This window comes from Bos indicus x Bos taurus, chromosome 6 (genome assembly GCF_003369695.1).
Source record: "Bos indicus x Bos taurus breed Angus x Brahman F1 hybrid chromosome 6, Bos_hybrid_MaternalHap_v2.0, whole genome shotgun sequence".
Taxonomy (NCBI): domain Eukaryota; kingdom Metazoa; phylum Chordata; class Mammalia; order Artiodactyla; family Bovidae; genus Bos; species Bos indicus x Bos taurus.
Window position 1 is genome coordinate 3,549,610 of NC_040081.1, and position 59,604 is coordinate 3,609,213.

General features: G+C 41.5%; 1 protein-coding gene across 1 annotated transcript; it reads left to right on the top strand.

The window, feature by feature from the left end:
- The first annotated feature begins 10,844 nt into the window (after nucleotides 1-10,844).
- Nucleotides 10,845-22,293, top strand: LOC113894774. Its single transcript, XM_027545426.1, has 4 exons — nucleotides 10,845-10,861; nucleotides 15,260-15,865; nucleotides 16,719-16,821; nucleotides 20,769-22,293. Exons 1-3 carry the CDS (start codon nucleotides 10,845-10,847, stop codon nucleotides 16,780-16,782), a joined length of 687 nt encoding a protein of 228 aa, XP_027401227.1. The 3' UTR covers nucleotides 16,783-16,821; nucleotides 20,769-22,293.
- The last annotated feature ends 37,311 nt before the right edge of the window (nucleotides 22,294-59,604 follow it).

Here is a 59,604-nt window from a genome sequence, read left to right on the forward strand (position 1 = left end):
AAACCCATGCACCTATGGGTACCTTATTTTTGACAAAGGAGGCAAGAATATACAATGGGGCAAAGACAGCCTCTTCAATAAATGGTGCTGGGAAAACTGAACAGCTACATGTAAAAGAATGAAATTAGAACACTTCCTAACACCGTACATAAAGATAAACTCAAAATGGATTAAAGACCTAAATGTAAGATCAGAAACTATAAAACTCTTAGAGGAAAATATAGGCAGAACACTCAATGACATAAATCAAAACAAGATCCTCTATGACCTACCTCCTAGAGTAATGGAAATAAAAACAAAAGTAAACAGGTGGGATCTGATTAAGCTTAACCTAAGGAAGCTTAAGTTTCCTTCTCACAGCAAAGGAAACTATAAGCAAGGTGAAAAGACAACCCTCAGAATGGGAGAAAATAATAGCAAATGAAGCAACTGACAAAGGATTAATTTCCAAAATATATAAGCAGCTCATACAACTCAATACCAGAAAAACAACCCAATCAAAAAGTGGGGAAAAGACCTAAACAGGCATTTCTCCAAAGAAGACATACAGATGGTTAACAAACACATGAAAAGATGCTCAACATTGCTTATTATTAGAGAAATACAAATCAAAACTACAATGAGATATCACCTCACACCAGTCAGAATTGCCACCATCAAAAACATCTACAAACAATAAATGCTGGAGAGAGTTTGGAGAAAAGGGAACACTCTTGCACTGTTGGTGGGAATGTAAATATACATTTACAGCCACTATGGAAGATGGTATGGAGATTCCTTAAAAAACTAGGAATAAAACCACATCATATGACCCAGCAATCCCATTCCTAAGCGTATACCCTGAGGAAACCAAAATGGAAAAAGACACATGTATCCCATTGTTCATTTCCACACTATTTACAATAGCTAGAACATGGAAACAACCTAGATGTCCATCAACAGATGAATGGATAAAGAAATTGTGGTACATATACACAATGGAATATTACTCAGCCATAAAAAGGAATACATTTGAGTTAGTTCTAATGAGGTAGATGAACCTAGAGCCTATTATACAGAGTGAAGTAAGTCAGAAAGAGAAAGAGAAATATCATATTCTAATGTATATATATGGAATCTAGAAAAATGGTACTGAAGAACTTATTTGCAGGGCAGCAATGGAGAAACAGGCATAGAGAATAGACTTATGGACATGGGGAGAGGGGAGGAGAGGGTGAGATGTGTGGAGAGAGTGACATAGAAACTTACATTACCATGTGTAATATAGATAGCCAACAGGAATTTGCTGTCTGTCTCAGAAGACTCAAACAGGGGCTCTGTATCAACCTAGAGGGGTGGAGTGGGGTGGTAGATGGGAGGGAGGTTCAAAAGGTGAGGGATATATGTATACCTATGGCTGATTCATGTTGGTGTTTGACAGAAAACAACAAAATTCTGTAAAGCAAAGTATTACTTTGCCAACAAAGGTCTGTCTCATCAAAGCTATGGTTTTTCCAGTAGTCATGTATGGGTGTGAGAGTTGGACTATAAAGAAAGCAGAGCACCAAAGAATTGATGCTTTTGAACTGTGGAGTTGGAGAAGACTCTTGAGAGCCCCTTGGTCTGAAAGGATATCAAAGCAGCCAATGCTAAAGGTAATCATTCCTGAGTATTTATTGGAAGGACTGATGCTGAAGATGAAACTCCAATACTTTGGCCACCTGATGCAAAGAACTGAGTCACTGGAAAAGACCCTGATGCTGGGCAAAATTGAAGGCAGGAGGAGAAGGGGACGACAGAGGATGAGATGGTTGGATGGCATCACTGACTTGACAAAGATGAGTTTGAGCAGGCTCTGGGAGTTGTTGATGGACAGGGAAGCCTGGTGTGCTGTGGTCCATGGGGTCGCAAAGAGTTGGACACAACTGAGTGCCTGAACTGAACTGAATAGGCTTTTCTATTGAATTTGCTTTATTGGCATTCATACCATGCTGCTTTCACCTCATATATGTATTCTATGATAAACATAGTAATACACATTTGATTAGAACATCATAAATTATGAATTCTGATAAACAATTATTTGATGACTTTTAGTTGGCACTAATATCCCCAAACAACACACACAGGAGGTATGCAGCAAGGCTTAATGGCAAGTCTTACATATAAGTCACAGCAGAAGAGCACACAGGATTTCTCCATCTCTCATCTTGCCATTAGAGGCATTTAGACCTAGGACCCCACGTATGTAAAATTATGGCACTGAGAATGGACAGAAAGCATTTGTTTAACTATGTAACACAGGGGCTTCCTAGAGGTGAGATGACTTTCTTAGAAAAGAGAAGTAGTTGGAGCTTAGTTATGCTGACCTCAGCTAGAAGCTACCTCCCAATATTTTTAGCTGAATCATTGCTAGGCTGTCTAATGGGACGGGGAGATAGAGCCACTGAAGCCTTTCAGCAAACAAAGGGTATGTTCCTTGTCACCTAAATAGTAAAATTTACTGGAAATGTATTTCTTAATGAGATGTACAGGGGAGAATGTGTTATCGTGTCTTCATTAAAGGAGTTGTTTCAAGGATTATTCATTTGGCAAAGTACAGTATTAAGATTAGGACCAGGTAGGATATATGACTTTCATGTTGAAATAGGAAGAAATTTGGAAAGAGGAGTATGAGAAAAGACTCTTGACATTGACAGGTGAAAGAAAGCGATCTTAAAAAGCTACATGCTGTATGTTTCCAACTATGACATTCTGGAGAACACAAAACTGTAAAGACTAAAAAGATTAGTAATTGCCAGGGAAAAGGTGGGAGAGAGAGGAATAAACAGGCAGAACACATAGGATTTTTAGGGCAGTGAAACTATTCTGTATGATAGTATCATGGTGAATACATGTCATTATTTTTGTCAAAATCCACTGAATGACCTGTATGCAGGTTAGGAAGCAACAGTTAGAACTGGACAAGGAACAACAGACTGGTTCCAAATAGGAAAAGGAGTATGTCAAGGCTGTATATTGTCACCCTGCTTATTTAACTTATATGCAGAGTACATCATGAGAAACGCTGCGCTGGAAGAAGCACAAGCTGGAATCAAGATTGCTGGGAGAAATATCAATAACCTCAGATATGCAGATGACACCACCCTTATGGCAGAAAGTGAAGAAGAACTAAAGAGCCTCTTGATGAAAGTGAAAGAGGAGAGTGAAAAAGTTGGCTTAAAGCTCAGCATTCAGAAAACTAAGATTATGGCATCTGGTCCCATCACTTCACGGCAAATAGATGGGGAAACAGTGGAAACAGTGTCAGACTTGATTTTTTCAGGGCTGCAAAATCACTGCACATGGTGACTGCAGCCATGAAATTAAAAGACACTTAATCCTTGGAAGGAAAGTTATGATCAACCTAGACAGCATATTAAAAAGCAGAGACATTACTTTGTCAACAAAGGTCCATCAAGTCAAGGCTATGGTTTTTCCAGTAGTCATGTATTAATGTGAGAGTTGAACTATGAAGAAAGCTGAGTGCTGAAGAATTGATGCTTTTGAACTGTGGTGTTGGAGAAGACTCTTGAGAGTCCCTTGGACTGCAAGGAGATCCAACCAGTCCATCCTAAAGGAGATCAGTCCTGGGTGTTCATTGGAAGGACTTATGTTGAAGCCGAAACTCCAATATTTTGGCTACCTGATGTGAAGAGCTGACTCATTTGAAAAGACACTGATGTTGGGAAAGATTGAAGGCAGGAGGAGAAGGGGATGACAGAGGATGAGATGGTTGGATGGCATCACTGACTCAGTGGACATGAGTTTGGGTAAATTCTGGGAGTTAATGATGGACAGGGAGGCCAGGTGTGCTGTGGTTCATGGGGTCACGGAGAGTCAGACACGACTGAGCGACTACACTGCAACTGTGTTGAATGTCCAATGTTAAGAGTGAACTTTAGTGTAAACTATGGACCATGGGTGATAATGTGTCCCTGCATATTAAGCACTTGTAACAAAGGTAGCACTCTGGTAGAGGGTACTGATGGTGGGGCATGCTGTGCATGTGTTGTGGCCAAGGGTGCATGGGACTCTACTTTCTAGTCAGTTTTACTTTGTATTCGAAACTGCTCTTAAAAACAGTCTACTTCTTAAAAGAGAGAAAGAGAAAGATCCTTGGTGACTGGCATCTTCCTAGGCAAATGATTTTGGGAAAGTGGAAGTGGAAGTTGAAGATCTGTATATGACCACCAAAACCATCCATGCTTATGTGCCATTGAGTATCCTCAAGCGTAACTGAAACCTAGTTTGAAGATTTGGTTTAAGATTATGGGAGATGAATAGACACAGAAAAGTAGTATGAAAAAAAAAATGAGGTATTCATTGAACAAATGGTTTTGGGAAAACAATGTAGTCATATGGAAAAAATATGGGTGGATCTCTACCTTGCACTTCACCAAAAATTAAATTCTGGATGTATTAACAGTTTATAAACATCAGGAGAAAAAGCTATAAATGTAATAGCAGAAACATGACCTGGAGACACTGCCAGATGTGATTAGTGAGGTAGACAGTGAATCACATAGCAGTTTATGTCTTCACAGATCAGCACTGTCGCTGCTGTATTACCATCCTGATATGTGAAATAGTAATGAGAATAATAGTTAATTTTTATGGGCACTTACCAATTTTGGGGCAGTGTTCTAAGCTCTTAATGAATCTTGCCTGGTGGCTCAGATGGTAAAGCGTCTGTCTACAGTGTGGGAGACCTGGGTTCGATCCCTAGGTTGGGAAGATTCCCTGGAGAAGGAAATGGCAACCCCCTCCAGTACTCTTGCCTGGAAAATCCCATGGACGGAGGAGCCTGGTGTCCATGGGGTCGCAAACAGTTGAACACGACTGAGCGACTTCACTTTAAGCTCTTAATACGTATTAGTCCATTTAATCTTCACCACAACCCAAAGATGAGAGTATCATTTCCTCCTCCATTTTACAGACGAGGCAACTAAGTCACAGAGTTGAAGTCACATGCTGGTCAGGGAAGCCAAGACTTATTAATTCAAACAGCCTGGCTCTAGAACCCAGGCGTTTAATCACCATACTCGATTATGAAGCAATGCTTAATTCTATGTGCTTTTAAAACACGCTAGATACATAGATTAGTATTAAATTTTGACAAAGTTGTATCTACAGCAGTAAGTTTAAACAATTTGTACATTTACTTTCCTTTAGGAAAGCTTTGGAAAAAGAGTGTTTTACATTAAAAAGAGAGTTATTTTATCCCTTATGTATGTCAGTAACTGGCAAGTATAATTTTGACATCTTTGCAAGGTTTATTTCACAATTTAATTTCATGGTATTTATTTTTAAAAAATCACAGTATGTAAACTTGTTTTAGAAACACACTGCCATTAAGCATGAACTGTTTAACAAACATGATTATCAATAGTTTGATGAGCAAACTATTGTCCTTTAATTTAATATTCTGCTTGTGTTGAAGTGAAGTGCAAATGTTGTCCCATTATTTCCTTGGTAGGGTAAACCTCACTGGAAAAGCATGAATACCAAATAGCACCCCAAATACACTAGCTTTATAATACTGTCATTAAATGATTATTGTAATGTTAAAGACAATGTATTAATATAATAATGGACTGTCAACTGCTTAATAACAAAAACACTCAATACTCTTTAGTATTGAATAATCTTTAAGATGAGATCTATTTTGGTTCAAAATTAGATAAAAACTAATAAAGCCTTTTTCTTTAGGGTGCTGGGTATTTAGAAAGCTTCATTTTTAAGCCTGTACAATGGAATTTTACTCATTCTAATCTGAAAGAGAAGAGACACAGTGCCTGCAATTGCATTGACGTGAAGTCCTATCCTCAGCATCTTACCTGGGAGGTCGTCTTAATATAATAATCTTTCTCACACATACTTTCTTATTTGGAAATTATTTGGGCTTGATCAGAGAGGAGAGTTACATGTAATACTCTTGGGGAAAAAAATATCTTCTTGGCAGCTGATTGGAGAATTCCTGTGGGCAGGAACTTTATTTAAAAGAGAATTTGATAAACTTACAGTTAGAAGCTAGCTCAGATTGGTGCTCAGGTTTCCTGCTTAACAAAGAAAGCAAGTAGGGAAAATAATGACTCTGGGGAAGACAAGGGTTGAAAGGTGCACTCCTGAGTTGTCCAGCAGTCCACCAGGGCCTCTGGGAGCAACAGAAATGTCCAGTGCATGTCTGTTGGCTCCACAGTCTAAATTCTTCCTTCAGTAGGTTTCTGTTGTTCAGTGATGCTTTGTAGCATGATTTCCCTTTAGAGGGAACCCCTGCTGTGCTGAGTCCTGCACATAGTGAAAAAAGTGACTGCTTTGGGGAGCCACTGACCTGTTGGTTACATGCGAAAAGCTCTGCTTCCTTAAAGTTAAAAGGAAAAATGTCATGGTGGGAGTTGAGCAATGAGTAGTGGTTCACTAACGTCTCCTGTTAATGTGTCAGAGGCCCTTCCCAGAGCAAATTGCTTTCCTGACGGAAGGCACTCTGGGTTCCAAGCCTACCCCATCATCATGGCAACTGGGAGCAATTCACTTTGATAATTTCACTCTTCCACCACCCCTGGTTTGGGCAGTAAAAATGATAAGTCATTTGAATTTTGGAACCAGAAGGGACATGGCTATCGTTATGTTCAAGTCCCCTAATTTAGGAAGCAGAAGCATAGAGAAGTTAAAGACATGCCCAGTGTTAACATGGCTCTGCAAGCATGGGATGGTTAGCCAGGCCTTTTGTTTCCCACCAGTGTTCTTTCCACAACAACAGAAAAGTTGAAGAAATGTGGAAAAGGAGGAGGAAAATCACACTGGCCAAGTATAGCTAAGGCATCAGCAAAAATGACAAAGCTGATAAATGGCTGTTTTCTTCTAGGACCAGACTTTTTCATCTGAAGAAATATACAAAATAGAAGAAAACATGAAGAACCAAAAAATATATTGGTAGCAGGTGCTGAGTTTTGTATAATGAGTTGTGTGTTCTTCGCTTCTCATAGGTGAGAAGAGGGTGGGTGGGGAAGCGCAATTCTTGGTGGTGTCAAGTGACAGTCAGAGCCCGCCTGCTCAGCCATACACCACATGAAGAGACCATGATTAGGAAGGCCACACGGAAGAACCAGGTGTGCAACAGCCAACAAGGAGTATATATTTTTTCCAGATGTCACAGAGCTTCGTTTTCATTATTGAGTAATCACGGTAATCACATCACTTAGTTCAAGCAACAGTATCCGCAGCAGCAAAAGAAAACCTCATGATGGTATCAGTAGTCTAGTGCCACCAGTTTCACACACATCCTGAGCTTTCTCTTTTTACAGTGTCTCACAGGTCATAGGAAACGATGGGATGATCTCTATATTGCTGAAGTTATCATCTATAACATTTACATTCTTGAAAATGTGCCTTAAAGGTTGCTGTCTCCAGGATGCTCATCCTCTTGGTGTTTAGGCACTCAGTTCCTTAAGTTAAAAGAAAGTGAATGAAGTGATACAGAGGCTTTGCCTGTCCCAAGCCAGCAGTGTCCTGTCTGAAGTAACAATTTCTATGGGTGGGTGGCAGAGGAGGTTAGCCACCCAATCCTCGGACTGATTCACAGATGATGCAAAAGCCAGAGGGAAGCTTGGGTAAGCAGTCATTTGTTGCCTGGTTTATGATGATGATTACAAAAGGAATATCCAGGTATATTTCCTAGTGAAGGCCTTAGTCTCTCACCAAGAGTTTCTGTTGTAGATTCCAACCAGCATTTATGATAGCAGGCCTTCTAATATGACATACCACAGAGGCAATAATACCAGGCTATACCTTAGCCACTGTGGAATTGGCCTCTCTAAATACAGAAAACCCCGAGGAGAATTATTTTTCACATATACTAAATAGCAGTGTGATTTTCTGCATTAAGAATATTCAACTCCTCAGGAAACAGTTCTTTAGGAAGGATATTTACATGCCTTCCTATAACCTGCAGTCAAAGTAGATTATTTAAATACTTTAGATCATGTGGTAAAGCTGTTGTTTTACTCAGAATAAAGCATATTTATATGGGTGGTAAACACATAGAATGATATATGTATTAGTCAAAGATCTCTGGAGAAACAGCAGAAAATAGGATACCTAGTGAGATAGAGACAGATAGATATGGTTTATTATAATGAATTGGCTCATGTCATTATGGAGGCTGAGAAGGTCCACAGTCAGTGAGCTAGAGACCCAGAAGAGCTGAAGGTGTAGTTCCACTTTGAAAAACAGCAGGATTCTTTTGATAAGAAAGAGATATGAGGTGCTTGGTAGGCAACCAGGGATGTCCAAGGTCACCCAGTTAGCAAGAAACGAAGCCAGGCTACGTGTCCAAGCCCATCAGGCTGGAAACACTGCACAGTGTGTAGTACAGGGACAAGCATACTGGACTGGGACCCAAGTCTGTCACTGCCAGTCTGCACACCTGTGTCTGTGTGCCTGGAGGACAGCTTGGATCCCCAGGCCTGGGAATGTAGGCCCTACTTATTGGGTCGTCAGAGCTCACAAGGTGGCATTTCACTAAGGGAGTATGCATGACAACAAATTCTACTTTTTCCTAATTCTTTTTTCCCTTGGGGCAATCTAGTTTTAGCCTCATGTATGTACATTATTCTGCAAGCCCACAGCTATGATCATTATCAGCTCACATAGAAGCTTGCAGACTTTCCATTAGTGGTGACAGTTTCACCACTGTCATTATTAAAGTTGTGCTTAACAAAGGACATGTTGCTTTCTCTAATGCTCAGGTGTTTCATTTTGCCACATGGCATGGTAATGATCAAGTCTAGGGTCAGCCACAGTTACATCAACTTTCTCCAATGTTCCTGTTAACTTGCTGGAAAGAGTCTAAATTAAAGAAATAGCATTTGGATGTTACCACATCTGTCACTTAATATTTTTCTTTTTTAATATTGGACAGACATGGGTATCTTCCTTTGTGTTTTAAGACATTTGAAGCAAAGGACGGGATCTAGAGTTGCTGTTGTCATTGTTTCCATAGAATTATTCTTAGTGGTGAATCCTGGATTCATGGTCTACCACATAGATGATCTCCTACATCCCCCTCAAATAAATTTCTCCCATAGATTTCCTTCCTTCCCTTCTACCCTTCCTTCCTCCCCTCCTTCCGACTCACTGAAATTTCTGAATGTTTATATCAGATTTAAGCAGCCTGTCATGCACATTTTATTTATTTCCTTATAGCTCATTTTGTCAGCATTGCATAACAGCCCAGCTCATTCTTTTTGGGGTGGAATGGGGGAAGAGGTGAGGGTGTTGGAATGTTACAGCAACTGTTGATTAACTTTAGATGACTCGCCATGATAGAACAACTCACTTTTCTCTCCTACAGTAGTGAACATTCTCATAGATTTTCTAATTCTGATTCTGAGGGTTTTAGGGATGATAAAGTATGTAAAAGGCAATTTCAGGGAGGCCCAAATGAATATGGTATTATATCTGTACATGAGGCAGGAGCAAGGGAGACGAGGCATCAAAGGAACATGGATAGTTTGGAGCCATTCAGAGTTGCCAGGATCACTAGGACGGATTCAGGCCCTGACTAGCTAGGACAGAGCTGCTTAGGGCCTGGAAACTTCCCTAGAGCATGGACCTCATTCCCAGCACACACACGGGCACTTTAAAAGACATTCCATCTAAGCAGAAACCAATGACCCAATTTGTATGGTCCACAGTATCTGTTACTTGACCCAGTGTTACTAATCATGATTAATAATACATTTTGAGGCCATGGTACAAAATCTTTTTTTCATTTCCTTTGGATTTATTTCAGGCCAAATTGAGTCAGCCTTGTGAAGCTACCTGCAAATCTCTTTTTCTCCAGTCTCCTACTCTTATCCTGCCTTTGTATTAAGGAAGTTGCTTCTATCTAGCAGATACCCCCAGTAGGTAGGTCCCGTCCTGGGATCTTGACAGATTTTTACAGCCCTTTCTGAGTGTCTTCTTAGGGCTCCAGGCTCTTTAGAGACACACAGTTACAAGGCAACCTCTTCTGTTACTGTTAATCACTTCTCATAAACACCTTTGGTGCTCCTTATGATAAAAGACCCCCCTTGCTTTTGGAGGTAAGGGTAAGGAAGAACAAAGGAGGCAAAGGGATGGAGAGCCCCATCCTGCTACACACCAAGGATGTCCACAGGCAGGGACTTGGAGCAGTTGTTTTGAGACTCATGAAGAGGGGATGGAGGAGTTGGAAGTGTGCCTCTGAGTGGTGGATGAGGCTTGCTGTGTTATTAAAGTATATGCAGGGTCCCCTCTGTGGGCAGTGCTGTTCCACCTTACCAGTGTGTGCACCAGGGCTTTCTCTTTAAATGATGGAACTGGCCAGGCTCTTAGCTACAGCGAGTGTCCTTTCTGGCTTTTAAAATTCATGGATTTGCTTTGTAAGGATTTCTACTGAATGCATATTTAGGCGGAGAAAGATGGTGTCTTATTCCTATGGAGTCATTTGTAATAATGTGAACTGAAATTCAGACCTTATGAGATATATAAATATGACCAGAGGCTAAAAAACATTGGAAGCATCTAATAAATGTAATATGTTATTTTTGTGGCAGCAATATTATTTTAAATACAAATTTTATTGAGAGTGAATATGAGGATTTATTAGTCAATATTTATAAATTCATTTAAGCTTCTGAGATAAATGGATAATCTAAATAGTTGTGGTTAGGAAGGCTGAAGTGGATTGGAGTTTGGTGACATAAAATCCTCATTTCTTGGCCTCTTTCCTCGGCATTCTGTAGGGAAACACTGGTTCATTTGAAACTTCAGCCTTCAAGATTTCAAAGGAAGGAGCCAAGATGTATGTAAGCAGAAGGTATGTGTCTTTTTATTTCTTTCAAGTTTGACACTCAAAAAGAAAAAAACAGTCATTGATTTAACAGTCAAAGACAAGGAAAGAGCACATGAAATAATATAAGGGTTGAGAATGCAGGTCACTTAACCTCTGTGTGCCTCAATGTTCATCCTTTAACAAAGCTTGGCTACCCAGATGGCAATGTGCCAAGTGGCATATGCCTTTTCTACCAAATACCTTGTTGATTATGAGTGCTTAACATATGCAAAGTGTGTAAGTCACACCTCCTTTTTCAGTCAGTATTCTCACCTGCAAGCTGTCATTAACCACTAATGGTTTTCTGCAATAAATAGATTTACTGGAAAGCCAGTGGGGCTTCACAGAATAGGAAAGAGGCAGTTTAGAAAAAGGGCAGGAGGAATCAAGGATGCCACAGAAGCAGCAGCAAGAGCCACGCCTGTCACTCCGGGAACTGGTCTGGCCTAGGAGCCCCTCTGCCACTTAATGCATCTGACCTCCAAACATTTTGTCCTGTTCCATCTGCTCCCAAACTTCAGACTCCTGGAAACAGGGATACATGGGTGAGTTTCTGGCATGGCTCTTCCTGCCCTCCCTGCACTGTATCAAGAGTGGGTAGAAGATGTATCTGACCCCCTCGGTTTCCACAGTGGGAGGTGGCAATGGAGAGCAGTCACTGGGATCTGTCCTTTTGCCAACAGTACATAAAATAGAGAATTCTACCGGGAGGAATATGTGGTGCCTAGAGCAGAGGTGTGTGGATTCTGGGTAGTCAAAGCAAAACAAAACAAAAATCACAAGTATCTGCTTTACTCATGTAAGGCTTCAGATTTTCCTCAGTAGCTCTGTGAGCAGTGATATACTGCTAAGTGTTTAACAACTGGTTCTCTGGCCTTGATTTGTAGCAATTGTACATTTCCACAGGGCAAATGCTCCTGCTGCTCCTTCTGCTGCTAAGTCGCTTCAGTCGTGTCTGACTCTGTGCGACCCCATAGACGGCAGCCCACCAGGCTCCCCTGTCCCTGGGATTCTCCAGGCAAGAAGACTGGAATGGGGTGCCATTGCCTTCTCCAATTCATGTGGCCAATTTCAAGCTACCCCCATGACATCAGGGCAGATGGAGATACACAGTAGTGTACTGCTGTGTAACATTTCAGCTATATAGCCCGGCCAGATGCGAATCACCTCCAGTGCATGGATGACAGTAAAGTGTGGCGAAATAATTAGGGAGTGATGAGTTTTGAGTATTTGTTACCTTTGTTAACATAATTTATTTAACTGTAAGTTTATACAATAAGGAAATGACCAGGTGGCTCAACTGGTAAAGAATCTGCCTGCCAGTGCAGGAGACACGGGTTTGATCCCTGGGTTGGGAAAATCCCCTGGAGGAGGAAATGGCAATCCTCTCCAGTATTCTTGCCTGGACAATCCCATGGACAGAGGAGCCTGGCGGGCTACACTCCATGGGATCACAAAGAGTAGGACATGATTGACCACTCATGCATGCACTTAAACGATTTCATTTTTAATGATAGCTGTATTTTAGCACATGGTTTGCAAAATTTTTCAGAAAATCTTTGAGCCAGTTCCAGCATTCTATTGCCCATGAAGTGGGTCAGTAATGCTATTGAGAGAAACAGATCGAGAGATTTGAGAGATTCCTTACACAGTAAGATGCTTGGTGGAGAGGCCTAGGGCCTGGGGATTTTCCACAGAGGTCTATAACAATGGGGACTATCAGCAACAGAATAATAATCAGTTCAGTTCAGTCGCTCAGTCATGTCCAACTCTTTGCGACCCCATGAATCACAGCACGCCAGGCCTCCCTGTTCATCACAAACTCCCGGAGTTCACTCAGACTCAAGTCCATCGAGTCAGTGATGCCATCCAGCCATCTCATCCTCTGTCATTCCCTTCTCCTCCTGCCCTCAATACCTCCCAGCATCAGAGTCTTTTCCAATGAGTCAGCTCTTCACATGAGGTGGCCAAAGTACTGGAGTTTCAGCTTCAGCATCATTCCCTCCAAAGAAATCCCAGGGCTGATCTCCATCAGAATAGACTGGTTGGATCTCCTTGCAGTCCAAGGGGCTCTCAAGAGTCTTCTCCAACACCACAGTTCAAAAGCATCAATTCTTCAGCATTCAGCCTTCTTCACAGTCCAACTCTCACATCCATACATGACCACAGGAAAAACCATAGCCTTGACTAGACGGACCTCTGTTGGCAAAGTAATGTCTCTGCTTTTGAATATGCTGTCTAGGTTGGTCATAACTTTCCTTCCAAGGAGTAAGCGTCTTTTAATTTCATGGCTGCTATCACCATCTGCAGTGATTTTGGAGCCCCCAAAAATAAAGTCTGACACTGTTTCCACTGTTTCCCCATCTATTTGCCATGAAGTGGTGGGACCAGATGCCATGATCTTCGTTTTCTGAATGTTGAGCTTTAAGCCAACTTTTTCACTCTCCACTTTCACTTTCATCAAGAGGCTTTTGAGTTCCTCTTCACTTTCTGCCATAAGGGTGGTGTCATCTGCATATCTGAGGTTATTGATATTTTTCCCGGCAATCTTGATTCCAGCTTGTGTTTTTTCCAGTCCAGCATTTCTTATGATGTACTCTGCATATAAGTTAAATAAGCAGGGTGACAATATACAGCCTTGACGTACTCCTTTTCCTATTTGGAACCAGTCTATTGTTCCATGTCCAGTTCTAACTGTTGCTTCCTGACCTGCATACAAATTTCTCAAGAGGCAGATCAGGTGGTCTGGTATTCCCATCTCTTTCAGAATTTTCCAGTTTATTGTGATCCACGCAGTCAAAGGCTTTGGCATAGTCAATAAAGCAGAAATAGATGTTTTTCTGGAACTCTCTTGCTTTTTCCATGATCCAGCAGATGTTGGCAATTTGATCTCTGGTTCCTCTGCCTTTTCTAAAACCAGCTTGAACATCAGGAAGTTCACGATTAATAATAGTGTCTGTCATTTACTTAGTAAACCACATTCTTACTCAACATTCCACTCATTTTTGATCCTCACAACAAACTCAAGAAAAAGGGAAGCAAGCTATGCAACAGGTAAGGGGATGGAGAGTCAGAGAGCTGAAGTGACCCCTGACATGTGGAGCTGACACTAGAATTGGGACTTTGAGATTTCCAGTTCACAGCTTGTCCCATGCCATCCTATTTCTTTGAACCCCCTGCCTTCACTGGGAGAGCCACTTACATAGTCTGGGATGTTCTACATCAGCCCTTATTCCCCAAATTCATTTCAGGGGCCTCTCTTGTATCTTCACAAATAATGAAATAAAGTTGGAGGCTCATAGAATGGGCAATGATGACCCATTGTGTTAGCAGCTTTGATAGCTGCACCCAACGTTGGCCACCAATGATCCTTACCCCCTGGTATTCATGTCCTCGGACCCCTACATAGAAGTGGGCTGACCTGTGCGACTGAGTCAGTACTGCAGGAGTGACCGCGTATGCCCTCTGAAGCCAACTGTTAATGGCGCTGCAGCTTCTGCCTCCTTTCGAATCCCTGGGGGAAGTGCCCTCAGCTCTTATGCTTTGCAGGTTGCCAGCAGAGGGCTGTGCAAACACCCAAGCAGCCCTGTGGGGAAGCCCACACTTAAGGAACTGACAGCCCCGACAGCCGGCACCACTTGCTAGCGTGAAAGTGAGCCACCTCGGAAGTGGACTCTCCAGCCACCACCAAGCCTTCAGAGGACTGCCTCTTGGGCTAACATCTGACAATAGGCTCATGAGAAACCCCAAGTCAGAATCACCCAGCAAAGTGCTCCCAAATTATTGACCCACAGAAACTGTGAGCTATGACCAATGTTTATGTTTGTTACACAGTGGTAGATAAACTGGATTTTTTTTTTCAGAGCTGTACCATATGGGCTGTGGGTAATCTTAACTACAGAGAGGTGTTAGGGGCTTAAGGAAGCATTTTAAGTAAATTGTTTTTTGTGTTGTTTTTGTTTTCCACCAAAGAAATCGGATTCTCAGTTCGACCTTAGAGGGTTTTGTACAGTTTAACTAGAAATGCATTTTCTCTTTAATGCTTTTCTAAATGAGTGCCGCTCTATACTGAGAACATTTGCAAGTCTGAAGAGCAAGGCTCGTGAACTGGCACTCACTCAGGCACCCTTAAGTCATCTCACAGCCCTTTGGACCCCCGCCTTCATTGTCCCTTTTGGGTCTCTGGGCCATGGCTTTGCCTGCCCTTTGGAAAAGCCTGAACAAGGGGAAATAACGAAACAAATCTACTAGGAAGGGGAAAGGATAGAGACCCCACTAGATGTTGGAAGTGGAAATCTTAAAATCATTTGCAAAACATCAGCCCCAACACCCGCTGGGAGGCTGAGCCGTCACCTCTTCTCCCTGTGTCTCCACCCACTGAAGTTCGCTCCTAGAAAAATCTGCTCATGTCCCCAAGAGCTCTGGAGAGGATCTTGGCGTAGAGAGGCTGTTGTGCCTACTGGGAGGGTGGGAGCCAGGGTTATACCGGCTCCTTGGCGCGTTTTCTCTGAGCTGGACGAGGCTGCGTGTGGACCTCCGAACCGTGGCCCGAGACGAGGCGCCCTTGCGCTGGCGGGAGGAGTCTGGAGGTGGGACCCTGAAGGCGCGCCTCGCCGGCAAAGGCAACCCGCGCGGAGCGCGCACGGCCACTGAGCGCCGGCGCCTCCAGCATGGAGTGGGAGCTCAACTTTCTGCTCTACCTGGCGCTCTTCTTCTTTCTGCTCTTCTTACTTTTCCTCCTGCTCTTCGTGGTCATCAAACAGCTGAAGAACTCGGTGGCCAATACGGCCGGGGCGCTCCAGCCCGGGCGCCTCTCCCTGCACCGGGAGCCTTGGGGCTTCTCCCGCGAGCAAGCGGTGTGACGGCCGCCGCGCGGACACTGGCGGGAGGGCATGGAACTGTGCGGGCACCAGGCTGGGGCTCGGCCTCGATTCTCTGGCCGCACGGCAGCCCGGGTTCTAGGGCCAGGCTCGGCTGCCTCTCTGGCAGGTCCGTTTGGGCATGGGAGCTGTTGGCAAATGGGCGAGTTTCTCTGCTCCTCCGGGAAGCTAGGGGCTCACGGCGCGCTGGGATGTCAGGGATGACGGATGCCTGGGGTCTGGGCTGGTGGTGTGCTTTTAGGGAGGGACCCTAAGCTTTTCCGGGGCGGGGAGAAATACAGAAAAGAGAGAAGGTTAGCTTTTGAAGCCAGAATGGCTCTGAGCACCTGCAAGCTCTTCTTTCCAGTCCAACAGCATTTTTATCTTGTACCCCAGGGATCCAAAAGTAAATTATTCAGATGATTCAGTCCAGGCACTTTCAAACAAAATCGAATGTCAACCTAACCTTTGGGATAAGTGACAGGAGAAAACAAGTCACACTCGGAGTATTCCACATACTGCTTTGAATGTCTGTGCTGTGGTAGACCTATGTGGGATTCAAGTGGCAGTGCGCGGGAGAGAGGACTGAGTGCTCCATTTGTTATGAGGTTTCTCCCCTTCCTCCGGATCCCTGCTCCTATTCTAAACTCCGACCCTGGAGGTGCCTGCGGATTGCAGTGGCGGGTAGGTTTAGAATCAGCAGGAGGGTGAGCGTTAGAGTGGGAGTCACTGGGAGATTTCTTGGGGTTGCCATGGAGGGCTGAAGAAATGAGGCCATTTACGCGTGGTAGGGCAACAGGGATGGATAACAGGGGAAGATCGAGGCTGACATTTCTGCCAGGCTGTCCTAGGTAATTAGAATGATTAGATTGATGGGCTGAAGTAACTTCTCACCCGTGTGCCCTAAGTACCCTCCGGGCAATGTTAGTTCGGGAAATAACTTCATCTTCCAGGTGCTCTTTCCTCAGTCTTTGCCATCTCAGGTTCTGGAGCGGAGCTGCTGCCCTGGGCTGGTGTGTGGAGGACGGTGGAATTACGGGCCGGTAACCAGGCGGGAGTAACCAGAGACAGACGACTTCTGCGATGGTAAGCAGGGACCACCCTTGGTTTTGCTTTGTCCCTGGGTAAACATCTAAAGACCCAGGCCCTTACAAAAGTGAGGGTTCAAGATGAAGGAAATGGGTGCAGTGACATAAAGGGCTTCTCTCCTACTCAGAGCCAGTGAGCTTCTACAGGAACCAAGGAGCCAAACCAATTCCCAACCTAGTACAGCATCTAGGTAGAGGATCATAAAAATTAGAATGGGATGTGAGAAATGAGTGCGATTGATAAATATGCCTTATTGGAAAATAGAACAGGGGTTCTTGAAGTTGAAATATGTAATGCAGATATAGTTTGTCTTTTCAATAAGGGAAGATTTGGGTTCAGCCATGTTTGGGGTAAAATAAGCCATCCATATCATGACTGTAACACTGAAAACACTTATTAATTTTAGGCACAAAGACAGACCATGTAGAAAGGCTAAAAACAACAAAATGCTAAGTATTAACCTAAATTGAGAATATGAAAGTGAAGTGGAAGACAATTATTTTAATAATTCAGTAGAAGGAAAAATAGTCTCAGTACTTATGGGGAAAGTTTTGGTCTGAGACATTCAAATAACTTCCTACATTCAAATAACTTCCTATTTCACTTTACTGTAATGGTGCTATTGTGAATAAAGTAAGCAGTTTATTTTAAATATAAGGTCATAAATAAATTCATATATATACATTCACATATATATCGGAGAAGGCAATGGCACCCCACTCCAGTACTCTTGCCTGGAAAATCCATGGACGGAGGAGCCTGGTGGGCTGCAGTCCATAGGGTTGCTAAGAGTAGGGAACGACTGAGCGACTTCACTTTCACTTTTCACTTTCATGCATTGGAGAAGGAAATGGCAACCCACTCCAGTGTTCTTGCCTGGAGAATCCCAGGGACGGGGAAGCCTGGTGGGCTGCCGTCTCTGGGGTCGCAGAGAGTCGGACACGACTGAAGCGACTTAGCAGCAGCAGCATATACATATATATGAATTCATATATATATGTATGAATTTAAAATATGTCATAAGTAAATTCATACACACATATATATATGAATTCATATATATGTATGTATACACACACACATACCTGTCTTTATGGGAGGTGTAATAAGACTTTATTTGAATTCCCAGTTTGAATCCCAGAATCAACTACAGTGATTCTAAATTGCACTTTGAACAGTAGTTCTCTAATTGGTTGACACCCCTACAGTGACATTTAGTTATACAGTTGTATGAGTGTGGGAGTAGTTAATAAGTAGTAATAGTTTAGAAGGATGAAAACAATCACTTCCTACTTTATAAATAATCAGAATGCAAATTATTTTAACCACATGTTTGACTTGATTTTATAATCCTTTATTCTTCCTAGTAATGACACTGGTGTCCAAAGGTTTAAACCACCCCTGACTCTTCTAGACAGGAGACTAGAGAACTCAGGGTGAGTAGTTTGCTGCTATCCCAGTTTTAAGTCAATCTCTTTGCTGGTTCTATTAACTCAACTTCCTACGAAAGGAGTGGTTGTCTTTCTCTTTTGTAGCCAGTGCCATTTTTACGACCTCCTCAGAATCTAATTCATGAGTTACTAAGTTCCCATTTCTACAGGCAAAAATGAATACTTACTCCTATTGTCCAATCTGTGCCTTGAGCCTGCCCTAAACCCTGGGAATTAAAGATTCTCATACTGCCTTGTTCTATTCATTTATTCAGTCGTTTTTCAAAACCCAACATAGACATCTCTCACATTAGAACTACTTTTGAACTCAAATTTTTTCCTACCTGTATACATTCTTTTTTTTAAAAAAAAAATTTATTTACTTGGTTGTGCCCTTATTGTCATGTGAGTTGCAGCATATCTTAATTGTGGCATGCAGTGTATAGTTCCCTGACCAGGGATTGAACCCAAGCCCCCTGCATTGGGAGCTCAGAGTCTTAGTCGCTGGACCACCAGGGAAGTCCTAACCTGTATACATTCTTGATCTAGTGCTCCAGCATCCACAATGGTTTAGGTCATAGGCTTGTAGATATTGATTGTTCCATCCACTGACCACACCCTGGTCCTGACAGTTACTACACTAAGTCTGTTTTTGAAGACCGTGTACATATGAGCTAGACATTAAAACATTTGAAAAGTCAGGAATATTTAAAATAACTGCTCATTATATAACTTGATTATTAAAAATTGCTATATTTTATTTTCAGTAAGAGATTTTTAGTGATTCTTCAGCAATGTTAGAAGCTGAGTTGACTTTCTTACATCATAAGGAAATTGGCCATAATTCAGTTGTTATATTAATATTGTTTCAACTGTTCTTATTTCATTGTTGTTTCTAAATTTCAGCTATTTTAAATGACTCAAATTTTATTAGGATGATCTTGATTGTTTCACTGATTTCCAAACTTGAAAATGCAATGAACCTGCAGTTCTACTTGAAAAGATAAACATTATAAGTTGGCTAAGAATGACATCACAGTCACACCTGAAATCTAAAATGTCTAATAAAGTCGATTCCTGTTTCTGAACTTCAGTTTTAAGCACAGCTGTAGACGCAGGACTGATGCCATCTGGTATGATTCCACAAAATAAGAGAAAGTTTTCCCAGAGTGTGCCATGCACTGGCTTTTCTGGGAATGACAAGGTGCCAGGATTTGTTTTTGGTTCACTTGCAGGGGTGGAAACTTGGAACTAGGTGAGTAAAAAAAAAAAATGCAATATCCCATTTTTAGCTTGACATTTCATGTTTCCAATTTTGCCTATAGTTTCAAAATAAGTGCAATAGAGTCAAACATTTTTAATGGCCAAAATTCTGAACATTGTCAATGGTAAAACCATTTAGGATAGTGGTAAATGCTTTTTTTCCCCTAATCCATACCTACTAATATAGGGACTTGCAGAATACTAAGGGTATACTGATGTAATATGAAGAAAGTACTTCCAGAATACTGTACTCTGTTTTTAATGTTTATAACTCCTCTAAGGTACCTGTGCTTATTTAAGCTAAATGCACAATTAATTAAAACTCTGAAACCATTAGGAAACTGCTGTCAGATGTCTATGTTACATACAAGGGAGAATTAAAAATTGAGTTGTAGGTTGTTGATATTGATATTTCTTTTTGGGGGGTTTGAATTAAGGAAATCAATGATAAATTCTTCATTTTTTACTTTGTCTATACAAAATAAAGTTATATATGAAATAATGATCTGGTTAAGTATTGAGTAGTTAGCATCTTACCATATAAGAATTAGGATAAGCAGAAGGGTAGACCTGTGTTCAGAAGAGTAATCACAACATAATGCACTAAAAAAAACACTTCCTGATGGATCAATCTAAAAATCCTCTTATTTTCCTTAATAGCAGCTATTTTACACAATAAACCTGCTCATTTCCTCCACCTCTGGTCTGTTGAGGATTTGGTGGGTTCAAATAAACTTTTGTTCTATTAATATGACTCTGCTGCTGCTAAGTCGCTTCAGTCGTGTCCGACTCTGTGTGACCCCATAGACGGCAGCCCACCAGGCTCCCCTGTCCCTGGGATTCTCCAGGCAAGAACACTGGAGTGGGTTGCCATTTCCTTCTCCAATGCATGAAAGTGAAAATTGAAAGTGAAGTCACCCAGTCGTGTCCAACTCTTCACGACCCCATGGACTGCAGCCCACCAGGCTCCCCTGTCCATGGGATTCTCCAGGCAAGAGTACTGGAGCGAGTTGCCATTGCCCTCTCCTAATATGATTCTGTGAAGTTACTTAAACTTACTGAATATGCACATATTCTTCAGGCAAGATATTTTTTACTTTCAGATGAAAATTTTCTTTTTGATAGGGGTTTCTTTTTGTTCTCATGTAGCATGGAGGTTGGGGGCTCAGCTACTGCTGGTACTGCCTGCTTCAGCAGCTCACAGACATCAGGGTCAGAGTGGCCCTGAGGTTCCCATGGCTTTCCCCCTAGGTTCCAAGGTGGTTGTTTCGGTTCCCAGCAAGAAGACGGAGGAAGCCCAAGAGGAAAACAGGGCATGCCAGAGTGAGGCTACCTCTTCTTAAAGAGCTTTCTCAGAAGTCCAACAACTTTTGCTCACATCTCATTGGCCAAATGGTGTCATTGGCCCCTGCTATCTCTAAAGTTGCCTGAGAAATGTAGTTTTTGTAGGTGGACATGTAACTACCTTCAACAAAAATCTGAGTTCTCTTCATAAGGAAGAAGGTAACAGTGTATCTTGGGTGAACAACTTGTAGTCTGTGCCCCAAATACAAAATACAGTGGTAAAGAAGCATAACGCTCGAGACAGTTCAGAACGGCAGCTCCTTCACAACAGCAGCACGCCAAGCAGACTGCTGTGATCCGAGAGTGACTAGAGTGAAGACAGGCCAGGTTTTCTCATGAAACGCTTACCAGGACTGACTGCTGTCTCAGCCGATACACCTGTCCCCATCAGGCTTCTCTAGACGAGGACCCTGGGAACGCTTGGACTTTCTCGGAAGATGTGCTTGCTTCTTGGAGGCTTGAAACGAGATGAGGAATGTTTTACCTTGCTGCTTCCACATCTGCGTTATCTTTTCTCTCATTTTCCTAAAAAAAATTTGGTGTAGTCTAGTTGTGTATTTGATCCCCATAAAAGGATCGTTCTTTTCTTGTACAGGGGAGGGAAATCTATGTAAAGAAAGGCTACTTTACTCCCTTCTGTGTCTCCACCACCTCATCTAGGAATATCATGGAAGAATTGCCTCTCGGAGCTGCCTCCATAAACAGCCTACATCCTGGCTAAGCAAAGAGAGAAGAAACACTTCCCACATCCAGGGCTGTCCAAAAGAACTTTCTGTGATGACAGAAATGTTCCATATTTGCAGTGTCTGATACAGTAGCCACTAGCCACATGGCTAGTGAACAATTGAAATGTTGCTACTGTGATTGAGGAAGTAAATTTTAATGTTATTTAATTTTAAATACTTTAAATGTAAATAGCCACATGTGGCTAGTGACTAGTGTTGTGGACAAACCTTTCTCTTTCTTGTGTTTTACACCTTGCTGGGTGTGTATGTGGGTGGGGGGTGTTGAATAAGTTGTATGCTTGACATTCCATGGTCTTTACTATTCCACCTTGCCATCGAACTTGTCTCCCAGAGGAAAGGGAAAAATGGTATTTTGGAACTAAATTCAGATGTTAACTTGACATTTACACATTGAACATATGTATTTGTATGTGTTTCTGTGTGAATAGAATGGTTTTCTGGGAATAGGTCCTGTGGTGATTTCAGTGATAACTGATGATGGGAAAGTGGTGGTGCTGGTCACTTGACTTTCCTAGTGAACATTATGTGTTCCTTGTCATAGTCAGTAGAGATTCTGTTGTGCAGTTCATTCTGTTACTTTATTTTTGTACTCTTGTGGCTGCTAAATGATTATTCCGTGTCTGTTTTTCAAAATACTTTGTGGTTTATATTTTTTAAAAGGCTATGAAATAAAACATAGTAGCTCAGCCTGTGTGTAAGTGAATTATTATTACCCATACCCTCTGAAGTGTTAATTAGGATGAGATAAATGGGTGGAAGAAAATATTTATTTTTGTATCAGATTTTCTTTATAATGGGTGTGTCTATATGCCAGTTAATGTTACCTTTTAAAAATATTTAATGACTCTTTCATTGTATACAGAGTTTGGGTAAACCGTTGAGGGGCAATGGTATCGAGTTAACTCTTTCTTCAAGTCTCTAGATGTTTTTCTACGCTGAGCATCACTTGACTCTTGTTTACCTGGGTTGTTTGGGTTTGTTTGTCTTTTATTATTGAGTTATTCTTAAAAATATCCTGGACACTGTTTCTTTATCTAGTGTGTGCTTTTTTTCCCTAGTCTGTGGATAGCCTATTCATTTTCTTAACATATCTTTAAAAGAGAAATTTTTATATGGCTGATTCATGTTGATATATGGCAGAAACCAACACAATATTGTAAAGCAGTTATCCTTCAATTAAAAATAAATAAATTTTTTTAAAAGAGGGATTTTTAAATTTAAATCTCTCTACTTTTTTTTGTGTTATTGCTTTCTATGTACTCTTTAACAGAATTCTTCCTTTCTTTTGAGTCACAGAAATATACTCCAGTACTTTCTTCTAGACTGGAAGTGTTACAGTTTTAATGTTTACTATGTCTGTTATCCACCTCAGTGTAAATTTTTGTGTATGCTATGAGGTAAGGATTGGGTTCTTTCTCCCCTCGCCTCATATTTTTCCCCCTTTTATTGAAAAGGCTTTCCTTTCCCTTTTGGATTACTTTGGCCTCTGTCAAAAATCAAATGACCATATAAATGTGGGACTATCTCTGGGCTCTCCTTTCTGTTCCATAAAGTGAAAGTGAAGTCGTTCAGTCATGTCCAACTCTTTGCGACCCCATGGACTGTAGCATACCAGGCTCCTCTGTCCATGGGATTTCCCAGGCAAGAGTACTGGAGTGGATTGCCATTTCCTTCTCCAGGAGATCTTCCTGACCGAGGGATCAAACCCGGGTCTCCTGCATTGTAGACAGACGCTTTACCGTCTGAGCATCTTAAACTACTGCCTCACTGTCTTCCTTACTGCATTTTCACAGTAAGTCTTGGTATTTACCACAATGTTATCAATCCTAACTTTTGTAATAAACTTCTACTGAAAAGTTAGTCTGTGTGCATAAAGACATTTGAATAATTTCAGTTGAAAATATTTATTTATTTATTTATTTTTTACTGTGGGATGATTTGGGAGAATGGCATTGAAACATGTATAATATCATATATGAAATGAGTCACCAGTCCAGGTTCGATGCACAATACTGGATTACTGGATGCTTGGGGCTGGTGCACTGGGACAACCCAGAGGGATGGTATGGGGAGGGAGGAGGGAGGAGGGAGGAGGGTTCAGGATGGGGAACAATTGTATACCTGTGGCGGATTCATTTTGATATATGGCAAAACCAATACAATATTGTAAAGTTAAAAAATAAAATAAAATAAAAGAAAAGAAAATATTTAAATTCAATAAGAAACCTCCACCTGATACCATGCTTCCTTTATTCTAGCTTGTAGCTCCACCTGTAATCTAAATCTAGATCTGGAATAGAACATGGTCAAAAAACTCGTCATAGGTAGAGAATATCCTTTTTCTTCCCCCTGTTACTACAGTTGAGAGAAAACTGTAAAGTGATACAAAACAAAACAACAAGCATGGAAGCTCATGAGTTGTTAGGGTCCCAGCTTCTCTACCAGCAGAAGTCTGGCCACAGATGGATTGCCTAGCTCAAGTATCAGGACATTCATTTGGATGTTTTCCACTTGTCTGCATGGTGTCTTGACCTTTGAGTAATTGGATCATGCTTTTTAGAAATTTGGCTGAGGTAGTTTGATTGGCACCAAATCATGTCTCATACCCCCTTTTATTTGCATTCAGTAAAGGACATGTTCTTGTCCTTTACATGTCTCAGCTGGGGCCTCATTGGGAAGTGTCTTCTCATTATAGAGACAGTAAAGGGACATTCATCTCCTACAACTATAATCTCACTATGTTCCTTGCAGCTAACAGTTCTTAACAGTTTGCTATGTATCTTTTGAGATGATTTCCTGTGTATTTTCATGGTCTTACCATGTGACTTTGACATTGAGAGGCAAGGTCTGTGTCCCTTCCCCTTGAATCTGGGCAGGCTCGTGACAGTAGAAATTTTCAGAAGCAATACTGTCTTGTGAAGGTAGATCAGGAGAGGCAGTGCAGTCTCTCCATTGTTTGATGGAATATCTAATTTTGGAGCCCTGAGTCACCATGTAATATGGGAATGTTCTGAAGCTATCATCATTTTTTCTGAAGAACCCCAGGCCCAGGTTCCATGTAGGTGCTGTAGTTGAATGTTCCCACAGACAAATAACTTAATGAATGATGAGTCCTCCCAGTTGAGCTTCCAGGCTTCCTGGAGCAGAGACCAGGCGGTCTCACCATGCCCTGTCTGACTTTTGGTGGTTGTCCTAAGTCACTAAGTTTGGGAGAGTTTGTTATAGCAATAGTAACTGGATAATATGTCTCAGAATGCTTGTATAGAGTACTCAGCAATGTAACAAGTATATGCTGTTTGAACATTAAATTTGTTGCCAGTTTTGTACAGATTTTATTTATACAAGTGTGATTGCTGGGTCAGTTGGCTTAGAAATCTCAAAAGTTGGTAGATACTGACAATCTCCATACTAAATGACTATGCCAGTATATACCTATCCATGTTCCTACACTATTTGACATTATGGATCTTTTAAAAATTTTATGTTGTAGTGAATAAAAAATAATAAGACCTCATTGGTTGGATTTGAAAGATTATGAGGGAACTTGTCCCTCTTGTTTTATATTTATTGGTAATTTTAATTTCCTCAAATCTAAGTGCCTATTCATATATTTTACCTATTTTTCTATAGGTTATCTTTTAATAAGTAATTTATATATAGTAGAGATATATAATGACTACATATATAATATATTCATATACATAAGATGATACATATATAATGACCATATGTTGTCATTGTTGTTTCATTGCTAAGTTGTGTTTGACTCTTTTGCAACCCCATAGACTGTAGCCCCCCAGGCTCCTTTGTCCATGGAATTCTCCAGGCAAGAATACTGGAGTGGGTTGCCATTTCCTTCTCCAGGGGATCCTCCCAACCCAGGAACTGAACCTGCATCTCCTGCATTGCAAGCGGATTCTTTACCACTGAGCCACCAGGGAAGACTGTTATAATGATCATGTATGGTATATAAAATCACTAAATGCATATGCATATATACATACAATCATTAATCATTCATCAGCTAGAAGTTGAAAATATTTTCTCCTGGTCAGTTGTCTGTGTTCCCTTTACTCTGCATTTTGAAGATCTTTTTAATTTATAAATTTGATAGGTAAAAATGTGATTATTTGTTGTTTTTATTAGGAGTCATTCTATTATTAGTTTGAGTATTGATCATTTCTCCTTCTTGTTTTGTGAGTTGCTTACTCATATCTTGTCCGTTTTTTCTATTGGTGCATTTTTTAGTTCCTTATTGAATTCTTTGTGGATATTTATTTTTCTTTTCTTAAAGAATTTTATTTATAAATGTGAACACAATGAAGTTAAGTCTTCTGCCTCTCCATAATTACCAGTTTCCATTTCGTCTTCTTGGATACCAGATTCTTATGTATTTTTGTAGACTTATAAAATATATTTATTATATTCATTCATAAGTATTTATATCTTTTAAATTTATATAAATTAAGTCACACTATATGCACAATGTTCTATTCCTTGCTTTAAAAAATGTAACGATTATTCGTTACTTATTTATCCAGCAAATATTTATTGAGTGCTCATCATGTGTTAGGCACAATCCAAGTTATTTGGGACTTGAAAGTGAAAGTGAAAGTAGCTCGGTCGTGTCTGACTCTTTGCGACCCCGTGGACTAAACTATCTGTGGAATTCTCCAGGCCAGAATACTGGAGTAAACAAAAAAACAATAAGAAGGGAAAGGGTAGCCTTTCCCTTCTCCAAGGGATCTTCCCAACCCAGGAATCGAACTGGGGTTTCCTGCATTGCAGGTGGACTCTTTGATTTACCAGTGGAAAAAAAAAAGACAATGGACTCCTTCCGTCATGGAGCTTATGTACATTCTACAAATGAGGCTGCTTCTTTTTAACTATAGTATTCCATGCACTGTAGTATTCCATGAGTAAAGGAAGCACCATGTACTTATCTATTTCTTTTGTAATGGGTATTTAATTGTTCCCAGGCATTTGTTATTTCTAAAAATACTACATAACCCTTTGACATAAATCTTTAACAAATGTTTCCATATATTTATAAGAATAAAATCCTAAATGTGGAATCTCTAGACATGTACATTGTGTAAATTTTTTGTTAATAGAAATTTAAAAGATATATAAATGAGGGAATATTGCTATAAATTTTTATTCTTATTGATTATTTAAACATTTTATTAATTTTTATTTGTTTGTTTTGAATAATATTCCATTGTCTGAGTGTACCACAAATTGTTTATCCACTTACCTATTGAAGGATGTCTACTTTCACGTTTGAGTAATAATGAATAATTATTAAAGAAATAATAATAATATAAAAATAAATAATAATGAAACCTGAAACAAACTTCCGTATACAGGTTTTCATGTGGACATAGTGTTCAATCCATTTGGGTGGAAAGAAGCACAATTGCGGATCATATGGTAAGAATATATTTAATTTTGTAAGAAACTGCCAAAGAGGATTTATAGATGAGATAAGGTGTTTTGTGGAAGTATCTGTTTAGATCTTTTGCTCACTTTTAAGTTGGGTTGTTTTCTTACTGTTGAGTTTGAAGGATTCTTTATGCATTTGGATAGCAGACCTTTATTTGCAGATATGTCTTGTAAATATTTTGTCCCAGTTTGTGGCTTGTCCTTTTGTTCTCTTAACAGTTTTTTTTTTTTTTTTTGCAGAGCAGATGTTTTTAATTTTAATACAGTTTATTGTATCAACTTTTTTCTTTTATGGGTCATGATTTTGGTGTTGTATCTAGATTTTCTCCTATGTTACCATCTAGGAGCTTTATAATTTTGCAGTTTATGCTTAGGCCTATGATCCATTTTGAGGTGATTTTTGTGAAAGGAATAAGATCTGTGTCTAGATTCATTTTTTTTTTTTTTTGCATGTAGATGTCTAGCACAATTTGTTGAAAAGACTTACTGATTTTTTGAAAAGTAAAGTATGTCAGTGGAAGATGAAGCATCTCTTCATGCTGCAAAGTTTTACTCATTAAGTTGCCTGCCTGTTTTTATCTGTTTTACCAAATAGAAATGATTGACATATTCTGAATTTAATGGATTATCAAGCCCTTTCTGGATTAGACTACCGGTCCTCCCTATTTTCCTATTGCCTTTTGGTTGCAAGTGAGAGAAATCCAAACTCAAACTGGTATAAACAAACAAAGAAAATTTATTGTCTTAGTAAGTGAATGACCTCGGGGTAGATTTCGCTGAGGTACAGATATTCAAACAATGTCATTAAAATCCAATTTTTCCCTCAACTTTTAGCTCTATTTTCAGCTATTTACCAAGGCAATGGCACCCCACTCCAGTACTCTTGCCTGGAAAATCCCATGGATGGAGGAGCCTGGTGGGACTACAGTCCATGGGGTCGCTAAGAGTTGGACACAACTGAGCGACTTCACTTTCACTTTTCACTTTCATGCATTGAAGAAGGAAATGGCAAACCACTCCAATGTTCTTGCCTTGAGAATGCCAGGGACAGCGGAGCCTGGTGGGCTGCCGTCTATGGGGTTGCACAGAGTCAGACACGACTGAACTGACTTAGCAGCAGCAGCAGCATGTCTATTAACTAATTCTGGGAGATAGTGAAGGACAAGGAAGCCTGGTGTGCTGCAGTCCATGGGGTCGCAAACAGCTGGTCATGACTAAGAGTACATCATGAGAAACGGTGGGCTGGAAGAAGCACAAGCTGGAATCAAGATTGCCGGGAGAAATAATAACCTCAGATATGCAGATGACACCACCCTTATGGCAGAAAGTGAAGAGGAGCTAAAAAGCCTCTTGATGAAAGTGAAAGAGGAGAGTGAAAAAGTTGGCTTAAAGCTCAACATTCAGAAAACGAAGATCATGGCATCTTGTCCCATCACTTCATGGCAAATAGATGGGGAAACAGTGGAAACAATGTCAGACTTTATTTTGGGGGACTCCAAAATCACTGCAGGTGGTGACTGCAGCCATGAAATTAAAAGACACTTACTCCTTGGAAGGAAAGTTATGACCAACCTAGAGAGCATATTGAAAAGCAGAGACATTACTTTGCCAACAAAGGTCCATCTAGTCAAGGCTATGGTTTTTCCAGTAGTCATGTATGAATGTGAGAGTTGGACTGTGAAGAAAGCTGAGCGCCAAAGAATTGATACTTTTGAACTGTGGTGTTGGAGAAGACTCTTGAGAGTCCCTTGAACTTCAAGGAGATCCAACCAGTCCATTCTAAAGGAGATCAGTCCTGGGTGTTCTTTGGAAGGAATGATGCTGAAGCTGAAACTCCAGTACTTTGGCCACCTCATGCAAAGAGTTGACTCATTGGAAAAGACTCTGATTCTGGGAGGGATGGGGGGCAGGAGGAAAAGGGGACAGCAGAGGATGAGATGGCTGGATGACATCACCAACTTGATGGATGTGGGTTTGAGTGAACTCTGAGAGTTGGTGATGGACAGGGAGGCTTGGCGTGCTGCAATTCATGGGGTCACAAAGAGTTGGACATGACTGAGCGACTGAACTGAACTGAAACGACTGAACAACAACAACAACATACATATCAAGTGCTACATCTATTCTGTAGCACTGCTTTAGATGCTTCAGAAGCAGTGGAAATAAGAAAGGAAGTTCCCTACTTTTATTGGGTTTGAAAGTGAAAGTGAAGTCGCTCAGTCGTGTCCAACTCTTTGCGACCCCATGGACAGTAGTCTACCAGGCTGTGCTGTCCATGGGATTTTCCAGGCAAGAATACTGGAGTGGGTTGCCATTTCCTTCTCCAGGGGATCTTCCCAACCCAGGGATCAAACCTGGGTCTCCTGCATTGCAGACAGACACTTTACTGTCTGAGCCACCAGGGAAGCAGGAAAGTTTCAAGACTCAGTCTGATTGGACTAGCTCAGATCATGTACTCACCTGATGAACCAGTCACTTGGCCAGCTGTGGGCTGATCTGACCTAAACCTGGGTAATATATTCCATCCCTAGGACTAGGGATGGGTCTGGACCACATGGACTATGAGTGGGATGGGGCTAGGTACCCAAATGAAGACCAGAGATGATGTTGAGAAAAGGCAGAATGGATGCTGGGAGACAAGTGATAAATGTCTTTTTAAATTATGTTTTCGGGAGATTGACTAAGAAAATTCTTCAAGAAGATATTTCTTTAACCATAATTCTTTAAGATTTAGAATGTGTTAGGACAAACTGGCAAGCTTTTACAACATTCGTGTTTCTTGGGCCTCTGTGAACCTGATTTTATCCAGAGTTGTACATTTGAGACTCCCTTGCCAATGAATTAAAGGCTCACATTGCTGGACAGTGTTCTCTCTTTAAAAGGAGAAAGTGCTCGGGCAGACCCTGTGGCCCTTTCTGCCTTTCTTTTTCCTATTGCTTGAAGTGTGGCCGTGGTGGCTCCCTCTCTAGTAGGGCCCTGTATCATGAGCCCACTGTTATGAAGGAAGCCTGTGCTGAGAATGGCAGGTGTCTACAGAGTGCATATAGGATAGGCATAGGAAGAGTGCTCCTCATGTGTATGATTTCATGTGGACAAAGTCTGTTTGCCTCAATGCCTAAATTACTCAACATACTTATTCCTCCCACATACTATTAATGTATGGGTGTTTCTGAATTCTTCTGAGATTTAGAAAAGATGAATTTCTAATAAACATAGATGCTAATTGGATATGAATTTTTGCTCACATTAGATTATCACAGTGCTAATTTTTATGTGGGGCATGAAGTATATATAGACTTTTTATTGGACCACTTGTAATTATTCATTAAACCATGATAAACTTTTCTAAGAATCACCTGAAATCACATTGTAATAGTGAAAATGGTTTTCTTAGTCATAATATTTACTGAGTTTCAAACTGTGCATAGTAAACATGATAAGGATTCAGGACACCTTCAGGGGACTCACTATGTTGCTTCTGTATCCTAGGAGCTTCTCTGGCAGTCCAGTAGTTAAGACTCTGTGCTTCCACTGCAGGAAGCACAGCTTTGATCCCTGGTCAGTGACTAAGATCCCACTCTCAGCATGGGCAAAAGACAAAAGAAAAAACATAGCTGTCCTAGTATATGTGAAGTGATATCACATGGGTTTAATTTGCATTTCCTTGATAATTAGTGATGGGCTTTCCAGGTAGCAAAGTGGTAAATTTGTAATCTGCCTGCCAATGCAGGTGATGCGGGTTCAATCCCTGGGTTGGAAAGATCCCCTAGAGACGGACATGGAAACCCACTCCAATATTCTTGCCTGGAAAATTCCATGGACAGAAGAGCCTGGTAGAATACAGTCCATGGGGTTGCAAAGAGTCAACACAACTGAGTGACTGATCACGAAAGATAATTAAGTGATGTTGCATACATTTCCACATACCTGTTGGCTATTTGTATATTATTTTTTGAACCATAAATTGGAACCTATTCTGTATGTTGTTTTCTTATTTACTTGTCTTATATAACAATGTTCTGACAATTTTTATTCACTTACTTTTTAATTCGAACCATGTTATTTGTAATCACACTAGACATTTCTTGAAAATAACTGAATAAATAGCCTGTCATGGAGAACTATCAGAAAAGATAAGTTACTAATTATCCAATAGAGCTATTCATCTCCTTCACTCTGCTTCAAAAGTTATAGTCGTGGCAATTAAATAACATGGCTTTTATCCATGTGAAGATTCTTTTTAGGATAATAATGCTAAAATGTTCTCTGTTTTAATACACTTGCTATAAATTTGTTCTGCTTTGATCTTCACCTTTCCTTCTGTCTGCTGCTTTTATTAACCTTACTATACAGCCTTGATTGAAAGCAGTAAAATTATTGTCAGAGGTTATCTTAGACCAAAATAGACATTTTCAAACAATTTTGACCAAGATTCATAGCAAAAAAATGCATTTTGTCTTGTTATCCAATACACAGACATGTACATGAAAATAAATTAAACATATTTCATTATCTAGTATACTTATATGAAATACATTTCAATATTTTTATGTAATATAATTCTAGTCTATTTTATGTCTTAAAAAAAATACTGCTTGCCCCCTCTGACTCTATCCACTAAATTGATTTCAGGACCTACTTCTGGGCCTTGGTCTGCATTTTGTAAAACAGATTTAGAAGGTAACTTCTGCCTTGTTGCTAAAGGAAATCCATACTACCTATGAAAATAAAATCCAGTGCTGCTTAGAAATTATTCCTATCCCAGTTACAATCTAAATTAGAAATATGTCTTGATATTGAGAAAAAAGGTATTCTCATTTTAAAATCTTCCTGAAGTTTTAAAATTAAGGCTGATCACTTTATATGTAGGGCTTCCCAGGTAATGCTAGTGGTAAGGAATTCGCCTGCCAATGCAGGAGATGTAAGACACATGGGTTTGATTCCTGAGTCAGGAAGATCCCCTGGAGGAGGGCCTGGCAACCCACTCCATTATTCTGGCCTAGATAATCCCATGGACAGAGGATCCTGAAGATCTACAGTCCATAGGGTCGCACAGAGTCAGACATGACTGAAGCAACTTAGCACACCTTATATATTTTTATTTTAAACATATATTGGAGGAGGTAATCATGTGACTGTTTAGATACCTGACCTTTCTCCCCTCAATGGGGTTCTTAATGCTTTATTTAAATCTATGCTTGTCGGTGAGTTTTTATTACAATGTGACATGCCAGGACATGTTCCCATTTGATTATAAAAGAGTTTTGTAACATTACTTTTCCTTCTTCAACTCTCAGCTTGATACTTTCCTTTTTAAGTGGCACTCTAAAACAAGGTACAATAGTTAGTATAAAAAGCTGCAAATTTTTGTGCATTTTAAACTCTGAATGCATCTAAATTTTGTTGTGTCCCATAAGCAGCAACATATGTTTTGGTAAAAGACACTTACTCCTTGAAAGGAAAGTTATGACCAACCTAGATAGCATATTCAAAAGCAGAGACATTACTTTGCCAACAAAGGTTCGTCTAGTCAAGGCTATGGTTTTTCCTGTGGTCATGTATGGATGTGAGAGTTGGACTGTGAAGAAAGCTGAGCACCGAAGAATTGATGCTTTTGAACTGTGGTATTGGAGAAGACTCTTGAGAGTCCCTTGGCCTGCAAGGAGATCCAACCAGTCCATTCTGAAGGAGATCAGCCCTGGGATTTCTTTGGAAGGAATGATGCTAAAGCTGAAACTCCCGTACTTTGGCCACCTCATGTGAAGAGTTGCCTCATTGGAAAAGACTCTGATGCTGGGAGGGATTGGGGGCAGGAGGAGAAGGGGACGACAGAGGATGAGATGGCTGGATGGCATCACTGACTCGATGGACGTGAGTCTGAGTGAACTCCGGGAGTTGGTGATGGACAGGGAGGCCTGACGTGCTGCGATTCATGGGGTCGCAAAGAGTCGGACACGACTGAGTGACTGAACTGAACTGAACTGAAGATGAAATTCTCTGCGTGTCTTTAGTCCATTGTCTTTGAACTGTCAATAGTAGATGGCAGAAGCTAAACCTGTCTTATCGGGTAGGGTCGGGGGAAACAACAAAGGCTGGTGATGCCCCCTACCCCAAGCATGGTGACAGTGGTGAAGTGGAGCTATTACCACCATAGGTCTAAAGGGTAAGGAGAAGTGTGGTTACTAGGACCCAGGAGGGTAGTGGCAGGAGAGGGTCTCTTGACAGAGGCCAGGGGCTTTAGAAGAGGGCCACCACCACCCAGGGTGACTCAGCAAGGAGGAAATAGGAATGGAATACTCAGATTGCACAATCTGCCCAGCTCTTCATTTTCTACCAGTTCCTTCCAACGACCAAATCCAGCCAGAAGTCAGAGACAAGGATGTAGGCCTGGTGGGTCAAATGGGAAATAATCCAGCACATAGAGCTACTTCACCATTTTAAAGGCCACATGTATTCCATTACTAAGAGTCTTGTCCGCCTCTTTGAGACCCCATGCACTGCAGCACACCAGGCTTCCCTGTCCAATAACAATTCCTGGAGCCTGCACAAACTCATGGCCATCGAGTCAGGTGATGCCATCCAACCATGTCATCCTCTGTCAATCTTTCCCAGCATCAGGGTCTTTTCCAGTGAGTTGGTTCTTTGCATCAGGTGGCCAAAGTATTGGAGTTTCAGCTTCAGCATCAGTCCTTCCAATGAATATTCAGGACTGATTTCCTTTAGGATTGACTGGTTTGATCTCCTTGCAGTCCAAGGGATTCCATTATACCTAATACATCAGATCAGATCAGTCGCTCAGTCGTGTCCGACTCTGCGACCCCATGAATCGCAGCACGTCAGGCCTCCCTGTCCATCACCAACTCCCGGAGTTCACTCAGACTCACGTCCATCGAGTCAGTGATGCCATCCAGCCATCTCATCCTCTGTCGTCCCCTTCTCCTCCTGCCCCCAATCCCTCCCAGCATCAGAGTCTTTTCCAATGAGGCAACTCTTTGCATAAGGTGGCCAAAGTACGAGTTTCAGCTTTAGCATCATTCCTTCCAAAGAAATCCCAGGGCTGATCTCCTTCAGAATGGACTGGCTGGATCTCCTTGCAGGCCAAGGGACTCTCAAGAGTCTTCTCCAACACCACAGTTCAAAAGCATCAATTCTTCGGTGCTCAGCCTTCTTCACAGTCCAACTCTCACATCCATACATGGCCACTGGTAAAACAAGAGCCTTGACTAGAGGGACCTTTGTTGGCAAAGTAATGTCTCTGCTTTTCAATATGCTATCTAGGGTGGTCAAAACTTTCCTTCCAAGGAGTAAGCATCTTTTAATTTTATGGCTGCAGTCACCATCTGTAGTGATTTTGGAGCCCAGAAAAATAAAGTCTGACACTGTTTCCACTGTTTCCCCATCTATTTGCCATGAAGTGGTGGGACCGGATGCCATGATCTTTGTTTTCTGAATGTTGAGCTTTAAGCCCACTTTTTCACTCTCCACTTTCACTTTCATCAAGAGGCTGTTTAGTTCCTCTTCACTTTCTGCCATAAGGGTGGTGTCATCTGCATATCTGAGGTTATTGATATTTCTCCCAGCAATCTTGATTCAAGCTTGTGTTTCTTCCAGTCCAGCGTTTCTTATGATGTACTCTGCATATAAGTTAAATAAACAGGGTGACAATATACAGCCTTGACAAACTCCTTTTCCTATTTGGAACCAGTCTGTTGTTCCTTGTCCAGTTCTAATTGTTGCTTCCTGACCTGCATACAGATTTCTCAAGAGGCAGATCAGGTGTTCTGGTATTCCCATCTCTTTCAGAATTTTCTACAGTTTATTGTGATCCACACAGTCAAAGGCTTTGGCATAGTCAATAAAGCAGAAATAGATGTTTTTCTGGACCTCTCTTGCTTTTTCCATGATTCAGCGGATGTTGGCAATTTGATCTGTGGTTCCTCTGCCTTTTCTAAAACCAGTTTGAACATCAAGAAGTTCACGGTTCACATATTGCTGAAGCCTGGCTTGGAGAATATTGAGCATTAATTTACTAGCGTGTGAGATGAGTGCAGTTGTATGGTAGTTTGAGCATTCTTTGGCATTGCCTTTCTTTGGGATACATAATGTATATAACAAGTCTTACACAGATGTATCTTTAGATTGCTTTCAATTCTTCATTAGTATAAATGAATGACTTTGGATGTCTATGTTAACAGTCATTGTGCATATCCATAATTATTTTCTTAGGATGAATTCCTAGAAATAGAATTGTTGAGTTAAAGCATTTGCACATTTTGTAATTGTCATAAATGTAATGATTTATTTTCAGAAGGGTTATATCCACTTATATTCTACTCAGTAGTACACCAAAGTGTTCATTTCCTTACACCTTTGCAAAAAGCTTCTGTCAATCTTTTATATCTTTTCCAACCTAATAGATTGAAAGCAAACTCTTGTAGTTTAAAAATTATTGGTAACATTGAACAAATTTTCACAGGTTAATTGGATGACTTTTATCTAGGACATGTCATCTTAATATCAGGGTGCAAATAAAAAGTGAGCTGTTATTACATTGTTACAGTTACCTTATGAGATGGAGTCAGCTCCTTAACAAACATGGTACCAAAAAAGATAAGTTACTCCATTGATATTTTGCCCTATGGTCATTATACAAAGACCATGGTCATTATAAGGTCAGTATTTAAATAAAATACACTATTTAAATAAATGATTTGAGTCATTAGCATCTTTAGGAACAAGTCACACCGTGGAATTTAGAACCAGGTGTGAGTAGACTTACTTGCCTTGTAGATGTGTGTGTGGGAAAGCAGAACTTTACCCTCATTAGAGGTGATAAAGAATAATTTTAGTTCTTTCACATGAGAGCTCTTTAAAATTTCTCTCTTCTAGGTTAAACATCTGAAGTTTCTTTGGGAATATGCCACACTCTACCATTCTGTTTGCTGTTCTCTGGAAGGCCTTCAATTTGATAATATTCCACTTAAAAATGGTGCTGTTGGCATGGGTGTGGTTGATCAAGTCCTCTCATACACTCTGACAGGCGTGTGAATCTGAGCAGATACATTGGAGGGCAGCTTGGTAGTGTCTACTAACACTGAAATTGCACATGAGGAACAATTCTACCATTTCCTGTCTGTTATAGAGTAACACATAAATGTAAAATAGATAACACTGTGCGTCTGGCCATCAGTCCCATTTACAATGGATCAGAGGCTGAATCTAAAGGAAGCTGGACCAGTGTGTGAGAGCAAAGAGTAAGCCTCCAGGACACTCTAGAATTAGAGAAGAAGGCAAAGGCAAAGCAACAGGGCTTGAAGCCTCATCGTAGGATCTAGGCTTATCCCATGATGGGAGAATTAGGCAGTCAACCAGAACTTCTGGCTCATTGGATTCCCAGTTGGTGACAGAAGGACTGATTCCAGATTCCCATTGCCAGCACACCCAGCCTCTGAGATGGCTGGTATACTGTCTCACCTGGTGGGCACAGTAGATTCCAGCCAGGAAAGGCTGAAGTTGAAAGAACTGGAAACCACTGACCTACATCTAGGTTGGGGGAATATTATCTTCACTCTGCAAAATAAGTATAATTCAGTAGCTTTCAGATGGCTTCATTTCTAATGCATACAATCTATATTTTTAAATATGGAATTTTGATGTGGGTTGACATTAAGCCTTCCTTCATAATTTGCAGACTCTTCACCCCCACCCACTCTGCCTGCTTTTTGAAAACAGGACCATTTGCCTGCCTCCAAACTCAATTTCTACCCTGTTCCTGTGACTCCTCTGCATCCCTTGAAGTTTTGGTGTGAAACCGCCTCTGCCAGGCTTGGTTTCTCAGAACTCAAGCAGGGAAGGAAAGGCATTTGGACAACAGCTTTCCCCACAGCCAAACTTGCCAATCACTCTACTACATTCGTCTCTGTGCCAGTTTTCCCTCTGAGTTAAACTGCATTATTATATCGGGTGTCTGGCCAGGATGCCAATCTTATAAGAATTTCACTTCTCTCTCTCTCATTTTACTTCCAACTGAGATCATCTCAATGATTCCACTCTGTTAGTTTATGGATTTCTCTCAGCCCACATTGATCGCTCTAATCTTAGAGAAAAAGTGCTTAAAAACTTAGACACTGATTCCAGACTGTTGCATTTAAATCCTCGTTGTATCACCATTCTGTGCCTCAGTGTACCGTCTGCAAAATATAGATAATGATGTAATAGCACAGGGCAGAGTGGAGCCCTTAGCACATTGCCATTGCTGCTGGCCATTCCCGTGCATCCCCTTACCAGGCAACAGTTATCAAGGGCTCGTTAGTGGTCCTCCTCAGCCACTGGTCGGGGCTGCCGTGGGCCTACCCCCCAAGTGACTGACTGTCCATGCGTGAGACTGTTAGTGACCCTGCTCAGTCACTGGTAGTGCCACAGTGAGCCTCTCCTCCAAATAACCAACTGTCAGTGAGCAAATATAAGTGGGTCATTCAACCAATGGTCATCAGAGTGATGGTGGTCAGGTGAAGAGAGAAGTGGTGGATCCTGGCCTGTTCCCCCAGGCCTCCAGCTCGCTCTGCCTCAGGCTGGGGGAACAGGTGGGGCTGTGTTCTGCGGGGCTCCAGAGCCCTTGCCAAAGCTGCCCACTGGTCAGGCCCAGGACTGCCTTCAGGCGGTAGTGGACCTCTCCACATCCCGGCCTCTGTGCCCTGATGGGAGCGGCCATCTGCCTGGGCTGCAGCATGCAGGACCTGACCTCTGCCCACCCCGGCTCTGTGCCCTGATGGCAGCAGCCGTCTGCTTGGGCTGCAGCATGCAGGACCTGACCTCTGCCCACCCCGGCCTCTGTGCCCTGATGGTAGCAGCCATCTGCTTGGGCTGCAGCATGCAGGACCTGACCTCTGCCCATTCCGGCCTCTCTGCCTTGATGGCAGCGGCCATCTGCCTGGGCTGCAGCGTGCAGGACCTGACCCCGCCGTGTGGGCAGCCTGAGGAGCCTGCAGGCCATCCGGGGCCTGGGTGCTTGGCTGCCTCAGCGATGACCGCTAGGCAGGGTCTGGGGGCTTGGTCCTGTGGGAGCCGCCACCTAAAACCTGCCTCCTCTTAGCCAGGACCTGGGCCTCAGAGGGGGACAGTTGTGACCTGAGCCTTGGGACCTGGCTCTTTCTTGTCAGAATAGAGAATACCATTTGTTTGGTGGACATTTATAGGAATTTGGTTAGCTGTCTGTGGCTTGACCTCTGGGACAAAGAATCTGACAAGAAGTTTCCACAAATAACCACACCCCTCCCTCACCTTTTCTAGAAAAGGGCTTTGCTGAAAGCTTTCCAAAGTGTGGGAGTTTTAGAGCATGAGCCACCCGTCTCCTTGCATGGCCCTGCAGTAAACCTTTCTCTGTTCCAAACTCCAACGTTTTGGTATTGTTTGGTCTCACTGGGCATTGGGTACATGAACTTGCACTTTGGTAACAATAATACCTGTAAAATACCTTAAATATATATGACAGGATCATATGTGACATATAGTAAGTGCTCCGTAAATGTTAGCTAGTGTTTCTATTAGACAAGATATACTCTGTTCCTCCCTTTTCACCATATCTTCTTTTTCTAACACAGCATTCCTTTCCTTTGGCTAAAATTTCAAGTTAACTTGATTCATAACCTATACTTTGTTAATTTATATACACATGTGAGATAACAGTATTGTTCCGATTCAATTCCTTATTTTCTGCCAAAACTTATCGGTCTCCTCTGATGTTACTATTCTCATGTGCTACCTGACATTCTCTGTATGAATACGGTTTATCTGGGCATCTTTCCTTTGCTGAAAATTTCAGGAATTTCAGGTTGGCACTCTTCTATCAAATGTATTTCTTCCAGCCCATGTCAAAATGCTCTGACCTCTGCAGGAGACCACTGTCTCAGACAGCTGAACTCACCCCTACCCATAAAGAAAGCTGACTGGTCATTTCTCACATGCTCCTTTATTTTGCAAAGTCATGACCTTTTCCTAGAAGGAAAGACAAACACATCTTATGTCTGATGTCCTTCAGCTTCCTGCCTAGAACTTAAAAATTGCACAGAGAGACATTTCGGACAGTTCTGACAATGGTCTATAAGCCCAGGTGAGCCATTAGAAGTTAGTCCTAAAAGGATATGATCAAGAGCAGACTCTTTGTCCTAACTCAGATATAATCAAGAGCCAAAAATATGTGGGCACACAGCTAATGAGGATCTGAGTGGTCAGGGAGGAGAGAGATGCAAACTTGGACTCTGAATACTTGTAGTGTGAGCTCCCTTATGTCTAAGAGAGTCTGAAGGGTCATACATTCATTATGCTTGTGAGGTTTCTGCCCAGCAAGGCGCTGGAGATGCTCAGAGTATGGGTTGTGTGTTGAAGGATAAGGGGAACAAGGACTGAAGTGTTCTCACATTCATTATACCTGGAGGTTTTATTCCATGTAAAGAATCTCTGAATTATAATAGAAGCCTTTACCATATGTATAATCTTAACTGGGTCGTTTCTCCTGTGGTAGTTTATGATGTATAACGAGATGTAAGCTCAGGCCTGCCTGTGATGAGAGCTTCTCTCCACATTCATTAAATTTCATTAAATTCATAGTCTCACTCTCTTATTTTCTCATGTGAAACTTCTGTGCTGGGAGAGGGAGTCTGCCTTTTTATTTCATATTACTTATCTGACCTACCCTCGAAAACTGCTGCTGCTGCTAAGTTGCTTCAGTCGTGTCCAACTCTGTGCGACCCCATAGACGGAAACTGCATAGATGAAAACTGCAGTTCCCTTTAAAAGTGAAGTTTGGGATAGTCTTGTATTTCCATGGGCATCTATCATATATCTTCTTAAACTACTGACAATAAAAGCATCTACTAATATTAAGTACTTACCATGTTTCAGGCTCTATTCCGCAGTGACTCAGTTCTGACATCACCCCAAGGAGGGCGCTCTTCTCAGGCCTGTGTTGTGTCCCCGTACCTCCTTTCCTTGCAACATTTTGCACCCATTACATGGGGCACCCCCAGTTTGCCCTTGGGCCCAGGGTCCCCCATTGTGACCAGAGGACTCGACACCCCCAAATGTGTTTTGGGGAACACATTGCCACCCTGACTAACCTTAACTCTTTCTGGTCCCAGGTGGGAATATTGAAATTGTATGGAACTCTCCAGAAAATAGACTCACTGTGATTGTGAGGTGAGCCATCCTAAACAGGTTGCTTATGATTTCAATGGGTTAAAATGCTTATCAAAATCAAAGCCAAACCTTTTTTTATAAAAGCATATTTTAGCTATTTCAATAATACCAGAGAGTAGAATATATCAGAAATACTGCACTGTTTTGAAGATTTTCTAGAATATACACCTCCATAACACATCTGCCCTTAAGCACAAACATTCAATTTACAGTTCTTGTTACTAGTTCTGATGGTTCCCATGAACACTGGGATTATTATTTCCTGGGCTGATGCTTCGCCAACTTGCTCCCAGCAGCAGAGGAGAGAGTAAACGTGCATCCCAAGAACTACAGACTAGCCTAAAGCGACCCTTTGGAAAAAGGCACTGTCTTTGAAGAGTCCCATTTTCACTTCACATGTTGTATAGGTTTTGATTTCTATTCCTTAGTATATATAAGTGTTATTAATTTCACAAATAGCATTGAGTAACATGGCTGGGAAATGTGATATGTGTAATTTCTGGTCAAGGAGTTTTGATTTCTGGAAAGGCAGGAAGGGACGGGACATGCAGTGTCCTTCAGTAAGGAGAGCTCTTCAGTCTGTGTCTCCTTCAGGATGTCCTTGTGCTCGTCTTCTCCGGGTTTGACCCCTCTTTGCTGCTTAGATCATCTTTCATTTTGCATCCTGGCCTTTCATATTTGCTTTGATTAATATTTTGATTATTTTTTGAACAAATGGAGTCTTGAAAAAACAAGGCTTTCTTTCTGGCCTTCAGCAGTGCTCTTTCATCCATTCCTGCTGCTGCTGCTAAGTCGCTTCAGTCGTGTCCGACTCTGTGGGACCCCATAGATGGCAGCCCACCAAGCTCCCCCGTCCCTGGGATTCTCCAGGCAAGAACACTGGAGTGGGTTGCCATTTCCTTCTCCAGTGCATGAAAGTGAAAAGTGAAAGTGAAGTCGCTCATTCGTGTTCGACACTTAGCGACCCCATGGACTGCAGCCTACCAGGCTCCTCCGTCCATGGGATTTTCCAGGCAAGAGTACTGGAGTAGGTCGCCATTTCCTTCTCTGGTCCATTCCTGAGGCTACCTTAACTCAAGATAACTCCTAAACTCCTCTCTGAATTAAACCCATCTGAATAAACTTGGGTTTGTCTTCATTCTTCCACTCTCATTTTAGTACTGTTGACATTGTCAGATCTTGTGTTAAAAATAACTAAATAATATATGTATAGTAGCCTTACGTCTTTTTCCAGGACAAAGTTTAAATGATTCCTATAATACACATAAGATCATCACAAATGGGAGAAAGAGAAAAGCATAAAGTGACTAATAAAATTATACTGTTTATGATATCTATAATGGTGATGATGGTAAATAAGGCTGGTAAACATAAGAAGCAGCTAGGGAAAACATGAGTTCACATGGGCTCACTTAGAGGCCCAGTCTTTATCTTCAGACAGCCTTCCTGGAATTTTGCCAAACTCAGAGTAGAAATGCCACTGATGACTATAACCACATTTGGGTGATTTCGAAGTGTGCTCTTTCACTGTTTTATTTATAACTCTTTTTTACTGCCTTCATTTATCCCCACCCCCATCATCCTTTAATAAAGTTGAGATGTTGGAATTCATAAATGACTACAGAAAGAGTGCTGCAAAATATTTTGTTGATTTGATTGACACAGGAACTTTCCTGTGGTTTCCGTATGGAATTACTCAGGGAGGCGAAACATTTGGTAAAGATGTCAGATTCTAGACACTCATGTTACCAGTTGTGGTAGATTGTATCATTTCTTCAAAACATTGCCTGCCCCTCTTTAGTGGATTTATTTTTGCAAACTCCCTTCCTGGGGAAGGATTTTATTGGTCAGGTTTACCCATACAACTCACTCTAGCCAAACAGCTGAGAGCTGGAGTAACACATGCCTCATTCAAGAAGATGCCCACGTTAAGGGCATCTCCTTTAATCAGGATCCTGGAGTGAGAAGATCATGTGAAACAGGAGTGAGAAACAAATCCGGTTTGTTAGCCACTGAGATGAGGTTGTTTATCACAGCAACATAACCTAGCAATGGCCATGTGACACACCAGTGAAATCTTATCAGGCAGTTTTACCTATCCATAAGCAATTGTAGATGGTTTTAGATATAGTGTATCTGCTATTGCTGCTAAGTCGCTTCAGTCGTGTCCGACTCTGTGTGACCTCATAGACAGGCCCCCCACCAGGCTCCCCTGTCCCTGGGATTCTCCAGGCAAGAATACTGGAGTAGGTTGCCATTTCCTTCTCCAATGCATGAAGGTGAAAAGTGAAAGTGAAGTTGCTCAGTCCTGTCCGACTCTGAGCGACCCCGTGGACTGCAGCCTACCGGGCTCCTCTATCCATGGGATTTTCCAGGCAAGAGTACTGGAGTGGGGTGCCATTGCCTTCTCCAATAGTGTATCTACTATATCTTTAATATATTAGTCATGCAAGAGAAGTGCAGCTGGAGATTATAGTCCTTGATTATTTTCAGCAAAATCCTTTCTTAAATTTTACTTTTTGATAAATAAGGACATATAGGGTCTAATATTGTGGTATTTTTCCTTCTCCTCTTCATATTTTAAAGAACATCTGTAAGTGAGAGCATTGTACAGACCTATAGTACCTTGTCAACTCAACTGGTTTTCTAGGTACAATTATGAGGTATTATGCAACAGTCAAGATTCCTGGGTTTCGAGGTCTGGTAGATTGGGTTCCCCTGGAAGAAGAATCTGAAATGGAACCTGCTTAGGGTGCAAGCAGTTTAAGGATAACTCTTGGAGTCAATACCTGTGGAAGGAAAAGGAAGAAAGCATGACTGGGCAGAAAGGAAAGTTGGACAGTCACACAGTCTGGAGAGAGGACTCAGCCAGGCTCACAGGGAGCTCTGAAGTGGTGTGAAGAACCAGGCTTCAACGTTCCTGGCCTGACACCTTGGCAAGTTGGCATTGCCAACACCTGGCAATGGGGTTGCCATTCACTGAGATGGAGCAGACAGTGCAAGGAGCAGCTGAAGAGGTGGGGGCAATAATGGGAACTCAGTTGTGGACACATTAAGCTTGCGATGCCTGTTGGACATCCAATCAGCACCCAGATATGTAAACCTGGAAATCATGGAAGGGTTCAGAGGTATGCATTTGGGAATCTCTACCATAGAGATGGCATTTTAAGCCATAAGAATGAATGAGATGGCTTACTAAGTGTGGTGAGAATGAGTGAGACTGCTTAGGAGTGAGTGTGAGTAGGAAAAACAAAATGGAACCAAGCCAAAGGCTGGACCCAGTGCACTTCATAGTCCAAGTGTAGGGAGATGAGGCGGCTCCAGCAAGAGAGAGAGCAGGAGTAGTCGGAACTGTGGGAGGACTCCAGGCCAGACAGCTATCCCGGAAGCCAAGCAGAGAAAGTGCCTCAGCAGGAGACACAGGAGAATGAAGGTGCCAGGCACACGGTCTCAGGAGTGTTTTACCAGGGTTGGCTCCTGGGCTGTTTGAACCTAATCCACATCAGCCAGCATCTAGGCTTAGGTGAAGGGCTACCAAACGTGCATGCATGCTTGCATCCCTTTGGAGCGCTGACAATAAAAGTCCAGCTCATCATTTCCAAAACAAGCTGATATTCTAGAGGGGTGACTCAAGGGTATAGAAGACGTTTCAAAGCATTCGATCAGGACTACAGTTCTTTCATTTCTATTTTTCTGAAAGCACCTGTTTTAACAAGTTGTTTTTGGACTCTTGCCTGGAAAGCTAAAAAAAGCCAGAAGCTGCTGTTGTCTTGAGCCCGCAACCTAGCACAGTACATGAGAAGAATGTGTGAATATCCACTGGGGCACTGGTACAGCCATGCTCAGAAGCGGCTGCTGCTGCTAAGTCGCTTCAGTCATGTCCGATTCTGTGCGACCCCATAGATGACAGCCCACTAGGCTCCTCTGTCCCTGGGACTCTCCAGGCAAGAACACTGGAGTGGACTGCCATTTCCTTCTCCAATGCATGAAAGTGAAAAGTGAAAGTGAAGTCACTCAGTCGTGCCCAACTCTTAGCGACCTCATGGACTGCAGCCTACCAAGCTCCTCCGTCCATGGGATTTTCCAGGCAAGAGTACTAGAGTGGGGTGCCACTGCCTTCTCCGGCTCCGAAGCGGCAGTAGCAAATAAAAACAACCTGGAAATTTCATTTGCTACCAGCTGACTTTGAGAATGCTTTTCTCTTTTCTTAAATAAGACTTTTGAAGAGAGGGAAGCAGCAATAGGAATTTTAAAACAAATATTTTCAGAAGATAAAAAGATTGACTAATTTTCTTATTAGTAACTTCAAGCAGAAATGTGAACACACTTTTAAAAACTGTAGTGAAGATGACTTTTTTCTTGATAAGAATACAATGTTTGGGGAGAATATGGATCAAATATTTCCTTCTGAATCAGTGTCATACTACATTCAGTATGATTTCATGAACTTCAAATATATTTTAAGACAGGGAAATGGAAGGAAGTAGTTAAATAAATGAATATTCAAGGCAGTTTAAAGTAACAAAGTTTCCTTTCCATAGGAAGTAATACTTTTTAAATATTTAATTATTTTTAATGTTCATTTCAAATTTAAATGTTATTCACAGGACAGCTATTGGAAAGTTTGTACCTCTGAATAAATTTTCTTTTTTAAAGGAAACTTTTTTTTCCTTTTGAGTAGCTTATTAAGAATAAGCAAATTTGTTAAACAACTATCGTTTATTTCTAGCATAATTTGGTTAGGTATTTATGAAAATTAATGGTAACTGATTTCTTCACACCCTGGGTTTAAACATTAGTGTGTTACTGGATTATTGCCCTAACCTGCATCCGCTAGGTCCCAAGTCCCTCCAGGAGCTTTCTCTAGTGTCTGCAGTCTCTGGGTCCAAGCAATTGCTCCTTTTGCCGCATGAGAAACCACTTGGGGGCGACATCTCGCTGCAGTCGCAGAGGCTGAGCCCTGTGAGAGGGAGGGCTCCCGAAAGCTGCAAACCTCGGTTTCAAAACTGGGAGAAGGCAGCCCCTTGCTAAACTGCTTCATTTTTTTTTTTTTTTTGGCCATTCTCTGCCCCAAGGCAGCGCTTTCTCTCTGTGAAAACAGGCCCTTCACCTGCTGCTTGAGGCTTCTTTTTCTATAGCAGGATTTTTCCAAACTGATAGGTTATGAAACCAATTTAGTGAGTAAGGAGGGAATTGTTAATAATTACAAGGGACAGCAGGCATACATTGGGACTGTCCTGGACAAACCATTCATATGCTTACCTGCTAGCTCAAAATCAGAATTAAAGAAAATGAAGTGAAATCAGAAAAGAAAATATCAGTGTGTCACATATGGAAAGTGTGAAAGCAAAAGCATTAGTCACTAAGTCATGTCCGACTCTTTGTGCCCCCATGGGGTGTAGTCTGGCAGGCTCCTTTGTCCATGGGGTTCTCCAGGCAAGACCACTGAAGTGGGGTGCCACTTCCTCCTCCAGGGGACCTTCCTGACCTAGGGATAGAACCCACATCTCCTACATGGCAGGCAGATTTTTTATGCTTTGAACCACCAGGGAAGCCCACAGAAAGCGTAAATAGTGTTTAACGACATGTGTTGGGAGCAGGTAAGACCCATTTCTTACTGGCGTCAAGAACGAAAACATTTGAAAGTAACGCTCTATAGGGCTGAGCCTAGCCTGCAGAAGGGACTTTGGGAAAGGCCATTATGCTTTCCTTGTAGGTTGTTCTCTACTCCAGCCTCCTTTCACCCTAACTAAGGTTCTCAATGGAGAAGGCAATGGCACCCCACTCCAGTACTCTTGCCTGGAAAATCCCATGGATGGAGGAGCCTGGTAGGCTATAGTCCATGAGGTCACCAAGAGTCAGACACGACTGAGTGACTTCACTTTGACTTTTCACTTTCATGCATTGGAGAAAGAAATGGCAACCCCCTCCAGTATTCTTGCCTGGAGAATCCCAGGGACAGGGGAGCCTGGTGGGCTGCCGTCTATGAGGTCGCACAGAGTCGGACATGACTGAAGCGACTTAGCAGTAGCAAGGCTCTCAAAAAGCACAAGTCTTATGATTAAACTCATCCCACTTGAACCCTACCACTGGGCCTGGACTAAAGCAAAGTTTCCTGAAACATCTTGTCTTTGCTTATAGGATAACACTTTTCTTCTCTGAGATAACTGAGGAATGTAAGTGGTTTGCCTGTCATTTGTTGTTGTTTAGTTGTTAAGTTGTGTTCAACACTTTGAGACCCCGTGGACTATAGCCTGCCAGGCTCCTCAGTCCATGGGATTTCCCAGGCAAGAATACTAGAGTGGGTTGCTATTTTCTCCTCTAGGGGATCTTCTCGACCCAGGAATCAAACCTGCATTTCCTGCATTGGCAGGTAGATTCTTTACTGATGAGCTACCAGGGAAGCCCTCATCTATCATAAGTGTATCTAGATGTGAACTTTCATGGAATAGAAGCTGATATATATATATATATATATATATATATATATATATATATATTCCCCACCCCCCCCCACCCCCACCCCCGTCTCTGCAAGCTCCTTGAGGGTAAGGGCCTTCTGAGAAAATAGCAGCAAGCTGACAGGTAGACGTCCTCGGGAACTGCTCATTGAGCTCCACTGGTCTGATGACTGGATTTTCCCTCCTGCTCAGTCCTGTGAAAACTGATGCCCACCTGCTGTTTCTTGTGGTGTAATCGCCCTCTTCGTGGAACGGCTTCGGTGCTTTTTCTCACAGCAAGGGTACTTCTCCAGCAGGAGGCAGTGTACACTCTGGAAATAATACTGCCCTGAAGGAGGGCTCAGAGCTCACAGAAAGCAGGCAGCAGAGCGCTGGGCACTGGCTAAGCGCTCAGTGATGTCAGCTGTGGCCGTTATTAAATAAACAGAGGAAAGGCAGAACAACACAGGAACAAATTGTTGGCTTTTGTGTCCTCCTCACAGGAGGAGGAAGGGCCTTTAGCACTGAGCTTGATATTTCTGTTTATTAGGTAAACCATCAATGATTTAGGTAAACCATCTTGATTTTTCAGTGTTACTACCTGTTCTCAGGACCCCAGACATTCCCTCTTCTCTGTGCTCCCTCTCTACCCAGATAAACAGAGCAGGATTTCTGCCAGGTTGTGAAGCAAGAACAGGCTCACGAGATCCAGTGCTGACTCTTCTGAACCCGCAGTGTCTGTGGGTTCGTCCCAGAGCGGCCTGTGCCCTGGACTGGGCTGGTAGTCTGAGACAGAATCACAGCTTCCCAAGCAGATGAGCAGGGATTCCCAACCTTGGCACAACTGATATTTGTAATGGGATGATTTTCCGAGGTGGGGAGCTGGCTTGTGCATTGTAAAATGTTTAGCAGCATCTTTAACCTCTGTTCACTAGATTCCAATAGCATTCCCCTTCCCTACAAAGTTGTAACAACCGAAAATGCTTTCAGACATTACCAAATGGCCTCTAGGTTCAAAAAGGCCCCACTCGAAAACCACTGAGATAGATTAAGCACAAAAGGCAAGATATAGTCCTAAAATTCACCACTCTTTACTTTTAATTAGTTATACACACACACACACACACACATATCAGGTCTTACTGAATAGATATGTTTAAAGGATCCTTTTGCAAGGTTTATTAGTATTGTGTCATGAATAGCATAATTTAAAATGTCTCACTTTTTAAAATGCAGCATCAAGCAAGAAATCACCTCCCCATATTCCCCGTACACTCCATGCATAAGCCTTGCCTTCTGCTTACAGTGTGCTTCCCTTTCTGGGAAAACTCCTACTCACCCTGCCACACCAGCTCAAATGTCACATTCTTTAAGAGAACTCCATGTGTTCCCGTGGTATCTTACGTATATATTCTACCACTACTTACATATTATTATCATTATTCATAGGTCTGTCTCCCCAGAAGGGCAGGAGCTTTGTCATCTTCACTTTTCCACCTCCAACCCTTACCACAATGCCTGTCATAAAGTTTTTCCACAGTAAATGGCTAAGAGCTGACTGTCAGAGACGCAGTGTGGAAGCTACAAATCTGAGCTTCTCTCTGCTTCTTATTAACTGTAGAACTTTAGACAAGGCAGTTAACTCAAAAAGGCAGCTTCTTCATGCATAAAATGAACATAATAGTGTTTACAACTTAATAATTTAGTGATTTAAAAGCACCCAGTTACATCAATGCCTCTTTGAGAAATAAGCTGTGGCTGATAATGGGCACATGAAGGCCATCCTTAGAGTTTTGTAGCTGGCCAGAGCATAGTTTGGACTAAGGACTCCTTGGGGAAATTATATGCATTATCATTTGCTTTTGACTATGTACTAATTTAATAACCATTTGCATTAAATGTTTTTTTTTTTTAAAGAATTGTGTATAAGAATTGTGTACTTCAACTCCCAGAAGTATATCCAGGAGGCTTCATTCAGGGCCAGAAGGAGGCTTAGAGCCACCATTATTTGTATATATGACTGTTTATGGAACCTCATTAGCACCATGGGCTGAAGCTACCTGGGAACACTGGCTTATAGCTTCATCAATGGGTTGCTCCTACAGGGAATATTGGAGACAGAAATCGCAACCCACTCCAGTGTTCTTGCCTGGAGAATCCCAGGGACCAGGGAACCTGGTGGGCTGCCGTCTATGGGGCTGCACAGAGTCAGACACGACTGAAGCGACTTAGCAGCAGCAGCAGAAGCAGCATAGGGAATATTCTCACACTCCTGTGATTCATTTTCTCTCTGCATGGTCCATTGGGAGGCAACCAGGAACAGAAAGATCATGGACTCTGGGGCCAGATGATCCACTTGTTGATGTATAATCTTTAGTAAATTGTTCAACCTCTCCAAGCCTTGTTTTTCTCATCTTTTAAACATGGGAATAATAATAACTCATAGTTGTTTTGAAAATGAAAAGAGGTCACATACAATGGATTTTTAGGACAGTGAAACTACTCTGTATAATGTATACATGTCATTATAGATTTGTCCAAACTCATAGGGTGTGCAACACCAAGAGTGAACCCAAGGGCAAACTATAGTTTTGGGTGATTGTGATGTGTCAGTGTTGGGTGGTCAATTGTAACAAATGTACCTGTTTGGTTGGGGTGTTGATAACTGGAGAAGCTATGCATGTGTGGGGCAGGGAATAAATGAGAAACCTTTGTACCTTCCCCTCAATTTTGTTGTGAACCTAAAACTGCTGTAAAAAGTAAACTCTACTAAAAATAAGAGGTCATATATATAAAATATCTAATCTATGCCTAGCTCACAGGAAGTACTTGCCCAGTATTAGCTACATTTTTTGCACAGATGACAGAGTGCATTTCAAACATCACTTGTCACTTTGTCCACTATGTGGAATACATCTGGCTTGCCTCCTTACTATCAAAGGCTCTGATGCAAAGAACCATGAACCATATCAAGAATTAATCCAGTATTAATAGGGGTTTATTATTGCCTATATATAATCATAATCATATTAGTGACAATGTCAACCACAATAAATAGGTGTTAAACATTAGTGTACCTGCATTTTTCTACATGCTTCATATACACTAATTCAACAACCCTATGCAGGAAGTTCAAATAACCCACAGATGGGTTAATTATGCCATTTCATACACTTCAAAGTGGGGGAGCCAGAACTGAAAACCACAGACATCCGTCACTAGAGTACAGATGGATTATCTGTGTCTGGAGAAAGAATGATAATCAAATATCGTGTGACTCAGAGCTAGGTAGTTCCTTCCATTGTTTTCATAATCAGTAAAACTGATAAACTGTGAAGCAGGTACTCAGCTTGTTCTATAGAAATAAAGGGCTATCCTTTGATGTTTGTGTTCTGTGATGACACTGTTTTTTCCATATTAGGCTGCAAAATGCTGGTCTTGAGGTTTGTTCTGAGCAGGAGGAGATTAGAAAGAAACGTTTCAGATTATGTCCTCCCACTGCAAGGGCTTGTCTTCTGAGCTGTTAGGGAAAATGTGAAAAGGCAGGACTCCTGAAAAAGACTGCCCACCAAGCATATATTTGTGCCCTTCTCATTTTTATTGATGTCGTGGAAGAGAACTACAGTCTTGGAGAAAAAGCCATGATTCCAGGAACGCCAGTCTATGGTGCATTGTGGCTTTCAACCAATGTATCACTTTACGGATGGAAAACTGGTCCATGTACTTGGGGCCTGTGGGTTTCCAAATGAGCAGAGAAATGAGCTTCCCTCGATTGCAGTGTTGCTGTTTGGCAGCACAGGCTTTTCCCTGCAGGAAAAAAAATCCAAAACAACAAAACTTGTGAATTTAAAGGAGACTTCTTACACAGATCTCCTAGGTAGCTGGGTTAAAATCTGTGGGAATTTTAAGCATTTAAAAACACCAATAAAAACTAATTCTAAGCATGGTGAAATTGCCTTCATTATGATACGACATCTTGTGTTGTGAAAGGAGGTGTTACACAGGGATGTGGTGAGGAATTGCAAAGAGAAGGGGTTGCTGAGGGAGCAAGAGGCCTGCTGAGGCAGGGAAAGGCACACAGCGGATGCTTTCTGTTGTAACTGCAGACTCAGCGTGGCAAAGGGCTTTTACATGATCTGGATCAGTGCCTTTCCTCACCTTTTCTTATTTCTCTGCCCCTAAACGCTTGTCAGACACAAAGCATCGGTAGTAGGATCTGTTGCAGGGCTGGGTATCAGAAACTGGGTACCAGAGATGCGGATGCTGGCAGGAAAAGGGATGAGGTGGGAAAGGGAAGAAAGACAATCTTAAAAACCCAGCCAGTGAGTGGGACCAGCCTCCTCAGCCTCCGGGGCACCACCAGTGCTCCAGGGAGCCCCTCTCCTGTGGGCGTCTGTGCCCGACGCCCCCGTCCCTCAGGTTACGCCGGTTCACATGGAGACCACTGCTCTGTTGGTCCTAAGTTCTCTGGAATTTCCCCAAACACATCTGCTACCCCTTCCCACATGACCCTTCTTCAAATACCAGGCGTCAGACTTCTCTTTTCCATATTAAACTTGGGTTATTAAAATTTTTTTCAATTATTTTGCCAATTATCTTTTAAAAAATTTTTATTTTTTGTTTTTAGCCATGCCTTGTGCCATTCAGGATCTTTGTTCCCTGACCAAGGATCAAATCTGTGTCCCCTGAGTTGGGAGATCAGAGTCTTAGCAACTGGACCATCAAGGAAATCCTTGCTATTTGTTTTCTCACCCATCCTACACTCTCATCCCTCAGAACACCACTCTGTGTTGGGTGAGGCCAGGTAATCCGAAAAGCAAGTCCATGATGCTGTGTCAGTGAGTGGTAATAAGTTACTCTTATGTCTGAGTGCATGCTAAGTCGCTTCAGTCCTGTCTGACTCTTTGGGACCCTACGGACTGTAGCCCTCCAGGCTCCTTTGTTCATGGGATTTTCCAGGCAAGAATACTGGAGTGGGCTGCTGTGCCTTCATGTAGGGGATCTTCCTGACCCAGGGATTGAACCTGGGTCTCTTGTGTCTCCTTTATTACCACTAGGCCACCTAAGTCTATAATCACAAAACAGGAAGAGACCTTTGAGATCAGCTCAACCCAACCCTCATTCCACAGGAAGGTTCAGTGTCACCTAAGTTTTGGTGTTTCCTAGGAAACACTTTGACAGGCAGCAAATCACAGAATACAGTGGGTTAACTAACAGTGCTATATAGAATCCAGCCTGCTACAGTCTTTTGCCTCTGTTGGCATTACTACATAGATTACTATTTTATAAGATAAGATCATCCTCAAACCACTGGGGCTCCTAAGGATGCCTGTTTCTTATCATTAAGCTGATAGTTTGTGGTTGTTACTGTTCTGTTGATAAGATCCTCATAAAGTGAGTTGTTTTCCCCCTTATTTTCTGTTGGTGATATTTTACCTTCAAAGATAGAGTTCTCTGGATGCAAATTATTTTCAAAATTGAAAGCTCATTAAAGGACCAAATAGCAGTATAGGGTAGGATTGTATTGCATGACAGCTGTATCATTTACTCTGAAGGAAACAGAGAGAAAAAATTTCAAAGCAATATTATTAGTATAAATATTTTGCTGGAAATACACACAAAGTTCATATAATTTTCTAAAATAAATTTTAAAGTAGTATAAGATTTACAAAAAATTGCAAAGATAGTAGAGAAAGTTCCATATACTGCACATATAATTTCTATTATTAACAGTGTACAATGATCATATTAGTATTATACATATAACAATGAACTAATATTGATACATTATTATTAATTAAAATCCTTTCTTCATTCAGATTTCCTTTGTTTTTATCTAATGTCCTTTTTCTGTTACAAGATTCCACCCAGAATATAACATTATATTTAGTCATCATGTCTTGGCTATGACAGTTTCTTATACTGGCCAAATTTTTTTCCAAGTTTTTTATTTTATTTTTTGGTTGTGTCACACAGCTTGTGGGATCTCAGTTCTTGGACCATGGATTGAGCCTGTGACACAGCATGACAGCCAGGAATCCTAACCACTAGGCTACCAGGGGACTTCCACTGGCCAAGTATTTTGTAAGCCTTTCAACTGGAACTTTTCTGACTTTGCCTTATAATTAGACTGGGATTTGGGGTTTTATGGAAGATGAAGATGATCAAAGAGGTAAAGCACGGTTCACTTCAATTCAGTTCAGTCACTCAGTTGTGTCCAACTCTTTGCGACCCCATGGAGAGCAGCATGCCAGGCCTCCCTGTCCATCACCAACTCCCAGAGTTTATTCAAACTCATGTCCATCGAGGTGGTGATGCCATCCAACCATCTCATGCTTGGTTGTTCCCTTCTCCTCCTGCCTTCAATCTTTCCCAGCATCAGGGTCTTTTCAAATGAGTCAGCTGTTCGCATCAGGTGGCCAAACTATTGAAGTTTAAGCTTCAACATCAGTCCTTCTAATGAACACCCAGGACTAATTTCTTTTAGGATGGACTGGTTGGATCTCCTTGCAGTCCAAGGAACTCTCAAGAGTCTTCTCCAACACCACAGTTCAAAAGCATCAATTCTTCGGCAGTCAGCTTTTTTTTTTTTTTTATTCTTCCAATTTTATTTTATTTTTAAACTTTACATAATTGTATTAGTTTCTTCACAGTCCAACTCTCACATCCATACATGACTACTGGAAAAACCATAGCCTTGACTTGATGGACCTTTGTTGGCAAAGTAATGTCTCTGCTTTTTAATATGTTGTCTAGGTTGGTCAAAACTTTTCTTCCAAGGAGCAACCGGCTTTTAATTTCATGGCTGCAATCACCATCTGCAATGATTTTGGAGCCCAAGAAAATAAAGTCTGTCACTGTTTTCACTGTTTCCACATCTATTTGCCATGAAGTGATGGGACCAGATGCTATGATCTTAGTTTTCCTAATGTTGAGCTTTAAGCCAACTTTTTCATTCTCCTCTTTTACTTTCATCAAGAGGCTCTTTAGTTCTTCTTCACTTTCTGCCATAAGGGTGGTATCATCTGCATATCTAAGGTTATTGATATTTCTCCTGGCAATCTTGATTCCAGCTTGTACTTCTTCCAACCCAGCATTTCTCATGATGTACTCTGCATATAAGTTAAAAAAGCAGGATAACAATATACAGGCTTGATGTACTCCTTTCCCTATTGGAACCAGTCTGTTGTTCCATGTCCAGTTCTAACTATTGCTTAATGACCTGCATACAAATTTCTCAAGAGGCAGGTCAAGTGGTCTCATATTCCCATCTCTTTAAGAATTTTCCATAGTTTGTGGTTGATCCACACAGTTAAAGGCATAGTCATTAAAGCAGAAATAGATGTTCTTCTGGAACTCTCTTGCTTTTTGATAATAGAGTAGATGCTGGCAATTTGATCTCTGGTTCCTCTGCCTTTTCTAAAACCAGCTTGAACATCTGAAAGTTCACGGTTCATGTATTGCTGAAGCCTGGCTTGGAGAATTTTGAGCATTACTTTGCTCAAGTGTAAGATGAGTGCAATTGTGTGGTAGTTTGAGCATTCTTTGGCATTGTCTTTCTTTGGGACTGCAATGAAAACTGACCTTTTCCAATCCTGTGGCCACTGCTGAATTTTCCAAATTTGCTGGCATATTGAGTGCAACACTTTCACAGCATCACCTTTTAAGATTTGAAATAGCTCAACTGGAATTCCTTCACCTCCAGTAGCATTGTTCATAGTGATGCTTCCTAAGGCCCACTTGACTTCACATTCCTGGATGTCTAGCTCTAGGTGAGTGATCATACCATCGTGATTATCTGGGTCGTGAAGATCTTTTTTGTACAGTTCTTCTGTGTATTCTTGTCACCTCTTCTTAATATCCTCTGCTTCTGTTAGATCCATACCATTTCTGTCCTTTATTGAGCCCATCTTTGCATGAAACTGCAGGCTTCAGCAATATGTGAACCATGAACTTCCAGATGTTCAAGCTGGCTTTAGAAAAGGCAGAGGAACCAGAGATCAAATTGCCAGCATCCACTGGATCATCACAAAAGCAAGAGAGTTCCAGAAAAACATCTATTTTGCTTTATTGACTATGCCAAAGCCTTTGACTGTGTGGATCACAATAAACTGTGGAAAATTCTGAAGGAGATGGAAATACTAGACCACCTGACCTGCCTCTTGAGAAACTTGTATGCAGGTCAAGAAGCAACAGTTAGAACTGGACATGGAACAACAGACTGGTTCCAAATAGGAAAAGGAGCATGTCAAGGCTGTACTGGAGCAGGCAATGGCAACCCACTCCAGTATGCTTGCCTGGAAAATCCCATGGACGGAGGTGCCTGGTGGGCTGCAGTTCATGGGGTTGCTAAGAGTCGGACATGACTGAGCGACTTTACTTTCACTTTTCACTTTCATCCATTGGAGAAGAAAATGGCAAATCACTCCAGTGTTCTTGCATGGAGAATCCCAGGGACGTGGGAGCCTGGTGGGCTGCTGTCCAAGGGATCCCACACAGTCCGACACGACTGAAGTGATTTAGCAGCAGTAGCAGCAGCAGCAGCAAGGCTGTATATTGTCACCCTGCTTACTTAGTAGAGACATCATGGGAAATGCTGGGCTGGAGGAAGCACAAGCTGGAATCAAGATTGCCAGGAGAAATATCAATAACCTCACATATGCAGATGATACCACCCTTATGGCAGAAAGTGAAGAAGAACTAAAGAGCCTCTTGATGAAAGTGAGAGAGTAGAGTGAAAAAGTTGGCTTAAAGCTCAGCATTCAGAAAACTAAGATCATGGCATCTGGTCCCATCACTTCATGGCAAAAAGATGTGGAAACAGTGGAAACGGTGGCTGACTTTATTTTTCTGGGCTCCAAAATCACTGCAGATGGTGATTGCAGCCATGAAATTAAAAGATGCTTACTACTGGAAGGAAAGTTATGACCAACCTAGATAGCATATTAAAAAGCAGAGACATTACTTTTGGTCAACAAAGGTCCATCTAGTCAAGGCTATGATTTTTCCAGTAGTCATGTATGGATGTGAGAGTTGGACTATAAAGAAAGCTGAGTGCTGAAGAATTGATACTTTTGAACTGCGGTGTTGGAGAAGACTCTTGAGAGTCCTTTGAACTTCAAGGAGATCCAACCAGTCCATCCTAAAGGAGATCAGTCCTGGGTGTTCATTGGAAGGACTGATGGTGAAGCTGAAACTCCAATACTTTGGCCACCTGATTCAAAGAGCTGACTCATTTGAAAAGACCCTGATGCTGGAAAGGATTGAGGGCAGGAGGAGAAGGGGACGACAGATGGTTGGATGGCATCACCAACTCAATGGACATAGGTTTGGGTGGACTCCGGGAGTTGGTGATGGACAGGGAGGCTTGGCTTGCTGCAGTTCGTGAGGTCTCAAAGAGTCGGACACGACTGAGCTACTGGCTGAACTGAACTTGCATGAAATGTTCTCTTTGTATCTCTTATTTTCTTGAAGAGATCTCTAGATTTTCCCATTCTATTGTTTTCCTCTATTTCTTTGTACTGATCACTGAGGAAGGCTTTCTTATCACTCCTTGCTATTTTTTGGAACTCTGCATTCAAATGGATATATCTTTCCTTTTCTCCTTTGCCTTTCACTTCTCTTCTTTTCATAGCTATTTGTAAGGCCTCCTCAGATAGCCATTTTGCTTTTTTGCATTTCTTTTCCATGGGGATGGTCTTGATCCCTGTCTCCTGTACAATGTCATGAACCTCCGTCCATAGTTCATGAGGCACTCTGTCTATCAGATCTAGTCTCTTGAATCTATTTGTTAGTTTCACTGTATAATCTTAAGGGATTTGATTTAGGTCATACCTGCATGGCCTAGTGGTTTTCCCTGCTTTCTTCAGTTTAAGTCTAAATTTGGCAATAAGGAGTTCATGATCTGAGCCACAGTCAGCTCCCGGTCTTGCTTTTGCTGACTGTATAGAGCTTCTGCATCTTTGGTTGCAAACAATATAATCAATCTGATTTCAGTATTGACCATCTGGTGATGTCCATGTGTAGAGGCTTCTCTTGCTTTGTTGGAAGAGGGTGTTTGCTATGAGGTAAAGCACAGTTCTCAACAATTGTATCAGGAGCATATGTGGTCCGTGTGATTTATAGCTGTTAATATTAATCTTGATCACTTAGCTGAGATAGTATTTGTTAGATTTCTCCACCATAAAATTATTCTTTTTCCCCCTTTCCATATTGTACTCTGTAGAAAGAAGTGACTATTTGTAGCCCACTTGTAAAGAGTAAGGAATTATGTTCTACCTCCTATAATTCATTCTGAGCTAATTTTTGTGGAATGCATAAGGTCTGTATCTAGTTTTATTAATTATTGCAAGTGGATGTTCAGTAATTGCAGCACTGTTTACAAACCACCCTTCAAAATGCCTTTGTAAAAATTAGTTTACAATATTTGTGTGGGTAATTCATTTAATTTAAGGTACACTTGAGAATGATTCTTAAAATTAATTGACTGATTTTATTTCTACTAGTTTGTGTAATTTAATTTTATCATAATCTTTTATTGTCACATAGGTAGCTATCATCTCAGCCTTTGAAAGTGGCATCTCTTAATAAGAAATAAAAATCTTCAATTTCAATTTTCCCTCACTTAGATAAGATTAATAGAAAGGGAATTAAAAGTCTTCCAGACTAACAGTATTGTTTATTTTGTGAGAAAAGGGAAGATGCCTGTGAATGACTTACTCAAGATCAAACAGCAGGTAAGTGGTAGGACCACTAACCAATGATCAAGATCCATTCAGGACTCCAGCCAAGCCTGTCACCCCGCATGGTCTCCTAGTTTAAAAAGAGGCTTGCACCTCTTTACATCATTTTCTCCAGTCATACTAATTCATAAACACATACTTCTTAGGTGACTGAGTAAACGTATCCTCCACAACGCCAACCAGAAAATGATCCCAGGGGAAATCATTCTGAGAAGGTTAGTTAGAGCAAAGCATTAATGAGGCAACTCCTGAGTTCTTGCAATCAGGGAGACAGTTGGCTTATTTTTGATCTGTATCCAAATGGCACCGATAGAACCTCTTAATGACCTAATGGTCGCAAAAGGACTCAGTGAGAAAATGCTGGAGTTTACATGTACAATCCACTAGTATTATTGGAAAATATATCTCAGTGGGCACATCATGTTGATAATGAGTTAGGAAGATAATTTTCACATGACAAAAGCAATGCACCTATCCTTGTGTGGGTGGGCATTATGTTAGGTGAGTATTTTGTTCACAAGTAAATAGATATGTGGAGAGATGATGAACCACTCAATAAATGGAGAGAGAATATTCAACATTTTGGAGAAATAAACAACATTTTGATTCCGTAGAATTTCTTAAATATGTTAGATTTGTAAATCTGCGACTATTTAGGTCTGTATGCTAAACATTTAGCTCCCAAGATACTTCCAAGTCTTTCATACATCATCCTAAGTAGCAAAAATGCTCTTGCACAGTGGCTGGAGGGATTAATTTTATTCTTTCTTTAAACTTTATTGAGACCTACTGTCATCACCATCTTGCCAATTCTTTTAAAATACATTTGATGTTTAACAATTTCTCCATTATTGCCAAGGTCATTATGATTAATTATAAAAGTTATCATTTATTCACCACCTGCTGCTAAGTCACTTCAGTCATGTCCGACTCTGTGCGACCCCGTAGACGGAAGCCCACCAGGCTCCCCCATCCCTGGGATTCTCCAGGCAAGAACACTGGAGTGGGTTGCCATTTCCTTCTCCAATGCAGGAAAGTGAAAAGTAAAAGTGAAGTCACTCAGTCGTGTCCGACTCTTAGCGACCCCCTGGACTGCAGCCTGCCAGGCTCCTCCGTCCATGGGATTTTCCAGGCAAGAGTACTGGAGTGGGGTGCCATTGCCTTCTCCAATTCACCACCTACTGAGTGGCTAATATTATCTTAAGTATATTTGTGCTCATTATCCTCATGCAATCTTCATTTTAGCTTTATGAGGTAGATTGCATTCTTGTCTTCATTTTGAGTGGTTAAGAAAACAGCAGCCTGTAGTTCATGTTCACAATTGTCATGACTTGTGCTTGCTGCGTCCCAGTCAAAACCAACCCCTTTATGCTTCAGATCACAGCTAGCTGCCCATGAGATCAAGTCACTAATATGAACATGATGATGAATGTTTGATTCATCTGTATAGAAGAGAAATCAAATCTAATGGTAGATTTTTTTCTGGCAGTGAAAAGACATTTTTGGGAATGGGAGTGCAGGAGATAGGGTGGGCTTTCCTGCTGTGTAGTCCACCTTCCTTTCAAAAACATGTCTTAAATGTTTGCCAGATATGTGTGTTTGTCAACAAGAACAGCATGTGTTAGAGAATGTACTTCAGGGAATACTGCTGAAAGAGTAGAGGCTTAATGTATGTGGGGGAATCTTCTCTCATGGTTATCTACCCATAGGGGGATAAGTGAACTAACTGTAGTTCTGCAGCTAAGAATTCACAGGTGGCACTTACAATAATTAGAGGGTATCCAGGCAAGAGTTTACAAAAATAACTTAAGTGGTGGTTAGTATTGAGCATTATTTTGGGTCAGATTTCACATACTTGTTTTTAGTCCCTATTTTTTGTCTGTTTAAAATTAGACATTTCTCCTTGGCCTTCTGTACTGTCAGATAAACATTATTGGGCTGCTTGGATTCGAGAATACATCACCATGCAATTTAGGCTAAATTGGAACTCTCACATTCTCATGTTTTGGGGTCTTGAGAAAACAAAATAACATTTTGCTGACCTAAACAATTTGAACCATCAGAATTCTATATCTCTTTAACCCAAACATATACTATTCTATGGCTGTTGTAGTGGAACAAGGTGTGTACTCTATGCAGCATTGTGATTAAAAGTGAGGGCTCTGAGACTGCACTG

What these genes read in the sequence shown, in the direction of transcription:
- LOC113894774 (XM_027545426.1), top strand. An exon ending in CTCGGCTGCCTCTCTGGCAG is followed by an intron (nt 15,866 to 16,718) that starts GTCCGTTTGGGC and finishes TTGCCATCTCAG; the next exon opens with GTTCTGGAGCGGAGCTGCTG.